Source organism: Pseudorasbora parva, chromosome 25, assembly GCF_024679245.1.
Source record: "Pseudorasbora parva isolate DD20220531a chromosome 25, ASM2467924v1, whole genome shotgun sequence".
In the NCBI taxonomy this organism is placed as follows: Eukaryota; Metazoa; Chordata; class Actinopteri; order Cypriniformes; family Gobionidae; genus Pseudorasbora; species Pseudorasbora parva.
In genome coordinates, this window is record NC_090196.1 from 34,456,787 (window position 1) to 34,516,940 (window position 60,154).

A 60,154-nucleotide genomic window follows, 5' to 3' on the forward strand; every position below is an offset into this window, starting at 1 on the left:
TTAGACATTTTCTTCTTGCAAAAATCATTTCCCAAAGGTCAAGTTCAGAAAGGCTTTATTCAAATCAACAAAGCTGAGTCTCACGCAGGAGACAACTCCCGTTCTTTGGCTTGTCTACCATATACACTCACCTAAAGGATTATTAGGAACACACACTAATACTGTGTTTGACCCCTTCTCCTTCAGAACTGCCTTAATTCTCCGTGGCATTGATCAACAAGCTGCTGAAAGCATTCTTTAGAAATGTTGGCCCATATTGATAGGAGAGCATCTTGCAGATTCTCCAGTCTTCAACTGTCCAATTTTGGTGAACTCGTGTAAATTGTCTCCTCTTTTTCCTATTTGTAGTGGAGATGAGTGTTACCCGGTGGGGTCTTCTGCTGTTGTAGCCCATCCGCCTCAAGGTTATGTGTGTTGTGGCTTCACAAATGCTTTGCTGCATACCTCGGTTGTAACGAGTGGTTATTTCAGTCAAAGTTGCTCTTCTATCAGCTTGAATCAGTCGGCCCATTCTCCTCTGACCTCGAGCATCAACAAGGCATTTTCTCCACAGGACTGCCGCACACTGGATGCTCTTCCCTTTTCACACCATTCTTTGTAAACCCTAGAAATGGTTGTGCGTGTAAATCCCAGTAACTGAGCAGATTGTGAAATACTCAGACCGGCCCGTCTGGCACCAACAACCTTAAGCTCAAAACGGCTTAAATCACCTTTCTTTCCCATTCTGACATTCAGTCTGGAGTTCAGGAGATTGTCTTGACCAGGACCAAACCCCTAAATGCATTGAAGCAGCTGCCATGTGATTGGCTGATTAGATAATTGCATTAATGAGAAATTGAACAAGTGTTCCTAATAATCCTTTAGATAAGTATAACAGTTGCTTTCCCAAAATGGTAACGAGCTTCAGCTATTTTTCCCAGTTGGTTTCTTAGCTCACGTCACCACATTCCAAGTTATTTTTCTGTCGATCATACATCATGTCATTTTGGAGCACGTCGTCAATGTCCACACACATTTAATACAGGGCAAACGCATCCTCAACATACATCTGATATCTAATTGTGTCTTATATACAGCTTATTTTACATTAAATTCAAAAATAAAATCTTCTACATTACAAAGTTAAATGTGCTGACACTTGCTCACAGATCCACCACAGGCTCAGCACGCACTCACTCTTACGACGCGAGTCTACATCCCCATCAGAAGCCTGCGATCGGTCATTGAGCAATGCCATCACAGACACACAATCACTCTCAGGAACACTTCATCCACTGTTCCCCGCTGGCGAAGACATCTGCCGTCTTCATCTGGAAAGCACTTATCCTCATCATACAAATAAAAACAAGTTCTTCTGCGCTTTACCTTCTCTTTAATCCCTCCCGATTCTAGCTCATGTTACTCTAAGCAATCTCTGAAACTTTATTTTAGCACTTTTTGCATTGATTTGCCTCTTTGTGATGAATCGCTTCTTGGGTGGCTCTGGATAAAAGCTGCAAAATGAATAAATGTAAATTACAAAACATTTGTGAACACTTTTAAGAGAAACCCTTGTGCTTTTATTGAAGGAAAACAGTTCAGGTACTGAATGGAAACACGATCATTAAATGTTAAGTTATGACTATTTTTCAGCTTCGAAAGCACATCTGTGTGTGTCCATTACAACTAGACATTTACAAACCAAGAAAATGTTAATTCAGTTTAAAAATGTAAGTATTTTATTGGAATTTAGATTTTTAACAAATTCCACAGAGTTCAAAGTTTGATGATCAGTTATATTGACCGTTATAACATACGATACTTGACGGCCAAAATAACCTAGAGCCACTTGAGCAAAAGGAAGGATTTATGCTAATAAGTCCAGTCGACTCCGCCTTGACTGATGAATATTCATATTTATGTAGATCAGGAGAGCTGACGCCATAAACTCTATATCTCAGCAGAAACATTGAGAAAGTCCCAATGTAAAGTGTTCTCCGCATCACTCGTCCATTTCCACATCTTCTGCCAGTTTCTGGACCATCTTGTCCTCCAGCTGCTTGGCTTGACCTGCACAGAGACGGCAGACACAATTAACTGATGTTGAGCTGAGCGATTAATGGTTAAAAGCGGACACACACACACGTGATCTTATCCCTAAATGACAGCGGTTATTTATTTCTAAATTATTTCTACAGTTCTGGTTTACAGTAATTTAAACTATACCAGGCATACGGCAAGACTCAATATACCTTTTGACTATTTAGGAGCACCACAATTAAAATGTTTATATATGTTTAAACGTGTATCATGTGCAAGTAAATCAGTCTTTCAATTGTCAGAATGAAAAAAAAAGTAGCTTATGTTTTTATGCTTACAGTCTTGTTCAAAATAATAGCAGTACAATGTGACTAACCAGAATAATCAAGGTTTTTAGTATATTTTTTATTGCTACGTGGCAAACAAGTTACCAGTAGGTTCAGTAGATTGTCAGAAAACAAACGAGACCCAGCATTCATGATATGCACGCTCTTAAGGCTGTGCAATTGGGCAATTAGTTGAAAGGGGTGTGTTCAAAAAAATAGCAGTGTCTACCTTTGACTGAACAAACTCAAAACTATTTTGTACAAACATTTTTTTTTTCTGGGATTTAGCAATCCTGTGAATCACTAAACTAATATTTAGTTGTATGACCACAGTTTTTTAAAACTGCTTGACATCTGTGTGGCATGGAGTCAACCAACTTGTGGCACCTCTCAGCTGTTATTCCACTCCATGATTCTTTAACAACATTCCACAATTCATTCACATTTCTTGGTTTTGCTTCAGAAACAGCATTTTTGATATCACCCCACAAGTTCTCAATTGGATTAAGGTCTGGAGATTGGGCTGGCCACTCCATAACATTAATTTTGTTGGTTTGGAACCAAGACTTTGCCCGTTTACTAGTGTGTTTTGGGTCATTGTCTTGTTGAAACAACCGTTTCAAGGGCATGTCCTCTTCAGCATAGGGCAACATGACCTCTTCAAGTATTTTAACATATGCAAACTGATCCATGATCCCTGGTATGCGATAAATAGGCCCAACACCATAGTAGGAGAAACATGCCCATATCATGATGCTTGCACCTCCATGCTTCACTGTCTTCACTGTGTACTGTGGCTTGAATTCAGAGTTTGGGGGTCGTCTCACAAACTGCCTGTGGCCCTTGGACCCGAAAAGAACAATTTTACTCTCATCAGTCCACAAAATGTTCCTCCATTTCTCTTTAGGCCAGTTGATGTGTTCTTTGGCAAATTGTAACCTCTTCTGCACATGCCTTTTTTTTAACAGAGGGACTTTGCGGGGGATTCTTGAAAATAGATTAGCTTCACACAGACGTCTTCTAACTGTCACAGTACTTACAGGTAACTCCAGACTGTCTTTGATCATCCTGGAGGTGATCATTGGCTGAGCCTTTGCCATTCTGGTTATTCTTCTATCCATTTTGATGGTTGTCTTCCGTTTTCTTCCACGTCTCTCTGGTTTTGCTCTCCATTTTAAGGCATTGGAGATCATTTTAGCTGAACAGCCTATCATTTTTTGCACCTCTTTATAGGTTTTCCCCTCTCTAATCAACTTTTTAATCAAAGTACGCTGTTCTTCTGAACAATGTCTTGAACGACCCATTTTCCTCAGCTTTCAAATGCATGTTCAACAAGTGTTGGCTTCATCCTTAAATAGGGGCCACCTGATTCACACCTGTTTCTTCACAAAATTGATGACCTCAGTGATTGAATGCCACACTGCTATTTTTTTGAACACACCCCTTTCAACTAATTCAACTAATTGCCCAATTGCACAGCCTTAAGAGCGTGCATATCATGAATGCTGGGTCTCATTTGTTTTCTGACAATCTACTGAACCTACTGGTAACTTGTTTGCCACGTAGCAATAAAAAATATACGAAAAACCTTGATTATTCTGGTTAGTCACATTGTACTGCTATTATTTTGAACAATACTGTATGTCTTTAATTTTGCCATTTGTCCTGCAGGCTCCCCAGCCCTGAACATTGTGTTTCTCCCTCATTTATCACGCCTGATTCAACTCATCAGCTCGTTAGCAGACACTGCATTAACTAAATTGGGTGTGTCTGATAAGGGACACACACAAAATGTACAGGACAGGTTTGAAAACCACTGTATTAGCGTACAGTCAACCCGCTGTGATACTGATTGTCCTATAGTGGTTTTGTCTCAATCGGACGAACGGTTTAAAGACTCACAAAAGGTGTTTAAATCGCAATGTTGTGCTAACTATAAGGCGAAACCTAGCATACCTAGCAAACCTCGGCAAGGATTCAGGAATCTAAGGATAGTCCAAAGTTAAAACAGTGTAAATGATTCTTCACCACTAGGTGGTGCTGGTCTAAATCTTCTCTGCTCTTTCAGGACATCATGCCGATGACCCACATCATAGAGTTTCATAATGATACACTAATGTGTTTAATAAAATACGGTATTTTACTACAAAATTCAAAATGGCCAAAGCAAAAATTACTGTATGGGTGTATTCAACCAACACTCGACTCGGCATGATGGCCAGGATCTAACAACACTAATTTAATACTTTTTGGCCAAACCGTTCAGAAGTTATAAGTAAAATTAACATATCATCATAACCCCTTGTGTTTAGTTGCCTGTAGAGAACCGTCGTGAGTGTGTGTGTGTGTTACCTGCGTGAGGAGCTTTGATGAGGTGAATGTTTTTCTTGACTTCGCTGATGTCTGCCGCCTTCTCCAGCTCTTTGCCCTTCTTCAACCTGCGCAAACACACAAACAATCATGGAAATGAGGGACGTTTCAGCCACAGGGAGGAATAAAATAACTGAAGACCTCAAAAATAAAACAACCCTAACAGAATCAACAGATGGGGAGTCATACGTGAAGAAAATCTTTTCAAGTTCACAAAACAAAAAACGATAAAAGGCCCTCGCACACGGGGTCACACCCACGCGGTGGCCTCCGGAAAACAGAGAATAGCGGGCGACATGCATTAAAGCAGGTAAATAGGAGAAATTCAGCTAAATATTGGCATTTAGATGTCTTCAGGCCAGGACTCTTATCAAACATGTGGAGTTTGGGGCAGATCGGACATTGTATGCCTGAGTTACAACAACAACTTCCTATTTCATGACGAAAAATTTAACTTTGTGAGGCCGCCACAGACACACCCTTCAGAGAAAACCCAAGATCTTCACAATGTAACCGCCTTTAGATAAGACTGACCAAATATGATGATGATCTGATTCAATCTCCAGGAGGAGTTTGTTAAAGTACATCTGAAAATGGGAAAAAACTGCAACAAATGAGGAGAATTTTCACAATATCTCACTTCCTGTTGGGTTTCAGTTTTGGCAGGGTCTTTTTTTGGTATGGGGCTGTTATGTGTGTCTACTTAATTTCATACTCGTACGTGAAACATCGCTCGAACTGAGCTTTATTGAAATTTTGTAGGTGGCGCTATCGAGCCATTTTGCCATGTCTAATTCTGAACCCCATATCAGACGTACATTTTCACCACCTCTGAAGTGTGTGCAAAGTGTTGTGAGTCTTAGTCCAAAACAACACACACACCACCACAACCAACACACGCCTCCGGAGGAACACACACACACGTTCTGTTGCGTTGGGATGCTGTGTTTGGGACACAATTGTGAGACGATTCTGGAGGAATTAAACCAAATCTTCCTGATCACAGACTTCCCCAACACCTGAGATGCTGCGACGCCATTGGTCGGCCATTAGACGAGTTATCCAATCACAGCCTCTTCACAGACAAGGCAAATCGAGCAGGTAAAGCCGTCTGAGCTCACCTGTTGATGATGAACCGAGCCTGCCGCTTGTTCTTGATGGCTTCCACCTTCTTCATGGCCACCACTGTTGAACACACACACACACACACACACAGGTCAGATTAATGGCTGATCATGAGCACATGATCATCAGTTTATGAAGATGGCCGACTCACTCGTCTTGCTCCACAGCTCTCTGTTGTATTTGACGGGGATGTTTCTGCGCTTCTCGAACTCCAGGGCGTTATCCTGTCAAACACCATCAGCAGAGTTTCATTTCAACAACAGGACACCAATCAAACCACAGGTGTGTGAAGCACAGGACAGATGTGTGTGTAAGGCTCGCTCGCTCACCACCGTCAGCTCTTTGCCCGCTGACTTCCTGAACGCTTTGGTCCATCTCGTCTTTCTCGGGTTTCGCTTCTTCTTGAAGTTTCTGTGACATTTGGACCGGCAGAACCTGAAAGCCTTCAAAACCACACACACACACATCAGGATACACACTGAAAATGTGCAAAAACTACCACAATATTGACAAAATAGTGTCTTTTTGTATTCAAAAAAGTAAAAATAAATTTTATATTATACAGGTCCTTCTAAAAAATAGCATAGTGATAAAGTTCATTATTTTCCATAATGTAATGATAAAAATTAAACTTTCATATATTTTAGATTCATTGCACACCAACTGAAATATTTCAGGTCTTTTATTGTTTTAATACTGATGATTTTGGCACACAGCTCATGAAAACCCAAAATTCCTGTCTCAAAAAATTAGCATATTTCATCCGACCAATAAAAGAAGTGTTTTTAATACAAAAAAGTATTCAACCTTCAGATAATGATGTTCAGTTCTGCACTCAACACTTGGTCAGGAATCCTTTAGCAGAAATGGCTGCTTCAGTGCGGCATGGAGGCGATCAGCCTGTGGCGCTGCTGAGGTGTTCTGGAGGCGATCAGCCTGTGGCGCTGCTGAGGTGTTCTGGAGGCGATCAGCCTGTGGCGCTGCTGAGGTGTTCTGGAGGCGATCAGCCTGTGGCGCTGCTGAGGTGTTCTGGAGGCGATCAGCCTGTGGCGCTGCTGAGGTGTTCTGGAGGCGATCAGCCTGTGGCGCTGCTGAGGTGTTCTGGAGGCGATCAGCCTGTGGCGCTGCTGAGGTGTTCTGGAGGCGATCAGCCTGTGGCGCTGCTGAGGTGTTCTGGAGGCGATCAGCCTGTGGCGCTGCTGAGGTGTTCTGGAGGCGATCAGCCTGTGGCTCTGCTGAGGTGTTCTGGAGGCGATCAGCCTGTGGCTCTGCTGAGGTGTTCTGGAGGCGATCAGCCTGTGGCGCTGCTGAGGTGTTCTGGAGGCGATCAGCCTGTGGCTCTGCTGAGGTGTTCTGGAGGCGATCAGCCTGTGGCTCTGCTGAGGTGTTCTGGAGGCGATCAGCCTGTGGCTCTGCTGAGGTGTTCTGGAGGCGATCAGCCTGTGGCGCTGCTGAGGTGTTCTGGAGGCGATCAGCCTGTGGCGCTGCTGAGGTGTTCTGGAGGCGATCAGCCTGTGGCGCTGCTGAGGTGTTCTGGAGGCGATCAGCCTGTGGCTCTGCTGAGGTGTTCTGGAGGCGATCAGCCTGTGGCGCTGCTGAGGTGTTCTGGAGGCGATCAGCCTGTGGCTCTGCTGAGGTGTTCTGGAGGCCCAGGATGCTTCGATAGCGGCCTTAAGCTCATCCACAGTGTTGGGTCTCGCCTCTCTCAACTTTCTCTTCACAATATCCCACAGATTCTCTATGGGGTTCAGGTCAGGAGAGTTGAGCACAGTAATACCATGGTCAGTAAACCATTGACCAGTGGTTTGGGCACTGTGAGCAGGTGCCAGGTCGTGCTGAGAAACCAAATCTTCATCTCCATAAAGCTTTTCAGCAGACGGAAGCATGAAGTGCTCCAAAATCTTCTGATAGCGAGCTGCATTGACCCTGCCCTTGATAAAACACAGCGGACCAACACCAGCAGCTGACATGGCACCCCAGACCATCACTGGCTGTGGGGACTGGACACTGGACTTCAGGCATTTGGGCATTTCCTTCTCCCCAGTCTTCCTCCAGACTCTGGCACCTTGATTTCCCAATGACATGCAAAATTTGCTTTCATCCGAAAAAAGTACTTTGGCCCAGCCCACTAAGCACCAGTCCAGTGCTGCTTCTCTGTAGCCCAAAAGTGTCTTGACCTGGGGAATGCGGCACCTGTAGCCCATTTCCTGCTCACGCCTGTGAACGGCGGCTCTGGATGTTTCTACTCCAGACTCAGTCCACTGCTTCCGCAGGTCCCCAAGGGCTGGAATCGGTCCATCTCCACAATCTTCCTCAGGGTCCGCTCACCTCTTCTCGTTTTTTGCCACACTTTTTCCTTCCCACAGACTTCCCACTGAGGTGCCTTGATACAGCACTCTGGGAACAGCCTATTCGTTCAGAAATGTCTTTCTGTGTCTTCCCCTCTCGCTTGAGGGTGTCAATGATGGCCTTCTGGACAGCAGTCAGGTCGGCAGTCTGACCCATGATTGCGGTTTTGAGTAATGAACCAGGCTGGGAGTTTTTAAAAGCCTCAGGAATCTTTCGCCGGTGTTTAGAGTTAATTAGTTGATTCAGATGATTAGGTTAATAGCTCGTTTAGAGAACCGCTTCATGATATGCTAATTTTTGAGATAGGAATTTTGGGTTTTCATGAGCTGTGTGCCAAAATCATCAGTATTAAAACAATAAAAGACCTGAAATATTTCAGTTGGTGTGCAATGAATCTAAACTATTTGAAAGTTTAATTTTTATCATTACGGAAAATAGTGAACTTTATCGCAATATGCTAATTTTTTTAGAAGGACGTGTACAAGTTATCTATTATACAAAATTATTACCGTATATACCTGAATATAAGACAAGGTTTTGTGTCCTAAAAATAGGCTGAAAAATGGAGGGTCGTCTTATATTCGCGATATAGAAAAAAAAAATCATACTATTAAACTGACGATAACAAGGTCACGCTGTTGACCGTCGCGCAGCCTCGCAAGGAGAGAGCACAACACATGAGAAACTGCGCTCAGCATTCAACATATTCTTTTTATATTTATAACATACGATACAATTAAACAACACCACTCAACCAAAAGAGTGTTTTCCTGAACACCATCACGAATGAAAATGACACTGATTTCATATGGCAGTTCAATAACCATTAACATTTGTATAGTATATTATATAAATTATTAAACTATCTATTAACTAAAACTATATTACACATTGTAAAAACATTAATGAAAATATAAATATACAATTATAAAAGATAATTATTTTATTATACAAATTATATTGTCTATTAAATAAAATTATATACACTATAAACATTTCTTAAAATGTAAATATAACATTTAAGTAAAAATAAATCATATTATTATATAAATTATCTATTATATAAAATTAGTATACATTATAAAAAATAAACATTTTTACACAAAGTTTAAATTATATTAATTATATTGTCTATTATATAAAATTATACTATACATTATGACATTTTTATAAAAGTATATTCAACATTATATTAAATTGGTATCTACTATATACAAATATATTATAAATGATGCGCAACACGGTTTAACCATGTTTTCTTTACACGTGTCATTTTACCGTGTTACTCTCGACATTAGTTCGCAAAGATCACTTATATAAAATGTGTTTTATTTGATATGGGAAAACTTTCATCCGTTAATAATAACAAACATGAGCTATCAATGTTAATGCAGGGATGGCACTCGGCGTCTGATATAAACACACACACAAACACACAGTAATAATCCTGATAATGACGCAGGTCGAGTGTTTACCTTACAGTCGTTGCGCACGAACATCATCCCGTGTCCCGGATACACCGGAGCCGAGCAGAAATAACATTTCTCGATACGCATTTTGATCAATTATTATGATTAAACTCGCACATGTGCCGCAGCGCTGCGAACACAGGCGGAAAAGAGGACGCGTGTTTCCGCTTCCGCCCTATGACGTCATCACGCAGGCCTGCAGGTTCTAGCGCCGCCGACAGGCCCGGAGTGTCATGGCCGCGCATTCACACTGAACAAGCAAGGGGGTAATCTAGCGCTCGGAAAGCGTTCCACCCCTAGGGGCGGCCATTGCTAACCAAGCCATCACCTGCTGTTAGCATCCCATTGACTCCCATTCATTTTTGAGTCACTTTGACAGTGAATAACTTTACATCTGAGACGTTTAAAGACTCCATTTGTCCATTGTTTATTTCTAAAGAAACATGACAATGTATAAAAGGCTCCATTACCTTGTATCTTACACTATCGCCCCGCAGCAGCTGTTTTTGTAAAAATAGGCTAACGATTGCGTCATAACCAACGCGACCCTGTCGCACAGTTGAGAAATTACCGTATAGACCTGAAGAGACGCTCGCAGGCAATCTTTTACTGTCTATGAGACAATCTGGGGGACGTGGAGACATGTCCTGGAGACTAGTCTGATAAAGTCAAGGGGGAAGAATGGGGAGAAGCCCATAGTGAGCCAAAAGCAACGGGAGAAAATATTTAAACAACGTGATTCAGCTTTTTCTTTCCACATCTACTAGAAGACTCACAGCTGTCAGACAGGAGGCTCACGTCACAACTACGTCGTCAAGCTCAGTCTGAGCCTGCGCAGTTCGCTCAGCCATCAGGAAGTGAGTGCCCCTAGGTTGACTTCATTCTTTCGCCGTAGACGTCAATGGGAACGCTCTGTCCATTTCTTTTACTGTCTATGTGAACAAGATGCGGAATAATTTAACCCTTTTCAAAAACTTTAAAAAAAAAAGTAAGGTATAAGAGATTCAACTAGACAAACTAACAATATGAAAAATAGCAACATTACTTGTAAAACCAATTTGATTATAAAAAATAAAATAAAAAACTCATAGGACAGTACATTGAACGAAGTTATCGTGCTTATTTTACGTCTGTTTGAAGTATTCCAACTTTAGACAAACACTCAGATATATACTTTAATTCCAAATTGTTTTAATTACTACATTTACGTGGTTTTGTATGGATAAAACGGCCAAATGGCAGTACGAGGCTCATAACCGATGGTTCGCGCTGAGTTTTTATTTTATTTCTTTTGTTTAATTAATTTGTAATGATGCTGTAGGCCTATAACAAAAGGAAGAGTTTTATTTAATAGTCTCTTATTGGCATGACTAACCCAAGCTCTCCATAAAACAAGCACTAGGCCTACTCATTTAACTCAATAACATATTATTCGAACTTCATTTGTAATTAATAGTATTTGATCATTTTTTTACACTTTAAATAAAACATTTTGCTTTGTAAAATGCTATGGCTGAGATTTCATTGCATTTACACCATTTTAAACCAGCAGGGGTCACCAGCGTGTGGCGTTTCGAGCGCTCCAAAACAGTGAATCATTCGAAGGAATCGGTTCAATTGATTCATAGTTTCGAAAAGCTTCGTTTAATTTACTATCGAAAATTAATCAAATATTTTAATGTAGTAAAATATAATAATGGCCTACTATTCAAACGAAACATAACTCATTATTAAATAGCGTGACATTAAGAAAGATGAGCCAACAGTTATTTTTTTTAGAAATATTTTATTATAATGTGCATTGTTCTGACCACTTTTTTGGCATGTAACGGAATCAAACTGGTAAAACATGCTTAACACAAGGGCCTTAAATAATAATAATACAAATTATAATAAATCAACAGGCAAATCATGATAAAATGAAACAAAGTCCACTAAAGTTCCTGACATTCAGAGTGTAAAACACGTTTCTTTGGCTGTTCAGGGACATTAATGTGAACAAGCAAAACAAAACACAAATGACGTTCAAAATCATCATAATGATAATAATAATAAAATAAAAAACGCTGGGAAAAATACAGAGCATATTTACACCCCTAATTCAAAGTGATACATTCAGGAGTAAATTCACATTGTTTGAGATTGATATGGTTTAAAACAGGTTTCCTGAAGGTTTACAGATGTGTGATCGTAGCCAAAACAGGATGCACTTTTACAAAAGCAAAAGTCTAGTCAAATCTACACAGGGGCGACCGTATCAATCTTTGGTATAGATTTTATTTGCTTTCTGAAATGATGATTTTGTGTCACTTCGATCTAAAGGGTTGTTCCAAAACTCAGATTATATTTTATATTGTTCACAATAACCTACACACTGCGAATGTAGTTCAGCCACACTTCATACAAACACTCAAAAATCACACAATCACAATCATACTCGGTGTTAAAACCTTTTACAGTCTATGGTTAAAACCCTTCGGTCCGACCCAGTGAAAGAAGCGAACAACTCTTTGGATTCTAGCGTCCGTTACACCCGCCGCGTCACTACCGTCTAAAATGGAGGTCTAGCAAAGAAAAAGCCCGCGCTCACACGAAACCCGAGCGCGAGAGCTATGAGAACACGAACGTAAAGCCGAAAAGCGTTTCATTTGGCACTTTCAAATATACAGAAATATATAGTATCTATCTTTGGAGGTAACCGCATCATTTCAGACCTCTGTATAATTTCTCCATTTCACTCTTTGGATCTGATATATTTCATATTGCAAGCGATCCTCCCATCATAAGGCCGTCGCCATCTTGTAAAGCTTTCAGTTTGGTGGTGAACCGACATCACCGGCGCACCCACATTTTTTTGGTTATTTTTCTTCAGTTTGTATAAACCAACAAAAACAGCTGACGATTTGAAATTCACCATGAAATAACTAATAATATCTGAGGGACTGGATTGAGTTTGGGTTCGTAATTACCATAAATATTCTGCATCACGTGACCGCTCCCTTATGAAAATGACCATGGTTTTAGTACAAATTAAAAACAAAAACATTGTTAATGTAGTTAAACCATGGTAACCACAAATGAACCATGGTTTTGCTACTCTAACCATAGTTTAAACATGGTATTTGTGGTAAAACTGTGTAACCAATTAGCCAAAGAAACATGGTTACACTTTTGCTATAATAAAACCATGGTTATTTTTCATAAGGGCTGTACCACGGCGTGCAAAAACGTTCAGAGCTTTTTATTTGTACGCTAATTAAGATAAAGCGTTTAGTTTGATGAACCGACATCAGCGCGCAGCTTTTTTTGTGGTTATTTTTTCACAGAAATCTTGCAGAAAAAAGGTACAAAACAAACCTGAAAGTTTCAAGTCGTTCCTCAGTTTGTATAAGCCAACAAAAATGCCTCTGATGATTTCAAATGAGCCACAAAATGATTAATATAATTACCGTAATGAACTGCATCACGTGACCACTGTACCACCTGACCACTGCTCTCGAAAGCGCACAAAGCTTTTTATTTATGGTAATTAAGATAAAGCATTTAGTTTGGTGAACCGACCTCACCGGCACACCAACTTTTTTTGTTTTTGGTTATTTTTTTCACAGAAATCGTGCAGAAAAAAGGTACAAAACACCTGAAAGTTTCAGGTTGTTCCTCAGTTCGTATAAAGCAACAAAAACGCTGATGATTTCAAATACGCCACAAAATGACTAATAATAATGGTTGCTTACAGTAAAACGAAAAATCTGAGGGACTGGATTGAGCTTGGGTTCGTAATTATCGTAACATTTCACGTGACCGCTGTACCACCTGACCACTGCGCCCGAAAGCACACAAAGCTCTTTGTTTACGGTAATTAAGACATGGTGTGAACGCAGCATTATTTTCTGTTATATCTTCAGCATTTCTGTAATCAAATGAGATTTCATTCGACTGAACACAGAATATTTTCTTAAAGCAAGAGGTAAATTATACGAGCAACCAAAATGAATCAAAACCGAATCCTCCACAGCGCAAACTGTTCAATATCACGACTAACTTAATGCTTAAAATAATGGATCAACAACCTGATCTCATTTGGCAAATGTAAAACGTTCATACGCTACACACAATAAACAGGAGGTAGTACAAACACAAGAGTATTGAACCGAATTAAATAAACTGAGGTAAACGGTTCACTCGTCTGATGATCCGGATCGATCCGCATCTGAACTCGACGACTTATAAAGCAGCATTCATAACCTGAGGCACCTTAAATGGTTACTTTCATCTTCAAGTCAAAAATAAATATGTACGGTGAGGTTTAAAGGTCCGAGATTACATTGAAAAACATTTACACATGGAAAGTTTTAGGATTTTGATGGAAAAGTAAAAAATATTTCAGACACTTTTCAATTTTCAGGTGAAATCAGTCAACCAAATTAGTGGCGTTTGAAACAAGAAATCAGAATTTTTCATAATTTACTAAAAAAGAATGAAAAACTTTTTAGGTAACACTTTATAATCAGGTCTCATTTGTTAACAACAGTTAATGCATTAATTAGCGTTAACTAACAACGACCAAAATATCCTTTTTATGTATTAGTAAATGAGATGAATATGAGTATTAATAGTGTTAATAAACGCTGTTCATTCTAATTTAGTTACCTAACGGTAACAAATAAAACCTTATTAAGTGTTACCGTCTCATTTAATCACATTAGTTAATGCATTAGCTAACCTTGAACTAACAATGGGCGATATATTTTAAAAACGTTTATTAAAGTAGTTATTGTTTGTAACTGTTAACCGATGCGACTTTTGATTTTTGAGAATAGATGTGAAAATTCACTCTCCAAACTTAAATGGCGGTAATTCAAAAATGCTTTGGACTATAGATTTACATTTGGTTTTATTTTAAAGATGACACTCGGCAGATTATTGAGTTAAAATTAAAATTTTAAGTTAAAATTAAAAAATGTAAAGTACGGAAAAGTTATGCAAGTTTAAATTTACTGTAAATCAAATGTACTGTACTAAATGTGTTTTGATATAAAATATATATTTTACTAAATAATTTTTTCTATTTTTACACATTCCAATTAATTTTTTCTCTCAAACAAATTAATACATTTTTGTCCAAATATCACTTCTAAAATATGGAACCTTGAGATTTCCGACGATATGCATTTCGTCAAGAATAGAAAAGTTTTTGCGTAAAAAAAGTAGTTAAAATAAATTTTGAAATATAAAACCTGACACCGCCCACTAGAACAATTTAGAGTACCGTTTCCATGGTAACGCAGCATCCAATTTCAAATTAGTTTTCACTGGATGATTTTTTAGTTCGTAAGCTTTCGAACGATACCGAATATGTGATGATTCCTAAAATATGTGATATGAAAAAAGCGATGAAATAAAAATGAAAAGTTTCATTGTTAGTTTATGCTAACTTTTTGAACCTTAATGTAAAGTGTTACCGTTTTCATTGGACTTCTGGACTCTTTGGATTATATTCGGCAAACACATCGAGTGTTTGCATCAAAACAACAGCAGAAATCAAGAAACGGCACAGACCCGAACGAGGGCGAATGAGGTAGAGAGACGGCAGAACGAAACTCCGTCTCTGTCACAAAAAAACAAACATGTTTGCGTAAAGCACATCAGGCGTTTAACACTTTCATCATCACGAGCTGATCGGAAACACGTTCATCTTTCGGGAATCACTCCGAACGGGTCCGGCCGGGGAAAGGGAAGTTATTAGGGAAAGGGATGTGCAAGTTTGTCAAAGCCAACAGAGCATCTGCGACTTCGTAAAGCTATTTAAAGGGTTTTTGGCACAAGCGATCCAGATCATACTCTCTCCGGAGGGATTGTATCCTGAAGAAATGCTACGACTGTTTTCATTGGCCCTGGAGTCTCAGGCCACGCCCACTCGCGTCCCAGACTGACAGGTTAAAGAGGAAGCGGAGGTCTAGAATAGGCAGTGTTATCCGAGCAATCCGAGGTTCTGTCCGTCTCGTCGTGAGAAAAGTTTCCGGAGTCTCCCGCGCTGGCCTGCGAGCTCTCCGACTCCCCTAGAGGCCGACAGAGGATCTGCTCATCCTCGAAATGCAGAGCCGCCTTCCCCACCTCATAAAGATCCTCAATCTGTCCAATAAAAACATCAGAGCTCATGGTCAGCACTCGTTACCGTCATTCGTTAACAATGAACAACACTTCTCACTCCATTCTCATTTCAACATAATTCATAATACAAGATCAAAAGCTGGGAATATCAATAAATGCTAACATTAAATGCTGTAAATATATATTGCCCATAATTTTAGTTAATGCTAATGTTAACAAATGAGACGTGTAACGTGTTGACTGGATTTAATTAAGACACTTATTGTTAAATAATCATCTTAGTTTAGAAATCCATGACAATTATGGTTATTATTGTTAACTAAAAAGCTGAATAAATTAAAAACTTAAACTAAATGAAATTTTAATTGCTGTCTTGGAAACGTTTAAAAAAAAGTTTAAGTAACTGAACTAAAAGTAAAACTGAAATAAAAACAAGCTAAATAGAAATATAAAAAAACCTAATAAAATTGACAGAAGCACTAAAATTAAAATGAACTGAATATATAAAAATAAAAGCTCATTCAAAATATTAATAAAACTATAAATAATAGGGTTAATTCACAAATGCATCACAATTAGGGTAACACAAATTATTTGAAAAAAATGTTAGAGCTAAAATAAAAAAATAAAAGCTAAAATAAATAATACAAAAAATTATATATATATATATATATATATATATATATATATATATATATATATATATATATATATATATATATATATATATATATATATATATATATATATATATATATAATATGATTTTAAAAGTGCTGAATGAACTAAAGTTAATAACTGGAAATAAATAAAAACTAAACCTGAACTAAAACAAAAACTAATAAAACTGACAGAAGCACAAAATAAACTAATAAAAATTATACTAAAATTAAAATGAACTGAAAATATAAAATTAAAAGCTAATACAAAATATAAATAGGATTCATAAATTAATCACAACTATGGTTATTATTGTAAAGTACAATTATTTTAAAAATTGTTAATTGAAATAAAACTAAAATAAATTAAAATATAAATATTAGATTAACAACAAACTAAATGAAAGTTATAAATGCTGCCTTGGCAATAAACTGAGAGACTAAACTAAAAACTAAACCTGAAAATAATAATAATACAATTGACAGAAGCACATAACAAATTTAATATAAACTGTACCAAAATTAAAATTAACAGAGAATTTGACAAATAAAGTCAAATTCACAATATGAATTAGAGATATAAATAACCCTAAATCAGCTCTGGGCGAGTGTTGTGTCATGATGACTGTAATGTGAGTTTGACACCCAGAGCTGAACCCTTTCTCTCACCCGGCTGTTATTTCCATTAGAGCTCTGAGTGAACGCGCTCCATGTGTTCAGAGCCTCACTCGGGACATTTACTCCACCCTGAAAACAAACAAAACATGCATTTAAACCCCATCAAAACTGCACAAACTGTGCCAAAGTTTGTCAAAAAAAAATGTATGTCAAAAATTATATATTTATTATCTCAATGTAATAATTGTATTCATTTTAGTTGGATACATTTTATATATTTAATATGTTGTATTTTTAGGGGATTTTACTGTACTAAATTATATTTATGTGTGAGCGTGTGTGTGAGAGTATGTGTGGGTGTATGTGAGAGTGTGTGTGTGTGTGTGTGTGTGTGTGTGTGTGTGTGTGTGTGTGTGTGTGTGTGTGTGCCTGTTTATGTGGTTTATGAGGACACAAATTTGTATAACTACATGGGTATTACACTGGTATTACACTATAAATGTGGTTTATGAGGACATATCAAATGTCCCCATAATTCAAATGGCCTTAAAAACATACTAAATGATGTTTTTTTGAGAAAGTAAAAATGCAGAATGTTTCCTGTGATGGGTAGGTTTAGGGGCAGTGTGTGTGTGTGTGTGATGGGTAGGTTTAGGGGCAGGGGCAGTGTAAGGGGATAGAAAATACGGTTTGTACAGTATAAAAACCATTACGCCTATGGAGAGTCCCTGTAAACCACATAGACCAACATGTGTGTGTGTGTGTGTGTGTGTGTGTGTGTGTGTGTGTGTGTGTGTGTGTGTGTGTGTGTGCGTGTGTGAGAGATAGAGTGAGTGTGTGTGCACGTGTGTGTGATTGAGCGAGTGTGTGTGTGTGCAAGAGTGTGTAAACTAACTGTACTTTATTTTAGTTAGATGTTTTTTAATTTAATATTTTGTATTTGTAGGGGATTTTATTAAATGTCAAACTTAACTGGTCATAAATATTGAACGCTTTGGATCAGACTAAAGTTTGGTCTCTTTTATCAAAGACGACACTTGGCAAATTATTGCTGAAGTGAACAAATTTACAGTTTATTGTTACGAAAAATGCACAAAAATACTATGAACTATATACTTTCCAAAACAAGTTTTTGATTTTGTGTGAAAAAGTGGTGTTCCAGGTCTGAGGTTGATATCTCAAAAAATGAGCGTTCAGTAATAGTTTGACTGGACGCAGTACCAAATGCTTCCACTAGGGAAATCCATCTCCTATTCATTTCCAATGCACTCATTTTTGACCGTGAACAACACAAGTGTGACTCTTTTTCGGGACATTTTTGCATCTTGTCCATATTTTTTAAGTGCCAAAACCAAGTTTCGTAAAAAAATCGTTACATTTTTCCAACCGAAGAGTATCGGAGGGTTAAACCTAATCTATGCACATATAAAGTAAACAGATTCTCACTTTGGCATTAATGAAGTGTGTCCTCATCATCGGTCTCAGAGTCTCTGCGGCCTCCGCCTGCTGCTGATTGGCTGACGACGCACCAATATGCATGACCTCATTCCTCTCCTGTCCAATCATCTTTGAGGAAGCTGATTTCCTGCTGAGAGGAAACAACACTGGCTGTCGTTCCTGATCGTGGCCTTATTGGTTCTTAACATTAGGATAATGTGGAGACTCACTGTGCTTCGCTCTTGGTGAGGAGGATGAAGATGCAGAGGATGATGCAGGACAGAGCGATACACACGCCCATGATGATCCCGGTCATGGACTTCTCATCGATGTGGTACAGGCCGTCGATAAACGCTGCACAAAAGAGATTTCGGTTATAGTGCGGTGTGAAATAGGTCATTAATGTTTAGGGCTGGGTATCGATTCAGTTGTTCCAAATAGTTCCAAAGCTTAACTCAAGTCTTCCAGAGTCGCGGTCAAAGCTGATTCGAGAGACCGCCGGCGTTCGCCAGTTTCTGTGTTTACTAGAAGCACGCAAACGCAACTTGGCCGTCATTATGTTAAGCCCCGCCCACCGACTCTATACACGATGTGATTGGCCCGACCAGAGTTTGGCTTTTACAGCTCAGAAGTGTATTGAGAGTTGCTAGACGACACTCGTGGCAGATTAGATTTGCTGCCGCTAGGGGGCGTCTAGATTTCTAGGCTAAGAATGACGTGCTTCTCTCGCTCCTTTGTGACATCGCTCAAGGCAAATGGGGGACATCTAGTGGAGAAGACTAGCAATTAGACTTACGTTAATCTTATGTTCAATGTTTGCGAAAATAAATATGGGGAAATATCGATTCGTGCCCTTTGAGAATTGATTTTGAATCGACCACATTTTAAAGGGTCATGAACCCCCCCCGCTGCAGCGGTGTTTTTTCACACCTTCGATTTGAAAAGGCTTGTTAAAGGGGAGTGGTCGACTGTGAAAAGGAGGGATGGTATTGTGTGGAAAGAGGGAAAGTTTGCATAAATAGGGGAGTGTCAGTAGGTGCATTAAGACTAGCGATACCAACAGCAGCAGTTACAGCGGTTCTGAGACATGTTCTTGGTTCACGTTGGCATTGTTTACCACAGTGAGATTAAATGAGGGATGAGTACAGCGAATGAGAGAGCTATGAGTGGCGTGCAGCAGAGATCGCAAATCATTCAGCTCTTCATATTCAAACCAGCATAATTCAGTGAGAAATGAAAATAAATGTTATTCTGCATGACGAAATATTTTGCAAACGTGATAAAACTATATTTGTCCAAATATGCACGCTGTTTGGCAAGATGAACAATGGCCGACGTGATAAGAGAACGTGAACCACCCAACATGCGATGTGATAGAGATGTGTAATTCTAGATCGGGGTAAAAGCGAAGGGGTTTGAGGCTAGTCTCGACCGCGCATCTGAAGCAGAGCGACGCGCGCTGGGTTGCCGTGACGATCCACGCTGTCTATCACTCGGCAGCTAAATCTATAGTTGTCCAAATATGCAGCACGCTGTTTCACTAAGAGCCCGAACACATGCGGTTTAGTGCATGGCTGTGACCACAAATAAAACGGAGAGGACGTGGCTTTTGTTCATTAGCCTACAGATTACAGATTGGTTATTTTGCACTCCTGACATAAATTAGATAGTCAACGCTTGCAGGTTCGGCGTGCGATTCCTCAGGTGAATTTTACTTTACCGAGCCTTTGTAGCAAAGGCTTCCACAGACGGCGCCGGTTACAGCTCGCTCGGCGCCCTTTACGTTACTTCGTATCAGCACAACGCCTAGCTTTCCTCTGTGACTTTCCGCACGCTGCTTCCAAAACTTCCCCACCATATCTCTACAATAATGATGGAAGACGAGCCTGACAGAAGTGACTGTCTCATGCATATTAACTAAATTATCTTGTATGCATACTACAGCGCAGGGATTGGACTGAATGAGCTTTATGTCATGAATATATATCGAGAATGGCTCGGAGCGGTCGACGTCAGCATGTGCCCAGCAGCCCATACATGGACCGAAAAGGCCGTGCCGACGTCAGCATTTGTGACGTTGCTCCAACTAAGCTTTTCAAACCGGAAGACAGAAATCGCTCTGAAAAATGCAAAAATAACTATTTTCACATATGGATACCATTAATGAGTACCCTTAGTGTTTTCAATGATGTGCAGCCTATACATATCTGTTTACATCTCAAAAAAAGTGTTTTGGGGTTTCATGACCCTTTAAAAACACATTTTTTGCCCAGCCCTATTCATGTGGCCTGTGCTGAGATCAGTGTACCGGTTTTCTCGGTGTGGTCGTCAGCGTGCCGCGGGGTCTTCCCCGGGGGGGTCTTAGGCCTGACGGGCAGCTCTACGGGGCTGGAGAACGGGCCGTCTCCCGCAGGGTTAGAGGCCGAGATCTTCAGCAGATAAACACTGCCAGACTCCAGCTTCTCCAGCAGGGCCATCGTGTTGGAGGCTGCAGGGAGGAAAGCAGAGAGAGGCGCATCAATATTTAATTAAATATACCCAACAATTTGTGTGAGTAAAGGTGTGCGAGAGAGTGTGTGTGTGTGTGTGTGTGTGTGTGTGTGTGTGTGAGTGTGTTTGTGTGTTTAAACGAGTGTGTGAGTTAGTGTGTGTATGTGTGTGAGTGAGTGTGTTTGTGTGTTTAAACGAGTGTGTGAATTAGTGTGTATGTGAGTGTGCGAGTGTTAGTGTGTGTGTGTGTGCATGAGAGTTTGTGTGTGAGTCAGTTTGCGAGAGAGCGAGAGTTTGTGTGTGTGAGTGTGTGTGTGTATGAGTGAGTGAGTGAGTGAGTGAGTGTGTGTCAGTGATTGTGTATGAGTGAGTGAGTGTGTGAGTGAGTGAGTGAGTGTGTGTCAGTGATTGTGTATGAGTGAGTGTGTGTGTGTGTGTGTGTGTGTGTGTGTGTGTGTGTGTGTGTGTGTGTGTGTGTGTGTGTGTGTGTGTGAGTGTGTGTGAGTGACTGAGTGAGTGAGTGTGAGTGAGTGAGTGAGTGTGTGAGTGAGTGAGTATGTGTGTGTGTGTGTGAGTGAGTGAGGGAGTGAGTGAGTGAGTGTGTGAGTGAGTGTGTGAGTGAGTGTGTGAGTGAGTGTGTATGAGGAAGTAAGTGAGGGTGTATGAGTGAGTGTGTGAGTGAGTGTGTATGTATGAGTGAGTATGTGTGAGTGAGTATGTGTGTGTGTGTGTGTGTGTGTGTGTGTGTGTGTGTGTGTGTGTGTGTGTGTGTGTGTGTGTGTGTGAGTGAGTGAGTGTTTATGAGTGAGTGAGTGAGTGAGTGTGTGAGTGAGTGTGTATGAGGAAGTGAGTGAGGGTGTATGAGTGAGTGTGTATGAGTGAGTGTGTGAGTGAGTGTGTATGTATGAGTGAGTATGTGTGTGTGTGTGTGTGTGAGTGAGTATGTGTGTGTGGGAGTGAGTAAGTGAGTGTGTGTGTGAGAGAGTGAGTGAGTAAGTGAGTGTGTGTGTGAGTGACTGAGTGAGTGAGTGTGTGAGTGAGTGTGTGAGTGAGTATGAGTGTGTGTGTGTGTGTGTGTGTGTGTGTGTGAGTGAGGGAGAAAGGGAGTGAGTGAGGGAGTGAGTGAGTGTGTATGAGGAAGTGAGTGAGTGTGTATGAGTGAGTGTGTATGAGGAAGTGAGTGAGGGTGTATGAGTGAGTGTGTATGAGTGAGTGTGTGAGTGTGTGTGTATGAGGAAGTGAGTGAGTGTGTATGAGTGAGTGTGTATGAGTGAGTGAGTGAGTGTGTATGAGGAAGTGAGTGTGTGTATGAGTGAGTGAGTGAGTGAGTGAGTGAGTGTGTATGAGTGTGTGTATGAGTGAGTGAGTGAGTGAGTGAGTTAGTGAGTGTGTATGAGTGTGTGTATGAGTGAGTGAGTGAGTGAGTTAGTGAGTGTGTATGAGTGAGTGTGTATGAGTGAGTGTGTGAGTGAGTGTGTATGAGGCAGTGAGTGTGTGTATGAGTGAGTGAGTGAGTGAGTGAGTGAGTGTGTATGAGTGAGTGAGTGAGTGAGTGAGTTAGTGAGTGTGTATGAGTGAGTGTGTATGAGTGAGTGAGTTAGTGAGTGTGTATGAGTGAGTGTGTATGAGTGAGTGAGTGAGTGTGTATGAGGAAGTGAGTGTGTGTATGAGTGAGTGAGTGAGTGAGTGAGTGAGTGTGTATGAGTGTGTGTATGAGTGAGTGAGTGAGTGAGTGAGTGAGTGAGTTAGTGAGTGTGTATGAGTGAGTGAGTGAGTGAGTGTGTGAGTGAGTGTGTATGAGGAAGTGAGTGTGTGTATGAGTGAGTGAGTGAGTGAGTTAGTGAGTGTGTATGAGTGAGTGGGCCTTTTATGTATATATACATAGTAATTGAAATCTACAGATACAAATAGATCAAGTGCAATAAAATAAACACATAAATGTGTATTTGGATGTTTTGTAGTCTGATGCTGCGGAAGCAAAACAGGCCAAAGTCTCCAAACGGAGGCGTGCATGAATGAACATCACTGGTCCTGCCGTGAGTCTGCTCACCGTCCCTCTGGAGAACCTGCCATTCCCCGGCGCTCCAGGCACTCTGAGCGGCGTACAGGAGTGTGTAGTGCGTCACACACAGATCCGGCTGATCCGGCTGCTGCCAGGACACCAGCGCCGTATCGTCCTCAATCAGGGAGACTCTGAGGGACTGCGGCGGAGACGAGGGAGCTGCGGAGCACAGGAGGCAGGTCTCAGATCAGACACACTCACTGCAGGATTCATGAGCTTTAAAATCACATCCAGCTGGAACACGCAGCTTCACACCGATATATTAAAATACATCATATTATATATAACATTTCATTAAGTATACATAACAATAAATAAATGCTTATTTTATTCTCAAAATACAGTTTGAGGGTAAAAACATCTGAGATTAAGCTGATAATTAAATATAATATAATATGAATATATTAAAACAACTCATTAAATATGCATGACATTTTTTTAATTATTGTATTATATAATATTACGTTTTTTTGCGATATGAAAGAGGAACATCTAAACAATAACAATTTTAGACTTATTTGTGTTTATTTCTCTAAATGTTATATGCAATTCATGAATAAATACATAAATAATCAATTTAAGCCTACATATTTTTTGTGTATGGGGATTGTAATAAAATATAAATATTATATTACTATAAATAATATTATGTTTTACATTTCATTAAATATACATAATAAAAAAATGTTTATTTTTATTTCTCAAAATACATTTTGGGGGCAAAAACATCTGAGATTGAGTTGATAATTAAATATAATATTTTATGAATATATGAAAATAATTTCATTAAATATTCATAAAACTTTTTTATTGTTTTTATTTTATAATATAAAAAATAAAACATTTATTTGTGTTTATTTAAAAGTCAAAATTAGGCAATTAATTAATAAATACATAAATAATACATTTAGGCCTACATATTTTTAAGTGTATGATGATTATATTAATATATAATAAATATTCTATAACTATAAATAATAATATAACATATTAAGTCTCTTAAGCTATGAAAGCAGCGTCTGAACAATAACAATTTCTGACTTATTTGTCTTTATTTTAATTTCTCAAAATTAACTTTAGGGGAAAAACATCTGCGATTAAGGTGATAATTAAACTAAATGTTATATGAATATATTAAAATATATAACATTTCATTCAATATACATCACATTAAATACATTTTTATACATTAAATAAAATAAAAAAAAGTTTATTTTTATCTCTCAAAATGAATTTAGATAATGAAATGAAACGTTAATATATTAAAAAGTATAATATTATACAATATTAAATCTATATAATATTTGAGACTTACGTGTTTTTTCTCCAAAAGTTCATATGCAAGTCCCAAATATATAAATAAATCTTACATTTGAGTGCACAGTGACAGTCCATTATTGATCTCTTTGGTATTTTACTTTAAGAAACTTGTCATGAAATGTTTCGGCTACCTTCCAGGAGAGTCCTCTGATAGACGCTGGCGCTCCAGGGACTGGACATCTGATCCATGTGGAGCCGCACCGCAAACTCATAGCGAGTGTTTGGCCGGAGCCCGGTTAGCGTTACGGTTTGCTCGGTGCTAAAGAGAGAGAAAACACATCTGTCATCTGAATACAGAAGCTGGAGTGGGCAGATAAACATCACAGGCTCATTTTTGGGTCAACTATCCCTTTAATGTAATGTTTTCAGACTTATAAGTACATGAAAATTCAGTAGTTTCAATTTATATTACATTTTTGACTCACTTAAGTATCTTTATATTCAATTTCATAATTATATATTTGAAATATGGTTGCTGTGCACTGCCGTTTAACAAGCGTTGATGGCACTAAAATAAACTTTAATGTCATTTCTATTGAAACCTGTATGTCATGTATTTAAATCTGTATATAACTACACATTTTTTAATGATAGAGCTGCAATTTAGTACATTTACACTATAAACCCAGGTTTACTCAAGTGTACTGCTTTTAAACTAAAAATAAGACAGTAGACTAGTCTCCTTTTTATGCACTTCTCAGAAATATGCTTAAAAGTACATTTAATTATACTTAAAAGTATACCTTTATATACTAAAAATGGGCCAATTTAATCCCAAGCACTACTGAAATAGTACAAGTTTACTACTTGAACACAGATATTAGTATACTTACTACATGAAGTATACTTAAAATTATACTTAAACATTATTTAAGTATACTTAATAAATTGAACTTGACACAAACTTGTTTTTGTAAGGGAACTTTAAATGTAATAGTGAATAACACTAGTTACAATTATAATACTTTACATTTACTTTACACATCAAAATAAGTGTTCAGCTCAAGATTGCTCTGGATGTCGAGGCTCCGCTGAGACTCACGTTTGGGCGTAGCGTAGGCCGGGCGGACTCACGGGCCCGTAGCGGATGGAGAAGCTGACGGCTTTCCCAGAGCTGAAAGCAGGACGGCCCCAAATCAGGCTCACCGCTGACGAGCTGTTGGATTTGGCCTGGATGTGGTCGGGCGGCGGCAGGGCAGCCAAACGCCGGTTCGGTGCGGCTGAAACACACACACACACACACACACACACACACACACACACACACACACACACACACACACACACACACACACACACACACACACACACACACACACACACACATACACGTTTAAAATTTACCCATGGCTCTTTCTCAAATGTCTATAACAGATTATCCATAAAATATCCAAGTCTCTCCATCACTGACTATTAGTTATACAGCGACCCCTGGTGGTTTAAAAGAGCATTTAAAGGGATAGTTCACCCAAAAATGAGCCTGTGATGTTGATCTGCTGACCCCCAGGGCATCATAGGTGTGTTTGTTTCTTCAGGAGAACACAAATGAAGATTTTTAACTCAGCCGTTGCTCATATAATGCGTGTCAATGGGGTGTATTTATATGAGAGTAAAACACACACAGACATACGAATCCATATTAAACCCTGAGGCTCGTGACGACACACTGATGTCTTAAGACACGAAATGATCGCTTTCTGCCAGAATCCCGGCACAATCGTAGATATATAAATATAGATGCCTCATTAGACCAATCAGCACAGGCACTAATGAGGCCTCTACCTAGATTGTGCCGGTATTTTGACCATCTGTAATGGCGATGGGAACACTAGATGAGATTCGTCTGATATGAGATAAAAAATAACACAAATACTGTTGTGTTTCTGGCAGAAAGCGATCGTTTCGTGTCTTAAGACATCAGTGTGTCTCCACGAGCCTCAGGGTTTAATATGGATTCGTAAGTGTGTGTGTGTTTTACTCTCATAGAAACACACCCCATTGACACGCATTATACGAGCAACGGCTGAGTTAAAAATCTTCATTTGTGTTCTCCTGAAGAAACACACACACCTATGATGCCCTGGGGGTCAGCAGATCAACATCAGGCTCATTTTTAGGTCAACTATCCCTTTAAATGTAATGTTTTCAGACCTATAAGAACATGAAAATTCAGTAGTTTCAACTTATATTACATTTTTGACTCACTTAAGTATCTTTATATGCAATTTTATAATTATATCTTTGAAATATAACCTTTAATGTAATCTCTATTGAAACATGTATGTCATGTATTTAAATGTGTATTTATAATTAGACATTTTTAAATGATAGAGCTGCAATTTAGTACATTTACACTATAAACCCTTAAAAAAAATTTAAACTAAAAAAAGAAAGTAGACTAGTCTCCTTTTTATGTACTTCTCAGAAAATTACTTAAAATTACATTTAATTATACTTAAAAGTATACTTTTATATACTAAACGTGGGCCAATTTAATCCCAATCCCAGTATTGAAATAGTACAAGTTTAATTCTTGAACACAGATATTAGTATACTTACTACATGAAGTGTACTTTAAAATATACTTGAACATTACTTAAGTATACTTAATAAAATTAACTTGATACAAACAGGTTTTTCGTAAGGGAACTTTAAATGTAATAGTGACTAACACTAGTTACAATTATAATACTTTACACATCAAAATAAGTGTACAACAAAAGATTATTCAAATACATTTTTAAAAGGCCACTTAAGTGTGTTTACTCTTTTTAAGTGACCTTTTATTTAATTAATTACATATTACATTAGCCACAAGTACACGGCATTCATCCTAAATATACTTTTAAGATTTGAAGTGCACTAAATATTATGCTTATGTTAGCTTATCTGTTTTTCATGCTAACAATGAAAGATTGGCTTAACATACATTAAATATCGATTTAATACAAATCCCACATGATTCAGTGTTCAATTTATGAAGATTAAATTCATAAGTTCATGTTTTGTGAACACTTACATGGACATCCTGGGGTGTTGACCGTTTGATGGGCCTGATAGCCATCTCCATTAGCACTGAACGCTAACAGTTTCACATGATACTTCACTCTGGGGTCTGAAAAACAACGTAAAGCATAATAAAATTAACAATACGAGTTATTTCGAATTACACTAAAGCTGATGATACACCGGGCAACTTTATGAGCTATGTTGCTGAACGATGCTGCTCAGGCTTTTTCCCATTGAGAATGGGCAACAACTTTCTATCTGGATACCCAAGAGAAATTTGTTGCCCATTCCCAATTGCTCAAACATTGCTCAAAAAGTTGCCATGTGTATCATCAGCTTTGGACTCTTTAAGAGTTTACCGTGGTTTTACTACAGTGCCTAAAAAAAGCCAACTGTTTAAGTTGAAAGCATGCAAACGTTTATCATATTTGTGCATTTTTATCTGCAATGTTTGGCTAAAACGCTCGGGTCTGAATGCACAGATGTCGACACTTATCTATGTTTCACTTCAGTAAACAGTGCATGTAAAGAGTGAGTTTAATCAGTGTGTGAAGTCCTGGAGGGGGGTTGAGTTTTTAAGCCTCTAAAGGTCGAGAGGTCAGAGATCGGAGGGCACCTTCACAGGCGGCGTTCAGCTGCCGAAATGGCCGTCTCCTGGGACGAGAGCTTTATGACCTGAGGTCGGGGGCCGGACCGGGATAAAACTTTATGCTCAACTAGTTAGGAAGAAACAGGCCTAGAGGTAATGATGCTTAGATCTTTAAAACTTGTCATTGCATATTGTTTTTCATGATAATTCCGTGGTTTTCCATCAGTGAAAAACGAGACAGAAAAAACATTTCTATCAATATGGAAATACCTCATGAATTTTCGTTAAAAATTTTAATTTTAAGTGAATCGACTTTTAAAAAGAAGGAAATCTTTTGGGCTTTTGGGTTTGGGCTGAACTCTGGGTTTGGGTTTGGGCTGAACTCTGGGTTTGGGTTTGGGCTGAACTCTGGGTTTGGGTTTGGGCTGAACTCTGGGTTTGGGCAGAACTCTGGGTTTGGGTTTGGGCTGAACTCTGGGTTTGGGCAAAACTCTGGGTTTGGGTTTGGGCTGAACTCTGGGTTTGGGTTTGGGCAGAACTCTGGGTTTGGGTTTGGGCTGAACTCTGGGCTAGGGTTTGGGCTGAACTCTGGGTTTGGGTTTGGGCTGAACTCTGGGTTTGGGTTTGGGCTGAACTCTGGGCTAGGGTTTGGGCTGAACTCTGGGTCTGGGTTTGGGCTGAACTCTGGGTCTGGGTTTGGGCAGAACTCTGGGTTTGGGTTTGGGCTGAACTCTGGGTCTGGGTTTGGGCAGAACTCTGGGTCTGGGTTTGGGCTGAACTCTGGGTCTGGGTTTGGGCAGAACTCTGGGTTTGGGTTTGGGCTGAACTCTGGGTCTGGGTTTGGGCTGAACTCTGGGTCTGGGTTTGGGCTGAACTCTGGGTCTGGGTTTGGGCAGAACTCTGGGTTTGGGTTTGGGCTGAACTCTGGGTTTGGGTTTGGGCTGAACTCTGGGTCTGGGTTTGGGCTGAACTCTGGGTCTGGGTTTGGGCAGAACTCTGGGTTTGGGTTTGGGCTGAACTCTGGGTCTGGGTTTGGGCAGAACTCTGGGTCTGGGTTTGGGCAGAACTCTGGGTCTGGGTTTGAGCAGAACTCTGGGTCTGGGTTTGGGCTGAACTCTGGGTCTGGGTTTGGGCTGAACTCTGGGTTTGGGTTTGGGCAGAACTCTGGGTTTGGGTTTAGGCTGAACTCTGGGTTTGGGCTGAACTCTGGGTCTGGGTTTGGGCTGAACTCTGGGTCTGGGTTTAGGCTGAACTCTGGGTTTGGGCTGAACTCTGGGTCTGGGTTTAGGCTGAACTCTGGGTCTGGGTTTGGGCAGAACTCTGGGTTTGGGTTTGGGCTGAACTCTGGGTTTGGGTTTGGGCAGAACTCTGGGTCTGGGTTTGGGCTGAACTCTGGGTCTGGGTTTGGGCTGAACTCTGGGTTTGGGTTTGGGCAGAACTCTGGGTCTGGGTTTGGGCTGAACTCTGGGTTTGGGTTTGGGCTGAACTCTGGGTTTGGGTTTGGGCTGAACTCTGGGTTTGGGTTTGGGCTGAACTCTGGGTTTGGGCAGAACTCTGGGTTTGGGTTTGGGCTGAACTCTGGGTTTGGGCTGAACTCTGGGTTTGGGCTGAACTCTGGGTTTGGGTTTGGGCTGAACTCTGGGTTTGGGTTTGGGCTGAACTCTGGGTTTGGGTTTGGGCAGAACTCTGGGTCTGGGTTTGGGCTGAACTCTGGGTCTGGGTTTGGGCTAAACTCTGGGTCTGGGTTTGGGCTGATCTCTGGGTCAGGGTTTGGGCAGAACTCTGGGTTTGGGTTTGGGCAGAACTCTGGGTTTGGGTTTGGGCAGAACTCTGGGTTTGGGCAGAACTCTGGGTCTGGGCTGAACTCTGGGTTTGGGTTTGGGCAGAACTCTGGGTTTGGGTTTGGGCAGAACTCTGGGTTTGGGTTTGGGCAGAACTCTGGGTTTGGGTTTGGGCTGAACTCTGGGTTTGGGTTTGGGCTGAACTCTGGGTTTGGGTTTGGGCAGAACTCTGGGTTTGGGTTTGGGCTGAACTCTGGGTTTGGGCAAAACTCTGGGTTTGGGTTTGGGCTGAACTCTGGGTCTGGGCAAAACTCTGGGTTTGGGTTTGGGCAGAACTCTGGGTTTGGGTTTGGGCTGAACTCTGGGTTTGGGCAGAACTCTGGGTTTGGGTTTGGGCAGAACTCTGGGTTTGGGTTTGGGCAGAACTCTGGGTTTGGGTTTGGGCAGAACTCTGGGTTTGGGTTTGGGCTGAACTCTGGGTTTGGGTTTAGGCAGAACTCTGGGTCTGGGCAAAACTCTGGGTTTGGGTTTGGGCAGAACTCTGGGTCTGGGCAAAATTTAGAGCTCAGAGCTCTCGATCACTTCGGACAGCATGTCAAATACGCTTATATTGTTTTACTTTATTCAATCATTTGTAAGTGTAAACTCGTAAAACAAATACCACAGGTAATCTGACATTATTTTTTAAAAGATACATTAATTATCACTATTGCCTCGCAGTTTCTTTGGGCGGATTGCGGCAACAGCCATTAGTATTGTTTGTGATTTGGTCTTAGTGACTTAGGAGTCCTCTTGACTACTCAGAGCGCTTCATGGATTTAGGAGCTAGTTTTGCTGCTAAAATGCTTTATGAAATACTCTTAGACCAAAAATGTAGGAGTCCTAAAATTAGGATGGCACGCCCATTATTTTTAAGAGTTTCTCCTAAATCGGCAAATTAGGAGCTACTTTTAGCCTTAAGATGTTTTGTAAAATACAGCCCCTGATCTTTAACTCTATAATGTGGCATCCTTTAATATATCTGTATTCTTGCTTATTTTTGTCCTAGAGTCTTTAAACTTGTAACTGTTTTATATTTTAAAAAAATGTTTTATGATTGCGTTTTATTTTGTGTAAAGCAAACCTGAGGCGCTACATAGATAAAATGTATTATTATATTGATTGGTTCACCAAAACCCAAACCAATTCACACAGAATGCACTCCATCGGGACATTGAGCTTAAATTTGCCCCCCATAAGTCCTTTGCTCTTGGGTCAGTTCGGAGCAATCCCAGCATCCTTTGTTGGAGCTGGAGTGTCCAGCTGTAGAGGTGATGGGGGAGGGCCGGTCTCACGGGCCTCTGCGACCTTAAACTCAGGCACAATAGACAGGCATTGGGAACGATGGGAAAACTGGAAGGAGACATCTGGGGTGTGGCCTTTGACCCTGAGGGGATATTACGTGACACGTACAAAGCCCTGGATACGGCGGACAGGACAAGCGTGCATAAGTCCAAACAGAAGAAGGGTAATTATCCATTAGCCAGGAAACTGGGATGCTTGGACTGTCCGAGGGCGATCAGATGCAAAAGATGGAAAAGATGCTCAAAGAACATGTGGAGCATTTCCTTCCAAGTTTACTGTTTCAAAACAAGCTTAAAATAAGTGGGATGCTACTTTACATTTTCATATTTGCACAGGTAGATTCCTCGTTTCAGATTAATTACATGCACATTTCTAGTTGTTTTAAGCAGCAAATTTAGATTAGGCTTAACTAGTGACCTACCTAAATGCTTTTTATTTTACTTGAAGGCTACTTAAAATTAGGCTAAATACACTTTACATTTTCATATTCAAGCTTATGATGTAGGTTGAAAATTAGAAAATGTATTTATTTCCTAGTAAAACAATAGAAAGGTAAAATGTTCTCTAAGGAAATCCTCTTCATTTCTTAAAAAAAAAAAAAAAAATTTTAAGTTATCAAGTAAGTTTATATGTATATATATTACAGGCTACTTTGCTCTTATTATCAATAAAGATTGATTTCACATTTAAATACATTTGTGAATGTATTTATTTTCCCAGTAAAAATTAGAGATGTAAAACGTTCTCTCTGAAAATCCTAATCAAATTATTCACCATTTTTTTTTTTAAAGTTTTAAGTGTATTTTTTTATATTAGTTGGATGCTACTTAAAATTACTCTCTTTTTTGCATTAAATTAAGATTTATTTCACATTTAAAAAATATTTGAAATACTAATACAAATTAAAAAAAGATTACTTTATAAGTGTATTAAGTTTTTTAATATTAGTTGGAAGCTACTTAAAATTTATTAATTTTGACTTATTTCACACTTAAAAATATTTGAAATTTCCTAAGAAAATGTATTAATTTTCCCAGTAAAAATGAATAAGGTGAAACATTTATATCTATATGGAAAATATAATCAAATTACTCATGTATTTTCCTAAAAAGTTAAGTTTTAAGTGAATTAAGATATTTTCTACTTTTTTGTTGTGCCTTTTTTGGACCAATTTAATTAGACATTTTCTAAAAAAAAAATCTTTAAGAAAATGTTTTTATTTACCAAGAAAATTTTGCAAGAAAAATTTGAAATTTTCTGATATTACTAATAATTTAGTAAATTATAAATCATACTGCTTTCCCAGCACAGGACATGAATGTGCGAGACTCACTGAGGCCTGTGATGGTGTGCTGGTGGTCTGGAGGGGGCAGCTGGATAATGGAGTCCTCTGATTGGCCGTCAGGGTGAAAGCAGAGCTTGTATCCCTGGATGATAGAGTCGCTGTGAGCCGGATGCCAGCGGATCGTCACGGAGGTGCAGTTCAGAGGCTCGAGCTCAAGGTTTGGGGCAGGAGGCACTGAAGGCCAGAACACAATAAATCAACACAAATCACAGATATAGAGCGTTTACATGCACACCAGTGAGCAATAACTCACATATCAGCTTATTGAAATAACCAGTTTTCCCCATTTACATGCAAACCAGTAAACTGACAACACAGGCGTTTACATTACTTTGTTAATAAACCGGTGATTTCCTTAATTGTAGTGACGTCAAAAATAATAATGTCCCTATATCTGACTCGGAGTATCCCGAATGTTTCGTCAGTTGTGTGTTAATAAAGCGTGAGCTGGAGATTTACGGCTCATATTATCCCTCCTCAGTTATTCAGCGTTTAGACTGAACCTCTTCTACTTCTGCTGACTGAGATGAGAACACATCTTTACAATGCTCTGGGTCTTAAAGAGTCTGCGTCTGTGATATATGTCCTTATTTCATGCGAAACGCTCGCTCGCTCCGTCTGGATGCGTTTAAATCTGCTCTAAGTTTGTGTTTTTGTCTCCTATCACACATGCGCTCTTCAATAAGCCGACAGAAAGCAGGCTAATGCTTTTACATGCCGCGCGAAATCAGGGTAAGAGGCAAAAGACTCCCTGTGTCGACCGGTTTATGCTTACGCTGTTTATGAGCTTACTCCGATAAAAGAAAATGGGTTACCGCGTTTACATGACCATGTTCAATATCGGCTTATTAGGCATAATCGGCTTAAGAACGTGCATGTAAACACACACACTTACTGCAAAACACTAAGCGCTAAGTTTATGGTATTTTTGCCCATTCCATGGCACTAACGACTAGTTATGATGAAGTTTAATACAAGATCCTTCCAAGAACTCCACACTCCACACCAAAACCTTCTGTCTTCAACCGCACAAGTTCATGATGAGTTTATCCATCACTCTCCGTCTAACTAAGCATACCAGAAAGATTCGCTTTAGCAAATATCCAGCAGAAAAGAGGCTAAGTGGGAAATAAAGGCATTCTGGGGCCCGTCAGCTTCCCTACACACGGGTAGGCCTATTCTTTAGGCCGCCTGAAGCTTTCCCTTTATGACCTGAAACTGAGCCGTTCCTCAGCTCCTAACTGACAGCCGGGGTCAAGGGTCATTGAGTAACAAACGGAATGCCGGAACAAAGCCTGTTTGGGAGCCAAAGGCATCTGTCACGGTCTGAGCTGACCACTTCAGCAGCTTTACGGAGACGGTGGGGCCGCTTCTGAAAGCAGCGCTAAGTAAAACTACATTTCTGCTGAAGAAAATGCGAGTGGTGCACAAGTTGAAGTGTGTAAAGGATCTTGCTATGCAGTTGCTAGGGTTTTCCGGATGGTTACACTCTTAAAAATAAAGGTTCTTTATGGGCATCAGTGGCTCAGTGAAAACCTTTAGCATCCACTGAATCTTTCCATGCGTCCCAAGAGGGGAAAACGATTCTTTAAGATTTTTAAAATGCTCTTCACACTAAAGAAAGAAATTATTCTGTTATCTATTATTATTCTATACACTTATTACGCACAGATTCCACGCCATGACAAGTTATTCTAGCAATACATGTTTTCACTGTTATACGGCACTTCAAGATCCAAAAAAAAAATATATATATATATATTTTTTTTTTTTTTTTTAAACCAGAGGGAAGTTGTTAACGCAAGTAAACGGATATTATCATCAAATATTCAGCAGCATATAAATCAAAAACAGCCTAACATTAAGGTAAGAAAAATGTTGGCGCCCATTAAGAGTTGACAACTGAGTGGCCTCCGATAATTCATGTTTAGAGCATCGGAAAGGTTTAAGAACTGTTCACTGAAAGGTTCTCTCAGGGAACCAATATTGGTTCTTCTGTAGCATCACATTCCAAAAACACATTTTGGAACCTTTATTTTTATTAGTCTATGGCAGGGGGTTTCAAATTTGGTTCTGGAGGGCCGCTGTCCTTGAGAGTTTAGTTCCAACCTAAATTAAACACACTAAACTGAACTAGCTAATCAGTGTCTAACTAGGACCTTGTAAGAGACTGATTAGCTGGTTCAGGTGTGTTTATTTGGGGTTGGAGCTAAACTCTGCAGGACAATGGCCCTCCAGGACTGAGTTTAGAGACCCCTGGTCTATGACATCACATTTCAAAAACACTTTTTGGAACCTTTATTTTTGGTTCTTCTATGATGTCACATTCCAAAAACAACTTTTGGAACCTTTATTTTTGGTTCTTCTATGATGTCACATTCCAAAAACAACTTTTGGAACCTTTATTTTTGGTTCTTCTATGATGTCACATTCCAAAAACAACTTCTGGAACTTTTTTTTGGTTCTTCTATGGAGTAACATTCCAAAAACAACTTCTGGAACATTTATTTTGGAAGGTTTTACAAATTCCAAAAACTCTTTTGGTTCTTCTATGATGTCACATTCCAAAAACAACTTTTGGTTCTTCTATGATGTCACATTCCAAAAACAACTTTTGGTTCTTCTATGATGTCACATTCCAAAAACTCTTTTGGTTCTTCTATGATGTCACATTCCAAAAACTCTTTTGGTTCTTCTATGATGTCACATTCCAAAAACTCTTTTGGTTCTTCTATGATGCCACATTCCAAAAACTCTTTTGGTTCTTCTATGATGTCACATTCCAAAAACTCTTTTGGTTCTTCTATGATGTCACATTCCAAAAACTCTTTTGGTTCTTCTATGATGTCACATTCCAAAAACTCTTTTGGTTCTTCTATGATGTCACATTCCAAAAACTCTTTGGGTTCTTCTATGATGTCACATTCCAAAAACTCTTTTGGTTCTTCTATGATGTCACATTCCAAAAACTCTTTGGGTTCTTCTATGATGTCACATTCCAAAAACTCTTTTGGTTCTTCTATGATGTCACATTCCAAAAACACTTTTGGTTCTTCTATGATGTCACATTCCAAAAACACTTTTGGTTCTTCTATGATGTCACATTTCAAAAACACTTTTGGTTCTTCTATGATGTCACATTCCAAAAACTCTTTTGGTTCTTCTATGATGTCACATTCCAAAAACACTTTTGGTTCTTCTATGATGTCACATTCCAAAAACTCTTTTGGTTCTTCTATGATGTCACATTCCAAAAACTCTTTTGGTTCTTCTATGATGTCACATTCCAAAAACTCTTTTGGTTCTTCTATGATGTCACATTCCAAAAACTCTTTTGGTTCTTCTATGATGTCACATTCCAAAAACTCTTTTGGTTCTTCTATGATGTCACATTCCAAAAACACTTTTGGTTCTTCTATGATGTCACATTCCAAAAACTCTTTTGGTTCTTCTATGATGTCACATTCCAAAAACTCTTTTGGTTCTTCCATGATGTCACATTCCAAAAACTCTTTTGGTTCTTCTATGATGTCACATTCCAAAAACTCATTTGGTTCTTCTATGATGTCACATTCCAAAAACACTTTTGTTTCTTCTATGATGTCACATTCCAAAAACTCTTTTGGTTCTTCTATGATGTCACATTCCAAAAACTCTTTTGGTTCTTCTATGATGTCACATTCCAAAAACTCTTTTGGTTCTTCTATGATGTCACATTCCAAAAACTCTTTTGGTTCTTCTATGATGTCACATTCCAAAAACTCTTTTGGTTCTTCTATGATGTCACATTCCAAAAACTCTTTTGGTTCTTCTATGATGTCACATTCCAAAAACACTTTTTGAAACCTTTATTTTGGAAGGTTTTACACATTACAAAAACACTTTTGGTTCTTCTATGATGTCACATTCCAAAAACACTTTTTGAAACCTTTATTTTGGAAGGTTTTACACATTACAAAAACACTTTTGGTTTTTCTGTGGCATTACATTCCAAAAACACCCTTTAAAACTTTATTTTGGTTCTTCTATGACGTCACATTCCAAAAACAACTTTTGGTTTTTCTGTGGCATTACATTCCAAAAATACGTTTTGGAACTTTATTTTGGTTCTTCTATGACGTCACATTCCAAAAACACGTTTTGCAACATTTATTTTGGACCCTTTATTTTTAAGAGTGTAAACCCAAAACAGATGGCTATGGGCCAAAGTAAAGGATTCCTGCTCTCACCTGTGGCGCTGGATGTTTTGGGCGTGCGGTGGGAGTTCCAGGCGGACGGTTGGCTCCAGCCAATTCGGGTTGAGGCGGACATGCGGATCAGATAGATGGTGTCGGGCTGCAGACCCTGCAGGAGGTACTGGGTGCAGTTCTCACCCGGGACGGGCAGCTCGACGGAGGTCAGCTGTTCATCAGTGGCCGTGCGGTAGGACAGGCGGTACGCAGACACACGTCCACGACTGAATTTGGGAGGAAGCGGCTGCCAGGACACCAGGATATCGGTCGGACTGCGACTCGTCAGGCTCAGCTCAGGGGTACGGAGGGGAACTAGGGACAAACCGACAGATCAAAAACACTTTATAGGAAAGATTTGAGGCTACACTATTTCCATAGTTGACTTTAGCCATTCTAGTAGACTGTCAGGTTAGTGTTAGGTTAAATAAAGTGATTTCCAAACACTGGGAATGGTCTAGAGTTATTGCAATACTGAGCTGATTTGCAAAGCAGTTTGTCTCAGATGTTTCTCCTAAAGTAATTTAATCTTAGATGAATTTGATTTGAGAATTATAATGAATGTTCATAGTTAGGCAAATATGAGCATGAATATTGTTGAGATCTCGTCTAAAACTCTTGAGGAGACACTCATGGGTCTTTCTCTCTGGAGAGACATCTGAGAAGCTGGAGACTTCAGCTAAAGTCTATTTGCTCTGTATTGAATCTCATTTAACTGCTTAAGGAGATATTAAAGTGTCTGCTTTGTGTTGTTAAAATGCCGGTAGCATATGTAAATAAACATGTACAGAATGTGTACTCTTTCTCTGTGTTAGCCGCATCAAAATACCCCACTTATTTTTCAGTCTACCAAATATGGCAAAACTAGTTTTCTCTGTTCTATTGAAGCTTGCTTCTGCCATAGAATAAAACATTAAAAAAAATGACTTTTTGTCACACAATTCTGACTTTTTCCCCTCAGAATTCTCAATTTACATTCACAATTTGTATTTTTTTTCTGTTATAATTCTGAGTTTACAAAAACGTAAAAAGTAGTTGCGACTTTTTAATTCTGACTTTTCTCAGAATTCTGAGTTTACATTTCGTAATTTAAACTTTTTTTGTCGTAATTCTTTTTTTTATGGTTTTATTTTAATTCATAATGCATGAATGCATATGAATACAAATAGCATTATTTTTGTCGTAATTCTGAGTTCAAAAAAACTAAATTCTGAGTTTACAAAGCGTAAAAACCAATTGCGACATTTTCTCTCACAATTATGACTTTTTTCAGAATTATAAAATTTACAACTTGCAATTGTAACTTTTTTCCTCTGAACTCTGAGATTACAAAAAATGAAATTCTTAGTCTGTTGCGACAGTTCATACTTTTTTAATGCTATTGCAAATTTATATCTCACAATTATGAATTTTTTCTTTAAAAAAAAAATTATAAAGTCGGAATTACCTTTTTAATTTTTTTATTCTATGGCAGAAACTAGCTTCCCTTTTTTTCTCTATGTAGCATAGATTTCATTTTTTTAAACGAAAAGCCTTGTTTTATTGAGCCTTTTTTTCCTCCAGGAAATGAATCCCAGCTTATATAAATGTTGCACAGTGGCAGATGTGCTATAGTGCATTGTGGGAAATTAGTGCATGGACTCACCATCCTCCAGCGTGTGCTGCGTGACCTGCTCCGACATGCGACTGGCGCCCATCGGCATGTAGGCCACAATATAAAAGCTGTAGTTTCGCGCTGGCTCCAGATCGTCCACGATGTGGCTGGTCGTGTCGTTCCCGATCACGGCCTGATACTCCTCGTTGTTAAGACCTGAGTGTACAGCAAGGCATTCTCAAATGAATCTTGATTTCAGAAAGTTTCAATATTTTACTGAAAAACAAGTCAAACATAATGAGGAAGAACATCATTTTTTGCAACATTCAGATTGGAGTTGAGCTTTATCCTGAGAGCTAAATGAACAGAAACCAAACGTTTTTCTAGTTTTTAGAAATCAAATACAACCAAGTACTCCTGGATGCTTTTGCTTAAAGTGGTGGCTGCATGTGATTTGTCTTTTTTAACTTTAGTTAGTGTGTAATGTCGCTGCTTGAGCATAAACAGTCTCTGCAAAGTTACAACGCTGAAAGTTCAATGCAAACGGAGATATTGTCTTTTAAAGTTACGGCAGTTTATTGCCTACAAAAATGGCCGGTTTGGACTACAACGAGCTTCTTCCTGGGTCGGTGACATCATAAACCCTCGCTAGTCTCCGCAGATGAGACTTCTGCCCGTAATGCGAAGGGGCGTGGCCTTAACCTGTGCTTGGCACTTCAGCCAATAAAAATACAGGAAACTACATTTGGCCATCTGACCAATCTAAGACCATTGTGTTTTTCAGAGGGAGGGGCTTCAGAGAAGCAGGAAGCAGACGAGCCGTTCAAAGCACAGACAGCGGTGTGGAGTAAAGGGAGAATAGAAGAAAAATACGGCTTTTAAAAAAAGAAGTATTAAGACATGTTATACTGCGCCCCATAAACACAACCAAGCCTAGAAAAAACACACGAAACCACCGCTTTCAAGAAAAATCAAGACCAAAATGTACTGTTTACAAGCATTGAAGTGCATCCTCTTTGTATTTAACCCACTTATCTAACATCCCTTTCTAATTCATGCGGTTTCGAACGCTCACCCTCAGACTTCATGTAGTGTATGGAGTAAGCGATGACTTTGACCGCGTTGTACTGCGGCCTCTCCCAGGCCAGTAAGATGGCGGAGCTGGAGATGGTTTCTGCATGGACGCTTCGCGGAGCGCTGGGACGGTCCTCCGAAAGCACCACGATGAGACGGGACGTGGACACAACCGAGCCTTGAGAGTTCTCCGCCTGGCACTGATAAAAGGCATCGTCTTCCGGAATGATCTGAGTTATCACCAGTTTACTGACGAAGAGAAATATGTCAGTATCAGAAGAGATTACATTCACTAGAGGTGTCATATTTATTGACTTTATTAATAGGATTAAAGGGTTAGTTCCCCCAAAAATGAAATGTCTGTCATTAACTCCTCTCCCTAATGTCGCTCCACACCCGTAAGACCTCCGTTCATCTTCACACACAGTTTAAGATATTTTATATTTAGTCCGAGAGCGTATGGAAGTGTATGCACACTATACTGTCCATGTCCAGAAAGGGAATAAAAACATCATCAAAGGGAACACAAAAACTACGACTTTATTCAACGTTCGAATCTTTATTTGAGGATTGAACACAAACGCGGAAGAGAAGCCAATGCTGAATAAAGTCGTAGTTTTTGTTATTTTTAGACCCAAATGTATTTTCTCTGCTTCAAGAGACTCTAATTAACCCACTGATGTCTCATATGGACTACTGTGATGATGTTTTTATTCCCTTTCTGGACATGGACAGTATAGTGTGCATACACTTGCATACGCTCTCGGACTAAATATAAAATATCTTAAACTGTGTGTGAAGATGAACGGAGGTCTTACGAGTGTGAAGCGACATTAGAACCTCTTGAGATGTATTATCTAGTTTTCGAGAGGGTCCTAACACACAATCAGAGCATAGTTACACAACATACAAAACCACAATTACAAATACAATTAACAACAAATCAATTATAAATAAACCATTATAAATAAAATATACCATTATAAATAAAATACAAATATAGAAAAATATAAGCATAATTAACAAACACCAGTGAACAACAGTGACCAATGATAACATGTACAGTCAACCTTAAAATAGGATAATAAAGATTGTTTAAACAACCTAAAAGATGTAATGGTAAATGGTAAATGGACTGCATTTATATAGCGCTTTCAACAGACCCTATGGCCATCCAAAGCGCTTTACATATCGCCTCACATTCACCCATTCATACACCGACGGCGATGTCAGCCATGTAAGGCACCATCCAGCTCGTCGGGAGCAGCTGGGATTAGGTGTCTTGCTCATAGACACTTCGACACTTGGTCAGGTGGAACCGGGGATCGAACCACCAACCTCCTGGTTTGTAGACAACCTACATGAACCACTGAGCCACTGCCGCCCCAAATAGATCTAATACCTGCAGGTACATTATTCCAGTCTATTGGGGCTTTAAACATAAATGATCTTTTACCAATAGTTTTATTTGCACGAAAAGCAAAAAAAAAAAAAAGTCTGGACAGAGTGCCTAACATGGTAATTTGAAGAAAAAGGTACTGCTGAAGATAGATAACACACGCACCTGTTGTACATCTTGGTGCGTCCGTTGGAGAGGATCACCTGACCGTTCTTAAACCAGGTGATGCGGGGCGCAGGTGTGCCTTCAGCCTGGCAGCCGAAACGGGCCGTGCCAGCTCTGGGTCGAGTCTGGCTCTCGGGTTTCTCCATCAGAGACGGGGCAACTGAAAAACATGAGTGTGGAAACTGAGAACAAATATTTAACGAATAGCAGAGAACACACTGCAAAAAATTCTCTTCTTACTCAGTATTTTTGTCTTGTTTCCAGTCCAAATATCTAAATATTCTTAAATCAAGATGCGTTTACACGATAAGTAAAACGACATAAGATATTTTTTCTTGTTTTGTTGAAGATAAAATCAAAATGAAGTGAGTTTTTGCTTAAAACAGGCAAAATGATCTGCCAATGGGGTGAGAAAAATAATCTTGTTTCTTGTTTCCGTCCCAATCAGAAATAAGATTATTTTTCTCACCCCATTGGCAGATCATGCCTGTTTTAAGCAAAAACTCACTTCATTTTTGATATTTTCCCCCAGAAAACAAGGAAAAATATCTGATGACATTTTACTGATCTAGTAAATGCATCTTGATTTAAGAATATTTAGATATTTGGACTGGAAACAAGAAAAAATTACTAAATAAGAAGATCATTTTTTGCAGTGTAGCATTTCAGAGAATAGCAAAGTCCAGACCAGAACTATAACGAAAATGACAAAGGAATGATATCGCTGGAATCAGGGGATGAACGATAAAAGCATTGACAGCCAATCAGAATCTGTCCGATTTTAAAGAGCTTGATCATTTAAAGATGCAGACAATAAAACTGCAGCGCGCTTATAATAAACAGAACGATATCGTTGTGGACACTAACATAGTTATCCTTAAAGTTATCGGTCTTGGTGTGAACGCTAATATAGTTATCGTTAAAGTTATCGGTCTTGGTGTGAATGCTAATATAGTTATCGTTAAAGTTATCGGTCTTGGTGTGAACGCTAATATAGTTATCGTTAAAGTTATCGGTCTTGGTGTGAACGCTAATATAGTTATCGTTAAAGTTATCGGTCTTGGTGTGAACGCTAATATAGTTATCGTTAAAGTTATCGGTCTTGGTGTGAACGCTAATATAGTTATCGTTAAAGTTATCGGTCTTGGTGTGAACGCTAATATAGTTATCGTTAAAGTTATCGTTCTTGGTGTGAACGCTAATATAGTTATCGTTAAAGTTATCGGTCTTGGTGTGAACGCTAATATAGTTATCGTTAAAGTTATCGGTCTTGGTGTGAATGCTAATATAGTTATCGTTAAAGTTATCGGTCTTGGTGTGAACGCCAATATAGTTATCGTTAAAGTTATCGGTCTTGGTGTGAACGCTAATATAGTTATCGTTCTTGGTGTGAATCCTAATATAGTTATCGTTAAAGTTATCGGTCTTGGTGTGAATGCTAATATAGTTATCGTTAAAGTTATCGGTCTTGGTGTGAACGCCAATATAGTTATCGTTAAAGTTATCGGTCTTGGTGTGAACGCTAATATAGTTATCGGTCTTGGTGTGAACGCTAACATAGTTATCGTTCTTGGTGTGAATCCTAATATAGTTATCGTTAAAGTTATCAGTCTTGGTGTGAACGCTAATATAGTTATCGTTAAAGTTATCGGTCTTGGTGTGAACGCTAATATAGTAATCGTTAAAGTTATCAGTCTTGGTGTGAACGCTAATATAGTTATCGTTCTTGGTGTGAATCCTAATATAGTTATCGTTAAAGTTATCGGTCTTGGTGTGAACGCTAATATAGTTATCGTTAAAGTTATCGGTCTTGGTGTGAACGCTAATATAGTTATCGTTAAAGTTATCGGTCTTGGTGTGAACGCTAATATAGTTATCGTTAAAGTTATCGGTCTAGGTGTGAACGCTAATATAGTTATCGTTAAAGTTATCGGTCTAGGTGTGAACGCTAATATAGTTATCGTTAAAGTTATCGTTCTTGGTGTGAACGCTTATATAGTTATCGTTAAAGTTATCGGTCTTGGTGTGAACGCTAATATAGTTATCGTTAAAGTTATCGGTCTTGGTGTGAATCCTAATATAGTTATCGTTAAAGTTATCGGTCTTGGTGTGAATGCTAATATAGTTATCGTTAAAGTTATTGGTCTTGGTGTGAACGCCAATATAGTTATCGTTAAAGTTATCGGTCTTGGTGTGAACGCTAATATAGTTATCGTTCTTGGTGTGAATCCTAATATAGTTATCGTTAAAGTTATCAGTCTTGGTGTGAACGCTAATATAGTTATCGTTAAAGTTATCGGTCTTGGTGTGAACGCCAATATAGTTATCGTTAAAGTTATCAGTCTTGGTGTGAACGCTAATATAGTTATCGTTCTTGGTGTGAATCCTAATATAGTTATCGTTAAAGTTATCAGTCTTGGTGTGAACGCCAAAATAGTTATCGTTAAAGTTATCGGTCTTGGTGTGAACGCTAATATAGTTATCGTTCTTGGTGTGAATCCTAATATAGTTATCGTTAAAGTTATCAGTCTTGGTGTGAACGCTAATATAGTTATTGTTAAAGTTTTCGTTCTTGGTGTGAATGCTAATATAGTTATCGTTAAAGTTATCGATCTTGGTGTGAACGCTAATATAGTTATCGTTAAAGTTATCGTTTTTGATGTGAATGTTAGTATAGTTATCATCACAGCTATCATTCTAATGTGAATGTTAGTATAGTTATTGTTCTTGATGTGAAGCGGCCTTTAGAAGCGTCTATCATCTCATACCGAGTACGGTGAGGTTGCCGGCCGCTATGGTGTAGTTGCGTGTCCCCGGTGTGGTTGCACGGCACAGGTACGTGCCGCTGTGCTGGGCTTTAACGGCCGAGATAATCAGGTTCCCGTTTCCCAGAACTCTGGCTCCGAACACATCTATGGGTTTGGAGTCGGCCCGGCTCCAGGACACCAGCGGCCGAGGATTGCCCTCCGCCAAGCACTCCAGAACCACAGACTGATGCAGAGCGGCACTGATGTTCTGAGGCCCAGCTATGATGTGAGGCTTCATGAGAGGCCTCGGACCTGATGCTGAAAACAGAGATTATAATGCTTTATTCCTCTGGAATTATTCTGATAATAACCACTGCACTGCAAAAAATGCTCTTCTTATTTAGTATATTTTTCTTGTTTCCAGTCGAAATATCTAAAAGTTCTTAAATTAAGATGCATTTACTAGATCGGTAAAACGACATAAGATATTTTATCTTTTTTTCTGGGGTAAAAAATCAAAATTAAGTGAGTTTTTGCTTAAAACAGGCAAAATTATCTACCAATGGGGTGAGAAAAATAATCTTATTTCTGTTTGGGATGGAAACTGAAGATTTCAATCAGAAACAAGATTATTTTTCTCACCCCATTGGCAGATAATTTTGCTTGTTTTAAACAAAAACTCTCTTCATTTTGATTTTATTTTTAAGAAAACAAGGAAAAATATCTCACATCGTTTTACTGATCTAGTAAATGCATCTTGATTTAAGAATTTTTAGATATTTAGACTAGAAACAAGACAAATTTACTGAGTAAGAAGAGCATTTTGTGCAGTGTGTTCCTCCTCACACAAACACACACCTGGGATGACGGATAGCTCGGCCTCTCGGCTCTTGACTCGACTCGCCATGTTTGTTGCAAAGCAGCGATAATTCCCAGCATCCCTCATTGTCACGTCGCGAATCTGCAGCACTCCATTTGGCAAAATGGTGATTCTGAAACAACAAAAGCATGTTTAATGAGTAACTCAACCCGAGGGCTTTCAGTATGCTAACACTATGACCTTTACAATATAGTTGAGCACAGCTCCTAAAACAGCTTTAAAATGGTAGCTGGTTTTACATGGTTTTCTATCAGAAGTGAAAGCGTATGTACTAAATTTTTATTTTACTAGTTTTATTTTATACAAAATTTGTATGTAACAATACATATAACTTCTAAAATTGGTAGAATCAAAGTCATATGTCCAATCAAGTTGTGTTCCAAATTTGAAGTTGATATCACAAAAATTGAGCTGGTAAATGGATTTAAAATGTTCAAAACGTGAAATTTGAGTGGTGAACCTTTCAAATGATACCTAAAGTGTCCGCTATTGGAGTGATGGTTAACAGGCTACTTTTATTATTAAATATTATCATTATTATATATATTTAAAAGATCCTTTTGTTGTGTTTTTTAGTTGCACACCTGTCTGAATCCAGAGGTAGAGCTCTTTGGTTGAGTTCCCAGCTGATGTGCGCTGGTGATCCGCAGACAGAGCAGGAGAATCGGGCCACAGAGCCCAGCCTAACCTCCACTGGGACAGGGTGGGTCACAAACAACAACACATCTGAGAGAGAGAGAGAGAGAGAGAGAGAGAGAGAGAGAGAGAGAGAGAGAGAGAGAGAGAGAGAGAGAGAGAGAGAGAGAGAGAGAGAGAGAGAGAGAGAGAGAGAGAGAGAGAGAGAGAGAGAGAGAGAGAGAGAGAGAGAGAGAGAGAGAGAGAGAGAGAGAGAGAGAGAGAACCATAAAAAACATTATTTATTGAAATACATTGAAATAAATAGAAATAAAATAAAACTAAAAACACAAAAGTAGTATATATTATTTTTTTTTAGTTAAAACCATTACTTTTTGTTAATTGAATTAAAATAAACTTTATCTGAAATAAAATATAAAACACACCAGAGTTAATACAAATAAAATAAAAATATTATAGCTTTTGTATTATAGTTTTTATATACTTAAACCAAAACATGTTTGATACTTGAAATAAAATAAAATATAAAAACAGCAGTTATTATATTTTTACATTATAGTTTTTATAGTTCGAACCAATTAAAAAACATTTTCATTATTTGAAATAAAATAAATATTAATCGAAATAAAAAATATATTTTTAAAACACAAACGGCTTATATATATATTTTTAATTACAGTTATAGTTAAAACCATAAAGACTTTTTTGTTACTTGAAATAAAGTCAAATGAAAAAAACTGCAGGGTATTATTGTTATTATATTATATTATTTAAATACATTTTTGTTACTTGAAATAAAATAAATATGAATAAAATAAAAAAAAACAAATAAAACATTTCTGTTACTTAAAATAAAATATAAAGAACAGCAGTGTTATTCATAGTTTTATTATTATTATTATTATAGTTATTTAAAAACATAAAAAAATTCCATTACTTGAAATACCAATCTTTTTTTCCTTTTTTTTAAAACTTATTTTAGTTATTTTCCAAGGCAACATTTCTAGTATAAATTTAGTTTAACTTGATATACTAATAAAAACTATATAGACATATAAAAAACACACACGACAAAATGACTAAAATGAACTAAAATTAGAATGAAAACAAATAAATAATTAAAAAATATTGTTAAACCTATAATAGTATATTAATACTACTTAAACAGCACTGGTTCACAAACACGCATAAAGCAAAAAGGGCCAATGTATGTGATCTAAATGTGTATTAAATTCATCATTTATTAAGAGACTAGTTGTTTTGGACCCACATCAATAGCAAATGGTGAAAGTTTGTGGCTTTCTTTCTCAAAATCAATACCTTTTAAAATGAATAAAGTTGACAACACTGTCTGCCACAATCAGTAATGAAGTCTTAAAGATAAAGGTAAACGCTAACTAATAACACCAGAGGAGTTATGTGCTAGAACACATCCATCTACACATCCATCTACCGACATCCCATAATGCTTCCCTCAGTTTCTGCACAGCCATTCAACACTTAAATGTGTTTTCATTGATAATTCTCCCAATGGGCTCAAAGCACAATCAGTTTAAGGCTGAGATGTTGAGGGTTCAGGGCATGAAATCAGACACGCGATCAGTTTCATCTGGTGTGTTTATATGAAGCCTAAAGCATAAAGCCTGTCTCAGTCTGATCTTAACATTGGCTGTCTGTTTAGGGCCAGAGTGCACAGCAGCCAATACTAAACAGCTGCTCTAATCAATGAATCAATTGGCCAATGACAGTGAATAACGACCCTTTATAGATCAGTGTGAATCAATGATGCTTCCATTTGAGTGTGTCGATATATGCTTGTTACTGTAGGCAATGAACAGGCTTATAAAGCAGCAAATAACTGCCATTTCAACACCCGAACGAGCACCAAAATATCACATGCGAAAGGTGATCCAACAATGTCTGTTTCTTCAAAGCAGCGCTAGGAGAAGAGCAGGACATTTCTGCATTTTTAAAAACATTAGCATAAAGACCAGTCTCTGATTTTACCCACAAGCCACTGGGGTTTTGTTACCTCCCCCTTTTGTTTCTGCTGAGTCCAGCCAAAATCCTCTCGAGGCAATCAATGATAGTCCATCTCCTGATAAAATCCCTGTCAGCTGTGTTCGATACAGACAACGGGAATTAAGAAGCTCCTTTATTTACATGCGAGGCTTAATTAGCACTGACAGTCAAATAACTCACGCTTTAAAACGAGCCCCAGCGAACAGAAACACTTCGCTAATGTTCCCATTGAGTTATGAAAACGTGATTTCAGAATGTCCAAACATGTTTGAGTGTTCCATTTGGCAAACATTGCTGGAATGTTACTTTTGACGGTTCTTTGAACATTCCGACACTAGTAGCATTTTAAAAATGTGAAATTTTTAACTAGTAGGCAGCATTTTAAAATTTGAACGTTACGAAACGAGTAGCTATTTTAAATTGAACATTCTGAAACTAGTAGCATTTAAAAATTGGAACATTTTAGTAGCCAGCAGCATTTAAAAATTAGAACATTCAGAAACTAGTTACATTTTAAAATTTTAACATTCCGAAACTAGTAACATTTAAAAATAGGAACATTCAGAAACTAGTAGCATTTTAAAATTTGAACGTTACGAACGAGTAGCTTTTAAAATTGGAACATTCCGAAACTAGTAGCATTTAAAAATTGCAACATCCGAAACTAGTAGCATTTTAAAATTTGAACGTTATGAAACGAGTAGCATTTAAAAATTGGAACATTCCGAAACTAGTAGCATTTAAAAATTGCAACATTCCGAAACTAGTAGCATTTTAAAGTTTGAACATTCTGAAACTAGTAACATTTTAAAATTGGAACATTCTGAAACTAGTAGCATTTAAAAATTGGAACATTCCGAAACTAGTAGCAATTTAAAGTTTGAACATTCTGAAACTAGGAACATTTTAAAATTGGAACATTCCGAAACGAGTAACATTTTAAAATTGGAACATTCCAAAACTAGTAACATTTTAAAATTTGAACATTCTGAAACTAGTAACATTTTAAAATTGGAACATGCCGAAACTAGAAACATTGTAACATTTGAACATTCTGAAACTAGTAACATTTTAAAGTTTGAACATTCTGAAACTAGTAACATTTTAAAATTGGAACATTCTGAAACTAGTAGCATTTCAAAATTGGAACATTCCGAAACTAGTAGCAATTTAAAGTTTGAACATTCTGAAACTAGTAACATTTTAAAATTGGAACATGCCGAAACTAGAAACATTTTAACATTCTGAAACTAGTAGCATTTAAAAATTGCAACATTCCGAAACTAGTAGCATTTTAAAGTTTGAACATTCTGAAACTAGTAACATTTTAAAATGGGAACATTCTGAAACTAGTAGCATTTAAAAATTGGAACATTCCGAAACTAGTAGCAATTTAAAGTTTGAACATTCTGAAACTAGTAACATTTTAAAATTTGAACATTCCGAAACTAGTAACATTTTAAAATTGGAACATGCCGAAACTAGAAACATTGTAACATTTGAACATTCTGAAACTAGTAACATTTTAAAGTTTGAACATTCTGAAACTAGTAACATTTTAAAATTGGAACATTCTGAAACTAGTAGCATTTAAAAATTGGAACATTCCGAAACTAGTAGCAATTTAAAGTTTGAACATTCTGAAACTAGTAACATTTTAAAATTGGAACATGCCGAAACTAGAAACATTTTAACATTTGAACATTCTGAAACTAGTAACATTTTAAAATTGGAACATGCCGAAACTAGAAACATTTTAACATTTGAACATTCTGAAACTAGTAACATTTTAAAATTGGAACATTCTGAAACTAGTAAAATTTTAAAGTTTGAACATTCTGAAACTAGTAGCATTTTAAAATTTGAACGTTACGAAACGAGTAGCTTTTTAAAATTGGAACATTCCAAAACTAGTAGCATTTAAAAGTTTGAACATTCTGAAACTGGTAACATTTTAAAATTTGAACATTCTGAAACTGGTAACATTTTAAAATTTGAACATTCTGAAACTAGTAACATTTAAAAAATGGAACATTCCGAAACTAGTAACATTTTAACATTTGAACATTCTGAAACTAGCAACATTTAAAATATGAATGTTCTCTGAACATTCTGAGACGAGTAGCATAACATTTAAATAAAATCCTTGTAGCCTGAACAGGTTTCAGTTTTCATTTTTTTCTCTCTCTTGAATACACAAACTATTATATAGACTAACACTGGTTCTTTGTTGAAAAAACCCTCAATATTGTTTTAAAGATCTTATCTATAGATGTCAGGCTGAATTGGTTACACAGCTGTTACTGTTCGGAGTCAACACTCTTTAGGAACAAATGTAAAGCTATTGAGTGAATACGACTAACAAATGAGTATATTCTTCTTCAAACTGCATGATTATATTCATTTACCAATATATTTACATGAATGTGTGTGTGAGAGTGTAAGTGTGTGTTGGGTGTGTATGTGTGTGTATGTGTGTGAGTGAGAGAGAGAGAGAGAGAGAGAGAGAGAGAGAGAGAGAGAGAGAGAGAGAGAGAGAGAGAGAGAGAGAGAGAGAGAGAGAGAGAGAGAGAGAGAGAGTAAGTGTGTGAGAGTGTGTGTGTGTGTGCGTGCGTGCGTGCGTGCGTGCGTGCGTGCGTGTGAGTGGTCAGCCAGGTTGTAAAGGACAGATCAATGCCTAGGTCAAACAGGACAAAGGTTTCCTACCAAAGGTCAGAGGTCAGTCAGAGTCCGTCTATCCACCCAATGTCAGTCAGAGACTCTTCTGATTAAAAGCGTAAAGGAAAGTGATTTGATATAATCCCTACAAGGACTCTAATAATGAAACTTGCTGTTAAAATACTAACAAAATAATTCCTTCAGACTCGTAGAAAGAGGAATAAAGGGTTTGCCTTTGAGCCTATTTTGCACTGTGACATTATTAAGTATAATCATAAAGCATTTCATTAGTGATGACTTGCTGTTACATATATGTGCATATACGTATATGTGTTTGAGTTTTCCTAGCAAATTGTTATTGTCTCCAATCAAATCTGAGAGTTTAAACTTAATCTTAAACGTGAGGGTTTAGAAACATCCAGTTATCCAGAGATGAAGAATGATCCAGCTGTTCATTAAAGTGGTGGCTGAATGCGATTTGACTTGTTTAACTTTAGTTAGTGTGTAATGTCGCTGCTTGAGCATAAACAGTCTCTGCAAAGTTACAGCACTGAAAGTTCACTGCAAACGGAGATATTGTCTTTTAAAGTTACGGCAGTTTATTGCCTACAAAAATGGCCGGTTTGGACTACAATGAGCTTCTTCCTGGGTCGGTGACATCATAAACCCTCGCTAGTCCCCGCAGATGAGACTTCTGCCCGTAATGGGAAGGGGCGTGGCCTTAACCTGTGCTTGGCACTTCAGCCAATAAAAATACAGGAAACTACATTTGGCCATCTGACCAATCTAAGACCATTGTGTTTTTCAGAGGGAGGGGCTTCATAGAAGCAGGAAGCAGACGAGCTGTTCAAAGCACAGACAGCGGTGTGGAGTAAAGGGAGAATAGAAGAAAAATACAGCGTTAAAAACAAAAAAGAAGTATTAAGACATGTTATACTGCGCCCCATAAACACAACCAAGCCTAGAAAAAACACACAGAACCAGCGCTTTAAAAGATCCCAGTTTCCCTGATCTTCTGCTTGAGCTGCGGGTCTGACGGCTCTAACAAAACACACTCCGCTCCTCTAAAGACACATCTGTGAATGAATCGACCGGCCATGGGGCGGCCCACTGCAGAATAAAGCCTGTCCCACAACCCCTGTGACCTCTGACCTCCCCCACTGACCTCTGGACAGACGGGCAGTGAGGCACCAATACACCCCCTCTATTCTGCTCCAGATCCCTTAAAGGGCTAGTTCACCCAAAAATGAAATGTATATCATTAATGTCGTCCCACACCCGTCAGACCTCCGTTCATCTTCACACAGTTTAAGATATTTTATATTTAGTCTGAGAGCGTATGCAAGTGTATGCACACTATACTGTCCATGTCCAGAAAGGGAATAAAAACATCATCACAGTAGTCCATATGAGACATCAGTGGGTTAATTAGAGTCTCTTGAAGCAGAGAAAATACATTTGGGTCCAAAAATAACAAAAACTACGACTTTATTCAAAGTTTTAATCTTTATTTGAGGATTGAACACAAACCCGGAAGAGAAGCCAATGCTGAATAAAGTCGTAGTTTTTGTTATTTTTGGACCCAAATGTATTTCTGATGCTTCAAGAGACTCTAATTAACCCACTGATGTAGATTTTTTTTTGTGCTGTTTTTTAATAATATTTAATATCAGATATTATTATATGTAGCTAATGTATCTAATATCAGCTAATTGCAACATTATATTATATTAATATAGTTATCAGATGATGCTGATGAATTCAATATAACAATGCCTGATATGATGCCAAGGACCCCCAAATATGATGAACCTTTATGGGGAACCCCCTTCCTCTACCCATCTATATAATTTGTATGTATGAAAATACATTGTAACTGTTAGATAAACAGTAAGTGTGACATTATAAATGCAACATATTGTTTCCAAACTTAAATTGGCTGTAACTAATGTTGGCTATTTAAACCTGAATTAGAAAGTTTTCAATGAATGATTAATTGTAGCCTATATGCAACTTTCACAATAATGTATGTAAGCAGCTTACATACCGCGTTAAGACTACTACTGCTCTACAACCCCAGTGAGCAAACAAGCTGGACTATAGGGAGAAAAACTCACTAGAAACATACAAAGCAAACCATTCTGGAAAGTATGGCAAACAAGGAGAGAAACATTTAGAAATTAAGCAGTTCAATTATTCGCAAGACTTTATCCATTTTTGCTTTGTCTTTAATCCTCTGAAATGTTCTGGGGACCCCAGTAAACCCCTGTATAACTATATATAGCCCATTGGAGAGTGTAATGTCCATCCCATCCCCCTCCGCAGCACATCTTCCCCATCAGGAATCCCAGATCCCGCATCCGAGCAGCCTTGGGTTGAGCTTGAACTCCTCTCGTGAGTCTCTTTGTGAAGGTCAGGGCCGAGCGAGTTCAATAGGCACAGCTGTTGCTCTGTCCACAGGTTCAGGGGCGAACAAACCTCCCTTTTCTCCGCTCAGAGGCCAGCCGGGGCCATGCGGGACAAAAGACAACCGCCAGTGGCCTTTCACAGATTCCTGCCGGTAGCTGACCAGGAAACAATTGCACTGGAGGCAATGACACAGCTCAAACTCTAGCATGCACACGCATGAGCGAGCACGAACATCTGCTCGTGTCCGAGCACAGATACGGGAGATCACTTGATATTTGGCCCCTTTAAACTAGGGATGGGCATTTAAAGCAAAAATAATATTCAAAGATCGATGGAAATTACTCGATTATTATTCAAAAATCGCAACTCCTCACATATAGGCTACACACATAAACAGAGAGAGAGAGAGAGAGAGAGAGAGAGAGCATTCACACTCTCAGTCTGTATGATAAACTGTTAAATTAATTAGGGAATAGGACATATAACTCAAGCCATATAATTATTAACATGCTGAAACATGCGACTGTTATTTGACATCGACACAAATTACCGTAACCGCTGTATGTCATGCAATTCTACAGTATGTGTGTGTGTGTGTGTGTGTGTGTGTGTGTGTGTGTGTGTGTGTGACCAACACTCAGGTGTACTCGTTCGGGAAGAAAAGTAACCAGCGCGTGTAGTTTAGCCGATTATTATGTCATTAGTTCAGTAACGTAAGGGATGATGATAGCGTTGGGGATTTACCTTATATACGACCGAAAGGGACCCTGCAGTGTATTTGTGCTTATTTTTCTTTTAAGAAGAACCCACTCTTAAAACAGCGCGAGTCTTGACAGTCGCGTGTTCTCGAGTTGTTTCCACCAGCACAGCACATCTCATAGTTTCTTTTAATTAATGAATGTCTAAAATATAAAAAGGGGAAGCCTAAAATGAACGTGTCACCACCACATTAGCACCGGAAACATGGGTAATGCAAGTTAAATACAGGACGATAATCGCACAATCTATTCGATATTCTATAATTAAATCAACTAATCGAATATTTGAAAATCGTGACCCATCCCTACTTTAAACTAGGGATGCGCAGTATACCGGTACTGGAAAAATACCGGTATATATTTTATTTCAAACGGTACGATATCATGATTTTGCACATTTCGGTATATGCTGCTTTTCCGCTAGATGGCAGCGCGCTACACAAACTGACTCGAAACAACCGGCGAATGTGACGACAACATAGACGAAAAACAATAGATAAAGCAGTTGAATCTCACTCAAGATGCCCAAAACGAATTAATAAAGAGAGGAGTAGAAGTGAAATGTGTAATTACTTTGCTTATTAAACTGATGAAGAAGAAGCATCTGTCACTATCCTGACTTTAAGACTTCTGAAGAGATCGACAGGTCAGTGATCATTCAAAACATCTCATTTAGACATTTATTTTCTTTTTACACTGATCAACACACACACATAGCCTAACATAACATCGAATATCACAATCTCCAGCTTTCGTTTTAACCATTAACCAGTGCAATAAAACGTTTTAAATATTTTTACGCGTACTATTGCACTATTTACATTGGCGTTAGACACAACCGACTGTGTTTATGTGAATACTCACTAAAGACGGACATTTGTACATCATTCTGTGTGTTTGACTGTTTAAGGAAACTTAATGTGTAATGTGCGAGCTCTAAGGTACAGGCATGTGTGTGTGTGTGTGTGTGTGTGTGTGTGTGTGTGTGTGTGTGTGTGTGTGTGTGTGTGTGTGTGTGTGTCGTTGTTATGAGCTCATATCTCCTGTAACTGTTATTACAAAATGCTGTAAAATCTCTTGCGTGTTCAAATGATTCCCGTTCTCCATCCCGAGACGAGCGTGAAATGTTGAATCGGATTATGCAGATTGCTTTAGTGTAGTGCGATGTCTTTTGAAACAAGAAGCAATTTGAGAGATTTTTGCTGAAATTATTTCTCACAAGACAGTTTTCAAATGACTGATTTGATGTGATAAGCTTTGCTGATTAATTTACTAATAAACATTTGTGGTAATTTCCCACTTTATAAACTCAAAACTTGCATAATTGTTCTCATTCGCGTGCAATATACCCGCGCTAATATCAGACCGTGGTGTCGATTTAATATCGGTACTTCGGTATTAGATTGTGGTACCGTACCGAAGACACAATTGTGGTATCGACCCATCCTTACTTTAAACAGATCAAAACTTGACCGAAACATCACATAACAACCGTTGAATCACTACCACAACCCATTTCCAATTCAAACGCTATAAAAGGTCTAGATAAAATGCAACATTTTTCATTTATGCACTTAAAATATACAGATACATTTCCATTTTTTAACATTGAGCATGTTAGAGCACATCTTGAGCTCATTTACTGAGCATTTATGAAGATTATTTAATATTCTGGCCACCTATTAACCCTTAAATGCATACCTCGGGTCGTTAGGGACCCGGGACGTCATTCACTACCCTCCTCCTCCTCCTCATTAATTGTTTAAAGTTAGACATCAACCTTCTTAGTATTCCTCAATAAATCCACGATAAACAATATTACAAGAAAAAAATAATACAATTATAATTGAATGCCAGTTTTTCCACTCCTTTTTTGTAAAATTTGTATAGGGTCGCTAACGACCCGACGTGTGTAAGAGTCTACGTACATTTTTTCTGCACAACAATCTATAATGATGAAATAAGTGTAATTCACTTATACGCAATGATGAAGTGACGTTTCACTCAGTTACCTCAGACAGAAAACTAAACAATAGTAATTATAATCTGCAAAACTCAGCGATTTACTGCAGAGAGCAAGTACTGAACACAATCAGATATAAGTGTCACTTGATGATGGATCTGGAGAAGAAGCTGTCAGAGAACAAAATATAGATTTTGAAGACGTTCAAAATTATGTTTGAGATTGAGATGTTTGGCGAATATGAGCAGATGCTGAATATACTGGGAAATGAGCTCTGGCGAGGACAGTGATGATGGGATAAAACATCTGCTCAAACTGAACCCTTCCAAGCTCCAAAAGCCAACGAAATAGGCTTTAGTTTATTCTTCTGTAATTGTTATTCTAATATCAAGAGTTTTATATTATCGTGACACGTCTAACATCTACCCATGTTAGATACAGATCCGGGTCACTAAAGACCCGAATATGCAAGAGTGATTGGCAAAACTCATGCAGTTAAGGGTTAAAATGTTATATAATAACCGCCTCATTACATAACAATCGTTGAATCACTTCCACAACTCATTTACAATTAAAATGTTTGCGTCATGAGATTGTGGGGCCTTTTCAAAATTTCAGATTGTTTTTGGATCAAAAATAACAGAGTTTGGGATTTAAACTGAAAGCTGAAAGTCCTGCACTACTTCTATTTGCGATAAATGCTCTTTCACAAACACATAGCATGTGGTCAGTGACGGCCCAGATGATAGCCTACACACTTCAACATTTGCCCCTTCAACCCATTTTCCGGCTCCATTCGTACCTGAGATTGTAAGGCGGGATCTTTGGCTCAGGATGGCTCCGTATTTGTTCTGGACGAGGCACTGATAGAAGCCTTCATCTGATTGCTCTGTTGAACTCCTCACAGCGGAGATGCACAGCGATCCGTTGGACAGGACGCGTATGTGGCCGCTTTCCTGGAGCTGGATGCCATTTTTCCTCCATCGCACAGATATTGGCGACTCGCCTTGAGCCTGACAGTCCAAAATCACACGCTCGCCCCGAGATGCAGCCACGTCTTTGGGCTGGATGGTAAAAGATAACTCGCTAAAGCCAAAAACCCCTGGAGATGAGATGGCATTATAAACATTGGACACAATTCTGGTCAAGCCTACACAGTTTACACAAATTATGATTCCAGCGAACCAAAACTTGGATATGAAAGAACGAGCCTAATCCATTTAGTCACAGTCAACTGAGCGAGAAGAATCAATGGTGCTTTTGCTGGACATTGATGCCTTTTCAGTCTAATTTTCATGCCTTTGGCTTTTCCACATGATAAACAGTGAAATTGAGCCATGTGTTGGTGTGTTAAAGGGATAGTACACCCAAAAATAACAATCCAGCAACCATGGACTACCATAGTAGGGGGGAAAATACTATGGTAGTCAATTGTTGCTCTATCTGCTTTGTTACATATATTCTTCAAAATATCTTCTTTTGTGTTCAGCAGAAGAAAGAAACTCATACAGGTTTGGAAGAACATGAGCGTGAGTAAATGATTTTTGGGTGAATTATCCCTTTAAGGAGCCGGATCTTACCCTTAAGATCTATTTTGTTGTTAGTTCAGTCATACAAGTTTGTAAAATAATATTTCTTCAGACATAAAACTCATGGCATCCACTGCAATAGTCTGATCTTTAAAAGCCAGTTCAGTCTTTCAAGGAGTGATGTTAGAATATAAATTATTTCTAATGATGAAAATACATATTACTGTTAAGAAAAATTATAATTTAATGCACAAAAAGGGTGATTTAAAAGTCAAACAGGAAGCTACTTTTTAGTATACGTACCAGAACATCAAGGAACAAATGTACAAACATATTTCAGATTAAAATTGAATATTTACTCGTGTTCAAACTCACTTTATGAAAACGAACCATGGTTTTATTATAGTAAACCGTGTAGTAACCATGTTTTTGGGTGGTTTGATCCCAGTTTAACCACAAATATTATGGTTTAACTATGGTTAGTGTAGCAAAACCATGGTTTAACTGTAATAATAACCATGTTCTTTTGTCATATTGATAAGTTTTACCAAAATTACCATGATTAAACTATGGTAAAACATTGGCTAAATTGCAATTGCCATGGTTTAACTACAATACAAATGGTTTTATTATAGTAAATGTATAGTAACCATGTTTTCTTGGTGGTTTGATCCCAGGTTTACCACACATATCATGGTAGAATTATGGTTAGTGAAGCAAAACCATGGTTTAACTATAATAACCATGTTCCTTTGTCATATTGATCACAGTTTTACCACAAATACCATGATTAAACTATGGTAAAACATTGGTTAATGAGTGGTTTCCATGGTTTATCTATAATACCTGTGGTTTTAATGTAGTAACCATGGTTTTCACAGTTTTACCACAAATACCATGGTTAAACTATGGTTAGTGTAGTAAAACCATGGATAATTTTCGTAATGAGCAGCACTTCTGATCAGTTATTCCTTCAATAGTTAATTTCCCATCTAAATATTCTAACACTGACCTAAACCAGTCTAAAGATGTAATCTGGAGGACGTTTAGGTGTTGTTCAGCGGGTGGTAAACAAACGGTCACATCTTTCATTCTGAACTTGGAGACCTTCAGCCTTTACGCACGAGAGTCCTGTCAAAATACGCGTGAATGAAACATATCTTACCGGAAAACGATAAAACCCGGAGTAATATCAGCAGACGCTGATGTGGTCTCCATTTCACGGACCCCATTTATCGACAATTCCCGATCATTCCGTGCGTTAAACCCGCGCGCGACCGGAGCGCGTCATGACTCTCCAGAGATCCGTTCACTGACTGAAGCTCGAGCTCGCGCTGCTGCTGAGCGCGCTGCTCCCGCCCCCCGCGAACACGTGACTCCAGAGCTCATTAAATATTCATGAGTTCCCCTGGTGTGTCCACTCTCTCCATCTTTGAATTAATAACAATAAGTTACACAGCTGGGAAAGTGTAGTAACCACACTGCAAAAAAATGCTTTTCTTACTCAGTATTTTTGTCTTGTTTCTAGTCAAAATATCTAAAAATTCTTACATTAAGAAACTTTTACTAGACAAGTAAAAATTATCGTCTTGTTTTGGGGAAAAATAACTGAAAATGAAGAGAGTTTTTGCTTAAAATAAGATAAATAATCTGCCGATGGGGTGAGAAAAATAATCTCGTTTTCTGTTTGAATTTAGATTATTTTTCTCACCCCATTGGCAGATTATTTATCTTATTTTAAGCAAAAACTCTCTTCATTTTGAGTTATTTTCCCCCAAAACAAGACAATTACCTTTGCTCGTGTAGTAACTACTTCTTGTTTTAAGAATTTTTAGATGTTTGGACTCGAAACACCACAAAAATACTAAGTAAGAAAATCATTTTTTGCAGTGGATGTTTTTTTTGTCACATTGATCACAGTAATACCATGGTTAAGCTAAAGTAAAACATTGGTTAATGAGTGGTTACCATTGTTTAACTATAATAACCATGGTTTTATTGTAGTATATTTTATTATTATTATATATTTTAGTTGAATGAATGCAAATCGAATAATTTCTGAAAATCATGAAAGCAAACGTCTGAAAAATACATCTAATTCAATAAAAACCCCATTAATTAAAAAATTAAATAAAATAAATAAATAATGAGTGATATTTTTATTTTTACATTTAATTTAAAAAAAACAACAACACTAGTAACACTTGAAGACGTTTGTATCAATACTAGTGGCCCATCTTACCCCGAATGTCTAAGTTTATCTTTTTTACTTCAACATAAAAACTAAAACTTTACTCCACAAATCTAAAAAAACATTAAAAATGGACACAAAACACTTTGATACTCAACACAACATCCTTAGATGACATCCAACTGACCTCAAAACTGCTTCGTCCGACCAAATCTCCCAAATGTTGATATTCAGATTATATGACCAAATTAAAACTAGCGTCGCCATTCATCAAAAGTGCTGAGATGAGATTTTTCATCTTTGGCGAGAAGAAGAACAAATAGGGTTAGATAACATAAGGGACAACCATTGGTAACGGTGTAGCCTTTAAACTGTAGGGTAAGATGAGCCACCATCTTACCCTACAGTATATACACTGATCAGGCATAACATTATGACCAGTGAATAACACTGATGATCTCTTCATCACGGCTCCTGTTAGTGGGTGGGATATATTAGGCAGCAAGTGAACATTTAGTCCTCAGAGTTGATGTGTGTGAAGCAGGAGAAATGGGCAAGCGTAAGGATTTGAGCGAGTTTGGCCAGATTGTGACGGCTAGACGACTGGGTCAGAGCATCTCCAAAACTGCAGCTCTTGTGGGCTGTTCCCGGTCTGCAGTGGTCAGTATCTATCAAAAGTGCTCCAAGGAAGGACCAGTGGAGAACCGGCCACAGGGTCATGGGCGGCCAAGGCTCATTGATGCACGTGGGGAGCGAAGGCTGGCCCGTGGGGTCCGATCAAACAGACGAGCTACTGGAGCTCAAACTGCTCCAGAAGTTAATGCTGGTTCTGATAGAAAGGGTGAATATATTTATGCAGCGTGTGTGTGTGTGTGTGTGTATGCGGTTATTGATCAGAGAGCAGCTGTATCAGCCGATCCGCCCCTCCCTCATCATGCACTCTAAAAATGCTGGGTTAAAAACAGCCCAAGTTGGGTTGAAAATTGACAAACACATAAATTGGCTTGTTTGAACCCAGTGAATGGGCCGATTCAAACAACCCAATGTCTGGGTTTGTCTATTTTCAACCCAACTTGGGCTGTTTTTAACCCAGTATTTTTGGAGTGTGCGGGACACTAAACATCAGACACACTCGCACTCAGTGTACATTCATCCACAGATACAAAATATGCAACTACACACACACAACAAAGATCATCAGAGGACGGTTCACAACCTATCTCAGTCCTTCAACACGGCAAAAAAAGCTCTTCTTTAGTATTTGTCTTGTTTCCAGTCCAAATATCTAAAAAATAATCTTGTTTCTGATTGAAATCAGATATTTGGACTGGAAACAAGAAAAGATACTACAGAAGAAGAGCATCTTTTGCAGTGAAAGTTTCACATTTAATTCAATCGTTGTTGTAAATCGTCTCAAACATCAGTAAATCCCAGTATATACCTTTATATGATTGTAATACGTCCCTTATCAATCGCA

General features: G+C 38.4%; 2 protein-coding genes across 3 annotated transcripts; both read right to left on the reverse strand.

The window, feature by feature from the left end:
* Positions 1–1,536: 1,536 nt before the first annotated feature.
* On the reverse strand, positions 1,537–9,824 carry rsl24d1 (ribosomal L24 domain containing 1). Its single transcript, XM_067436104.1, has 6 exons — positions 9,665–9,824; positions 6,170–6,283; positions 5,992–6,064; positions 5,837–5,900; positions 4,698–4,783; positions 1,537–2,049 (listed from the first exon to the last, which is right to left on the reverse strand). Exons 1-6 carry the CDS (start codon positions 9,743–9,745, stop codon positions 1,982–1,984), a joined length of 486 nt encoding a protein of 161 aa, XP_067292205.1. The 5' UTR covers positions 9,746–9,824; the 3' UTR covers positions 1,537–1,981.
* Positions 9,825–14,763: 4,939 nt separating this feature from the next.
* On the reverse strand, positions 14,764–57,830 carry prtgb (protogenin homolog b (Gallus gallus)). 2 transcript variants are annotated; one of them, XM_067436258.1, is made up of 19 exons: positions 57,652–57,830; positions 55,760–56,059; positions 45,096–45,237; positions 44,490–44,623; positions 43,653–43,949; positions 40,885–41,044; positions 39,322–39,569; positions 38,298–38,462; positions 36,653–36,967; positions 32,412–32,597; positions 27,375–27,470; positions 25,398–25,575; positions 24,487–24,614; positions 23,024–23,194; positions 20,792–20,971; positions 18,714–18,837; positions 18,493–18,631; positions 17,098–17,175; positions 14,764–15,790 (listed from the first exon to the last, which is right to left on the reverse strand). In XM_067436258.1, the coding sequence occupies exons 1-19, from the start codon at positions 57,716–57,718 to the stop codon at positions 15,596–15,598; spliced, it is 3,303 nt and encodes a 1,100-aa protein (XP_067292359.1). In that variant the 5' UTR covers positions 57,719–57,830; the 3' UTR covers positions 14,764–15,595. The 2 variants fall into 2 exon arrangements, with proteins under 2 accessions (XP_067292359.1, XP_067292358.1); XM_067436257.1 differs by having other exon boundaries at positions 18,493–18,634.
* Positions 57,831–60,154: the final 2,324 nt, after the last annotated feature.

What these genes read in the sequence shown, in the direction of transcription:
- rsl24d1 (XM_067436104.1), bottom strand. Translation starts at nt 9,745, where the DNA reads ATGCGTATCGAGAAATGTTATTTCTGCTCGGCTCCGGTGTATCCGGGA. An exon ending in CGGGCAAAGAGCTGACGGTG is followed by an intron (nt 6,065 to 6,169) that starts GTGAGCGAGCGA and finishes GGTGTTTGACAG; the next exon opens with GATAACGCCCTGGAGTTCGA. An exon ending in GCTCGGTTCATCATCAACAG is followed by an intron (nt 4,784 to 5,836) that starts GTGAGCTCAGAC and finishes GTGTTTGCGCAG; the next exon opens with GTTGAAGAAGGGCAAAGAGC.
- prtgb (XM_067436257.1), bottom strand. Translation starts at nt 57,718, where the DNA reads ATGGGGTCCGTGAAATGGAGACCACATCAGCGTCTGCTGATATTACTC. An exon ending in CAACACCCCAGGATGTCCAT is followed by an intron (nt 25,576 to 27,374) that starts GTAAGTGTTCAC and finishes TGTGTGTTTCAG; the next exon opens with CCGCACCGAACCGGCGTTTG. An exon ending in TCAGAGGACTCTCCTGGAAG is followed by an intron (nt 23,195 to 24,486) that starts GTAGCCGAAACA and finishes TGTGCTCCGCAG; the next exon opens with CTCCCTCGTCTCCGCCGCAG.